The 72,089-nt window shown below is 30.7% G+C and overlaps 1 protein-coding gene across 2 annotated transcripts; it reads right to left on the bottom strand.

Annotated features, from left to right (window-relative positions):
* Positions 1-18,701: 18,701 nt before the first annotated feature.
* LOC132713674 (leucine-rich repeat-containing G-protein coupled receptor 5-like) lies at positions 18,702-66,185 on the bottom strand. Of its 2 annotated transcripts, none has more exons than XM_060696324.1 (20): positions 65,710-66,185; positions 37,884-37,955; positions 36,535-36,606; positions 35,979-36,050; positions 35,369-35,512; positions 34,680-34,751; positions 34,320-34,391; positions 33,686-33,754; positions 33,246-33,389; positions 32,604-32,744; positions 28,554-28,619; positions 28,024-28,167; positions 25,959-26,030; positions 25,146-25,329; positions 24,243-24,327; positions 23,720-23,908; positions 23,073-23,300; positions 22,556-22,735; positions 21,517-21,642; positions 18,702-20,495 (listed from the first exon to the last, which is right to left on the bottom strand). In XM_060696324.1, exons 1-20 carry the CDS (start codon positions 65,943-65,945, stop codon positions 18,739-18,741), a joined length of 4,125 nt encoding a protein of 1,374 aa, XP_060552307.1. In that variant the 5' UTR covers positions 65,946-66,185; the 3' UTR covers positions 18,702-18,738. The 2 variants fall into 2 exon arrangements, with proteins under 2 accessions (XP_060552307.1, XP_060552308.1); XM_060696325.1 differs by lacking the exon at positions 65,710-66,185 and adding an exon at positions 58,305-59,095.
* Positions 66,186-72,089: the final 5,904 nt, after the last annotated feature.

Raw genomic sequence — 72,089 nt, 5'->3', positions numbered from 1 at the left:
AAAGAAATTCTATTCTTGTCAAATGTAAATGAGTATTTTCAAAAAGATCACGAATCATATCAAAAACAACTTCACAGTCCCAAAAAAGGTGTTCCAAGCTTTCAGAAAATTTGTTGCAAAAACTGCAGTTTGGATTATCTTTGTATTGTATCTTATACAAAAGTTCGTTTGTGCCAAGTATTCTGTGTACAATTCTGTATTGAAACCATTGTAAATTCGTGTTTTTAGTGGTTTCAAAAATAAGTGAAAAAAATGTATTCCATTCTTTATCTTCAAAATTAGTATTAAGTTGTTGTTCCCATTTAAGTTTACAAACAGCTGTACTGTTATTTGATTTTAATATATTATGCATAGGTTGTGAACCCTTTTCATTTTTTAATATCTGAGAGAGCATTGGTGGAATATAAGGTCTTGAAATATTTTTCAAACCACTAACAGAGTAACCAGCACTTTTAAGATATTTGTGTACTGCGTTACATATGCCTTGAAAATGCAAAAAAATAGCACTCAAATTATAAATTTTATTGAATTCATGAATCTCATATAAATCCCCATTCATGTTAAACAAGTCACCTATACACTGAACACCAGCATTAAACCATGACTTTAAAAATATACTTTTTTACCAATCAATATATTTGGGTTATAAAATAATGGATATTCCAACACTTTATCGGAACATGGGATATTTTTTTCCATAATTGAACAAAAGCATTTAAAGTATCTTTCCAAAATAAGTTTTTACAGGATTTCGCTATGGTTTCTGGGTAATGAGAGCCACAATTTAATAATTTATTTATATCTATTAGTTTAGAAACAATATCTAGCCATTTTCCGTTGCTCGTAATGATTCGTCTAATCCAAGTAGTTTTTAATGCAGATATAAATGCATTTAAATCTATCATGTCAAGACCTCCATCTTTTTTTATTTTTTATCAAAACGTCTTTTTTAACTTTGCATGGACCTTGCCATATAAAATCAAAGAATAAAGTTTCTATTTGTTGAATATAAGATTTTGTAGGATTAGGCAAAGAAACAAACAAGTGATTAAAGAGTGACAGTACAAGAGTTTTGATGACAATTATTCTTCCAATTGGTGTAATTATTCTTCTTTTCCACATTTTGAAAATATTTTCTGCTTTTGCAATTTTAGATTTGTAGTTTAAATCTATCATTTTTGACAAATCTACATGAAACTTAAAGCCAAGCATGTCAAAATTTTGCTGATTCCAAGATAATTTCCATTTTGTTTTTATACAATTTGCACTACATTTTTCTTTTCCAATCCAGACGACTTTTGTTTTGTCAAAATTAACTTTCAAACCAGAAATAAAAGTAAAAGTGGACAATGTGTCTAAGGTTTCATTTAAAGAAGAGGCCGAACCATCTAGAATAATTGAAGTATCATCTGCGAATTGAGATAGCTTATGTTCTACCAAATTCATTTTAATTCCTTTAATATTGTTATTTGACCTAATTTTCTGCGAAAGTATTTCAGCACATAAAATAAAAATATAATAACTTAACGGATCACCTTGCCGGCACCCACGCTGAATGCTAAAGAACTTTGATAAAAATCCATTTTGACATATTGCTGAAATCCCATCTTTATAGAAAATGTTAAACCATCTTTTGATGTCTTCTCCAAAATTAAAAAGTGACAACGTTTTATCTACAAAAACCCAAGACAAAGAATCAAAAGCCTTTTCGAAATCGATAAGGAGTAAAAGCCCAGAAATGTTATTCTCCTCTGTATATTGCATTATATCATAAATTAGTCTTACATTTTCTCCTATAAATCTACCCTTTATAAATCCTGTTTGGTCAGTGTTAATAAGTTTGTCTAAAAATATTTTTATTCTATTCGCTATGCATCCAGAACCAATTTTATAAATTGTATTAAGCAGTGTTATCGGTCGCCAATTTTTTAAAAATTGTTTTGGCTTATCACCTTTAGGGATACACGTTATTATACCCTGTGTTTGTGTTACAGATAAGTTTCCGGATATAAAAGCATGGTTTAGAGCCCTGCAAACAAATACGCCAATTCTGTTCCAAAAACATTTATAAAATTCTGCTGAAAATCCAGATGAGCCTGGACTTTTATTATTTTTCATATTCTTTAAAACGGTTGATGCTTCTTCTAGTCTGATTTTACCCTCGAGGGATTTTGACTCTGTATTTGATAATGTTGGAATGTTTATATCTTTAACAAAGTTTAAAAACATATTATCCTCTAAGCCATGTGAGGTACACGTATATAATGATTCATAAAAAATGCAGTTTCGTTTAAGATTTCTTCTTGTTTTGTTATTAAAGTACCATCGTTTTTCATGATTTTTGTGATACATTTATTAACATAATTGCTTTTTTCAAGATTACTAAATAATTTACTTGGTTTCTCTCCATCAATTACCCAGTCCACTTTTGATCTCAAAATGTAACCTTGAAACTTATTTTCTTGTATAATATTTAATTCGTTACGCAGCTGTTCGAGTTTTTCATTATTTTGAATAGTTTCAGAATTTTCTAGTATTTCAATATCTTTTTTTATCTGTATTTCCCTTTCATTACTTGCTTTTTTCTTATAAGAACCGTAGGATATGGATTTACCTCTTATTTCCATTAATAAAGTTTCTAAAAATAACTGATCGTTTATTACAAATTGTATATCCTCGTTTGGAACACTTTCAATTGTTTCGAAATTATAAACAGGTATGGCATATTGCTTTTTAACGTCTTCAATTTTTTTATTTATTTCATTAACATATTGAATATCTCTAAGTAGAGAATTGTTGTGTTTCCAGAGCCCTTTACCATGCTTAAAATCATTAAATTTTAATTGCATTATAATAATTGAATGATCAGACTGAAAACTAGGTTTGATAAAAACATTTTCACAGTATGGTAACATAAAAGAAGATAAAATAAAGAAATCGAGTCTAGCTTGTTGCAGTGGGTTTGCCTTTCGCCAAGTATATCGCTTTATATCAGGTTGAAATTCCCTAAAAGGATCAGTTAGACTTTTTTCTTCCATGTGTTTCAAAAGAGTTGATCTTGCATTTTTATTATTTATATTCTTATAGTTATAATAATCTAAATCAGGATTTTGCACTAAATTGAAATCACCACAAATGCAATACGAGTCATTTCCTATATTCTCAACGACCTTGAAAATGTTCTCATAAAAGGACGGATTGTCGGAGTTCGGTCCGTATAACGATACTAAAGTAAATCTTATTTCTCCAACAGATAAGTCCAGTATGACATAATTTCCAAAATCATCAACTATACTTTTATGTATTTTGTAATCTAGTGACTTTGAGAAACATATTGCAACTCCCCTAGAATTTGAAGATGAACAACTTAAAAAACATTCCGCATTCCACTGAGTATAAATGGTATTAAATTGACTGTGTATAAAATGTGTGTCTTGAAGACAGTAAATATCACATTTGGAATCTTTTATGTACTGAAATACTTGCAGCCTTTTCTTGATACCTTGTAGGCCTCTACAATTAAGAGATAAGATTTTTAATTCACTCATATTTTTTCAATAAGACAACTCGTTTGACTACAGAACTAATACAAAGAGGTAAAAAATACAAAAACATTCTCACAGGCCAACTAAAACAACGAAAAAACATCATAATCTACACACAAAACAATCTAACTTAACACGATTTTCACAACGAATCAACTAAAACAAACTATATTTACATTCAGATATGGTATATATGTATTCAGTTATTTAGGCGGTTTATCATAGCTTACATAGCACTAGACAGAAAAAAAAATATGTTGGCTTTAGTAATTTCAGAAAGTTTAAGTTTGATATTTTTATAGTCCGAAATTACTTCTCAATGGAAAATCGAAAATGAACGAAAAGACTGAGAAACAATTTGTAAGACTTCTTTTTTCAACGTTCATGGGAAAAACGAAAATTAAAAAGTCAATGAAAAACAAGATGTGACGCCATACTTTTACTGAGTTGTCCGCAAAAATTTACTTCTAGATGTAATGGAAAGCGAAAAGTCTAAGAAGTAAAATTATAGGACTTTTTTAAAACAATATTTGATATGACACTTGTAATAAAATATATAGCATTACATAGAGAGTGATTTCTACATAAACAATCACTAGTATTGATTTATTATTATGTTTATTTATATTATGTCATGATATTTCCTTTGTATGATGAAAACAAAATACTTGTTAATGAATATATAATTATTTTTTCAGTTTATATATTATAGTACATTGTATACTAAACGTGTTACTCTGTGATTATTATAATATTGCCTAAAAGGATTAGAAATATCAACAAAATCAACGCTTTCTAGTTACTATCTTTTCTAAAAAAAAATTGAAAATGGTATTATTTATTTACAATTATCCTAAAAGTAAGCTGTCTCAATAGCTATCTTTTAATAATCTATTCGACAGGTGGCAAATGATAACATGTAGTATGTACATTAACAAACACAAAAGTGATGTGTATAGTTAAGTTTCTTTATAGCATATAATTTCTGTTAAATTTAATCATAGAAATATTTATATCTATAGCCAATCATCTACTGCATTTTGAGATAATATTTGCTTACAAGTGACAGAAAGTGTCACACACACAAACAAAACCATGTTTCCCATAAGTAATAAAAAATTAAAATCACTTTAGAAATGTCGGCTACCTTGTTCGCAGAGTTTTTTGTATATCTTAATTTTTCAAAGAACTTTACCACATGTTATCATTGCGCCATAATAATTAAATCACCGACTTTTAACAATATGCACTCTGGTGATCATACTTTTACAAGATGTATCTTTAAAAAAAGATACTCGGCCGAAATAAAACTGCATATGTTAGTTTTTAGATTTCCATGCAGAAAGGCAGTTATTTCTCTTATAAATACTTGATTAATATGCAAAACTATATAAAAATGATTAAATTATATAAATTGAACACATCAATAATCATATGATATATAAGACACTTATTGAACATCATAAAGTAAGGCTACTGCATAAGTTCTGATATTATTGCCGTTATTTTAGACAAAATTTAAGACACTGATCTTGTGTAAAATGAACTCAGTAAGTTCTTGCGTAAAAAAACTGTTCACTCAGTTTCAAGTTTATAGCATAATTGAAACTGAAACTGAAAACTGTTCGCTAAAAAGTGTAATGAGATCTGAATGCAAGAAGTATTGTTAAAAAGAACTTAAGGGGAGCGGTGGCCTAGTAGTTAAGGTGTCTGCCTCTCAACCCAGAGATAATGGGTTCGAGCCCTACTCGGGTCACGACCATGTTTCTTCATAGTCAAATTGAAAACAGGACGGCCTTCGGCTGGAAAAAGGAGAAGCTACATTTTCAAGTTTCCATTGAACATTTTGAAGTTAAAATGGACCCAAATTCCGCAAAGATTATCAAATCACGAAAATCTATAAACATGCACCAGTGCACTAAGAGACAATAGTTCTGTTAAAATTTTGAGCTCTTGTGAAAACTGTAAAGAAAGTCGCATACATAAAATATTCTTTATAATTACATGTATATAAAATACATTTATAAAATATGATTGACAATAATTAATCCCTCAAACAACTCTCCCCATCCCCAAGAAAATGCATACTGAAAGTGACATTATGACCGTCCAAGCATAAAAAGTGATTTTACAGGTTACGTTAAGTTAAAAATCACAACACACTTTACCATTAATTTTAAAGATTTTAAATTATACATCATGAAAATAATTAACTAAGTGACACACTGAAATTTCTATTACATTCCTTGTCGATTACTTCAAGTAAAGTTCCAGTAATAAAAATATTTGGGCAGTTTTTCTATATTTTTTCCTATACAATGCTATATCAATCATTCAACTACAGCTGTTCTAAAATTCTAAAAAACTAAACACCTCGATTCCGATCACGGCAACGAACATATGACCTATCTGGGTGAAATATTATTCTGTGTTAATTGCAGAATTGACATGCATCTCTGCTGTGAGATGAAATGTTATGAATGTAATATCCGGTTTCAATCACTCAAATTTTGTAACATCGAAAAAACGATAGGCGGAATCAAACAGAATCTATTTTTAGAGGCGATTTCGTATTTTGGTCGACAGGTATCAAATGTTGAATTTATACAAAATTGACGATTGAAATAGTTATATCATTTAAAGGAATATTGGCCTATTTTCCTGGATTATACATAGATAGACAGTTTTTTAAACAAAAAATTACAACCCATTAGTTTAAACAGTACAATACTAAACCTGAATATTTTCAAGCTTTGTCAGGAAACCGTAATTTATAATTGGAGCGATTAATTGTCAAAAAGTTCATTTGAAGGTCTATAAAATTCTTGCATATACAGTTTTAAGTTTTAGATTGCTTTCTTGGTCAGGTAATGCATCATTTGTTTGAAAGAAGAAAAACACCATTTCCAAATAAAAAACCTGTGAACAATATCTTAGTCTGTACCATCATACTGGAAATTTAAATTAGTTTTATTTTGAATTGTTTTACAAGAGTTAACGAAGCGGGTTTTCAACTATTGATAACGGTTTTATTTTATTTTCTATTGCAATCAAATATTTATGTTAGCTTTGATAGATCACAACTGTACTGTTTTAGTTAACAATGGAGTAAAAGGTTATCTTTTGAATTCGATAAAAGGTAAATGTATCTCGGTCAAGGCTTGTGTCAGAAGTTATTTTGTTCTGAAAACAATGATGCTTTTGACTGTATTTATTTATTTTGTTTATTTATAAACAAATCATATGTTTCTTTAACCCATAGCGGTATTGTTTGTCAGATGTAGTACAAATTTCTAATATTGTTTGCTGATGATGTTGCTTTGACTCCCAACAATGTAAATGATTTATGAAAGCAGCTGCAACATGTATCTTTTACACATGTCTATTTACCTAAATATTGATATTTTCCGACACTCACGCCCAGATAATTTAAAAAGTTTACTGAGAGTTTTTCATTCATTGTCTTAAAAACTAGGTAAAAAGTATCATGGATGTATTAATCAGGTAGAATGACTATATGTTATAACAGAGTTATATGCTGTTCTTTATAAATTTGGTTTTGTTATATATTTTATGAATTATAAAGATAGTTTTCCATTTATCTACTGATTTGTTGTCTTGATAATGATCTCTAAAATGTGTATTATAATTCATGTTGTGCAGCTTTGTATTAGGAATTGTAGATATATTATTCCTGATGCATCATCACTATGTGAGATCTATAATAACGTGTTTGTATGTTATGCTTAATTGTTTTTCATATTACTTGGCGAAATCCTTAGCGAATATATTAAATTTTATAATAAGACCGCACATACTGTAGTACGTTAAGTAGATACTATGTACTACTATGTAAACTTTTAACATCGTTTCTATTGACTTCATTCTCGTCTGACACAGTGCGTGTGGTTTTGTTGTAAACAACAATTAATTTGTGTTAACATGCCAGTAAAAATCTCATGTTTTGCTGGGATAAACAGAATAGAACAACTACACAAATTGGATCAATTTGCTTCAATGCCAGATGAATGCTTACAGGGTTACACATTATTTCACGAAATGCTTAACTAATAATCGTAAAGGTAGTTTCCGCCAGGAAATAAAATACATGTTATCACACTTTTTAATTAAACCGTCATGATTTAACATATTCATATCTAAATATGATTTAATTGAGGACCAATTAATCTTGAAATAAATTATACTCTTCCTCAGAACAGAGAGAAAAACAATGTTTATTATTGTCTAAATACTATATGCAACTATTATCAAACCTTTGGCACAAAAAGTCAAGATGGTGCAGACAAAATCTCCCATTGACATACAAACAGCTGGGTTGATTTTTTTTTCATGAAATTTTAACACTAAACAAACACATAACATCAACATTCAGTATTCGTCGAATCCGTACTTGACAATGTTTTTGATTTGTTGTTGAGTATAGGAAGTATTCAAAATGTATAAGTATTTGCACACACACACAAACCTTCAAACAGCGTATTCCTTAAAGTCTCCATTGATACTGTTTTCACACTGACGCACCTCTTGACCAAACAAAACTTAGACAAAGAAAAAGGACGTGAGAAACGGCAAAATTTATAATATTTCAGGCTTAGAAAAGTGCATTCTTTTTCAGAATTGAAGCAGTCCTGCCAACTATATATTGTTGAATTATATGATTGATTCTGCACGAAAACATGTCAATAGCGCTACTCGTACATACAAAATAAACGTCTGATTCCGTATTATCTGTTTTTCGTATAAGAAAGCTAGTTTCGTCATGCTTTTCACGAGCTAGTGTTGGCGATGTCATATAAAAATTTTGTTATAATAATGAAACTACCGGGGCCATCATTGCAATGAGTTTTCTTTTGCAGGGCAACCTGAATCTTGCATATTAAAGAAACGTGCAACAACAGTGCGTGCTCGTGTACTCGTACTCACATGATTTTATCCGTCAATGTCTGTTTTCTTCTCTGTGCGCGTTGTTTTTGCCGCAACTTGTGATCTAAAGAAAGTATATCCGCCCACAAAAGGGAACAGCATCAAATGTGTGATCCCTGGGTCACTGGTTAGCTATAGATCCATGGCAAGTCGAAAGTTTTACACGACTATTGATCTCTTACATTTAATGTTTGTATCATTTGTCTTACAACGCTGATAACCGTTAAACACGTGGGTTTTAACATTATAGCTATTCATTGGTTTTTGTCATGTTTTTCTGATTAATTAAAAGTGATTATATAGAGATGTTCATGTTCAATTTCAATTGGCATTACGTTGTCACCAATATATCAGGAAACAAATTATTTCAGAGAAAATTGGCTTTTTGTTCACAAATAACGAAATAATACAGCCAAATCAAGATAACAACAAATCCTCCTACGCAAAATATTACGGTTCATATTATTGCGTCTTTATGACGCCATGTTTGGCATGCAGACAATACTATAAGATATTACAACCAAAAACTATTTACGGCTTTATACAGATAATGGAATTCAATTGCGCGTTTCATATGCTGACTTTACTGTAACGTTATATTTCATTAAACCATCGTAGTTTTAATTTTTAATGCCGCTAAATAATATTTATAGAAATTGATAGTAGTGTTATACATGTATACATGTACTACGTTAAAAACACCATCTACTCCCTGGGAAACAGGAAATTTGGCCTCTGTATAGCAGTCGCTTAATTTACATAGAATTATATTGTAAAGATGTTTTTAAAATATTCTAACCAATCGAAACAAAATTGCCAATATTAAAGATATCTGGTTTGTATTAACAGAAGTCATATGAATTATGCCCGGGGGACAAAATTCGTTTTCAAGACTTGCTTAAGGAAACACATTGACGTCGTTCTGTAAGTATCTGCAAAAACTACCTTAAACTTAGTTATTTATAAATTATCATTTCAATTATTCAGCCAGGGTAAAATGACATACCAACTATGATAACTTATCTAATCATTGAAGAGTTTGTTTGTTTTTTTTTTGTTGTTGTTTTCTTTATCAATTAAATTTATCTCAGGTCAGCGTTCTAGGACCATCATAGCCCTTTTCTTGTAAATTATTGGGGAAAACTTATAAATATGTTTGTGTTCTAGAAATAAGACTTGTTTTACATACCACATCACAGGCTGTTGAAAGTTCTAACATGTTGTTTTATAATTTTATACAAAAGCTGATTTTTATGATAGCAAAATACCAATGACAAATGCAAGCTAAAAATACTATACAATTGAATACAGCTCATTTTATCATCGACAGTAAAAGCTGGTATCAATTCTTTACATATTTTTATTCACTAGTTACAACAATTCTGGGGAAAAGGAGATCCCTCAAGAGAAATAGAAATAACAACAAATACTTAACAATTACAAAGTCTGTTTCTGAGATAATATTGAAAGTGCCATTTGAGCGGTATTCAAACCTTAAAACTAAAAGCATTGTGATATATGATCTATATGATCCCAAAAGACCAGACAAATATAACAAAACAGTTAAAGTGCACATTTACATCATTATATTATATTGCATATTCCAAGTTTCTAAGATTCCTCGTGATTTTGTCACTATGCACAAAGAAGAAAGAAAACGGTGTTAAACTTTCAATAAACACTGGTTAGGGTCTACATGTATATTTAGCTGCTATTTCTTTCTCCCTCCGATAAGATAGTTTACAATGCCTTTTTATAACGCATCCGTTTTAATATTTTCTCTTCTCATATGATGCTAATATAACACCTAACATACACTGACGCCACAGGTCTTATCTGTATCAGTCTAAAAATGTAATAGAAAAAATCGGCGCCAATTTGTAGGCAGCGTAGTGAGGTCATCCTAAGTATGCAAGTCATTCAATAACGTCATTTTAAAATGACAAGGGTGGGGTTTAGGAATGATTAATCGCACATTGATGTAAACACAATACAATCCTGTCTGCCATGTTAGTTTAAATTGTTGAAAACTTGATAAAATATGTTCTGAATAATTATATGAATCATTATTTTTTATTATTTCTTGACTTTTATAATTGTAATACCTTAGCGACAGCAGGGTGCGAAATAGAAAAGCGTAATATAAAAATCGACAGCAGAAGTAATCTCCGCTTGACAATAGCGTTAGTTATCTCCCTTATTTTGTTTACAATCGAAATAATATCGGTTTCAGCAGTGTTACCACCGGTTTTGTCGTTTTGATGTACTAATATAATTCACTTGGGCCTACGGCCCTCGTGGTCAATTCATACGCATACAAACTCCAAACTGGTATTAAATAGCCATTTACACTGCTGAAACAGTTATTATGTCTTTAATGAAGGCAGAGACCACAGAAACATTGGAACTAGCATTCACAACTTAGATACTTCCTTCTCAAAGTCGTCCTTACAATTTTGCAGCCAACGCTCCATAGAAAATACTTAATTAGTGTTTAATGTTCATATATAAAACTGATGTAATTTAAACTTTGAACTATAATTTAGTATATGAAATACCTGCAATGCTCTGTGTTGATATTTTAACATTGTTTACATCATTTGTTATTTTCTTTTTTAACTTATCACATGAGAATAATGGCCATCAACGAAGTTCCCAACAATGCTAATTATCATCGGCAAGAAACCAAGCGGAGCCACGAAAAAAAAATAGAAAAGGGCACATTGGCGCTAGGAAAAATAAGCCATGAGTATTGACAAATATTTAATGGAATGGTTGTTATATTTTAAATGGATCTTTATTTTTAGAGCGTATGCACTTTTATAATGTAAACATACTTATTTCTAAGTTCTATGGTATTGTTTTAAACATTCGGAACATCTCAAAATACAATTTATACACTGTAGCAATGTGTACTAATTATACAGTTAGTTTGCTTGAAGAAACAAACAAATATAAGGAATGTATATCCGCTGTAAAAATAATCGTGAATTTATATCCTCTGTAACTTATCATGGTTTTATTTTTATCTGAATATACGATGGTTGTCACATAAATCGCCGAAATAACACCACTCTTGATATTTACAAATAATAGTTCTTCTTTAATATTTTAATTTTTACACGTACTCAAAATATGAGAGGAAAGATCAGCGAGAGAGAGCAACGTTCACTATAAGCAGTCCCAAGGTTTAGTGTTTCGCATGCAAAGTTATGTTAAAAATAATGGAATCCTACACGAAAGCCATAAATGATTGATCAATGTTTTATCTTCTCCATTTATTCTACTTTTCAGGTTTTGATCCCTTAGACGTTTGACATTTAAGAATATTTTAGATATATAAAATACTTTCGAAACCTATTTTTATTAATTCCATAATTCTTGAGATACTTTATAGCAATGATTGTTTTTTATGTGTTATTATTCTCTAAAAAGTCTTCAAACAGAGCCATTAAGTAAATTACGTTTCTTGTTTAACTAATATAAAATAGCTTAAATTCTATGATGAAAAAATATCCGAAGAGATTTCCATTATTTAGAACACTATGAGCTGTGAATATAATTTTTGTTTCACCAAGTAAAACAGATTTGCATATCACTTTCTGAACTTCATTCAACTAATAAATGTAATCACTTATACTGGCAACAGAATTTGAAAAAAATCCTTAAATAACGTTCAAGGGCGGTAAAAAAGGAAAAAAATAACTTCTCCTCCTTAAATCTTTGACTAAATTACTTCTTCTCCCCAGGTAGGGAAGAAACTATATATGAATGCTCTCTTATAATACAAATTCTCAAAAGGTTCCTGTCCGCTGAACACGATGGTCGCCAGAGCTTAGAACAGACACACCGTAAATAGACATGTCATCCGCAACCACTTAGTAAATTTTGATGAAACTGTACAACATGATCATCTAAAATAATGCCAAAACGGGCCCTGTCTGTTGAGCAAGATGTCCGCCAGAGCTGACAATAGAAATCAACTGTTCATCGGTCGCTATGTCAGTAGTGATGAAATAATTAAAGAATTATTTTTAGGCGGTCCTTTTATGGTTTCGACCACAGTAAGCTATAATATTCCTTTGTAGTTTTGTTAACATTCAGCCATTGGTTTTAGAGGAGGTTTCGTTTCAAAAATTGTTGACGATGACCGAAGGGGATCACAAAGGCTAGCCATGAGAACGTTGCGAACAGGTAAGCTAAAAACAATATTCTATTATGTATTAATAAGCCGAGACTTCAGCATTTTAGTGTTTTACAGCTCAGCTTCAATTTATTAAAGTGTGCGTTTCAAAACCGTTGTATTCTGTGTAGGAGAGTTTGTTTGATCTTCTTCTATAATTTACTAACCACAAAGCCAATTTTTCACTTAAATTATTTTTTTCTTTTCCTTTTGAATAGTCTCAGCTTGAAATAACAGCAATGAACTGCTTTACGTAGTTCTAAAATAAATGCGGCCATAGGGAATGCACAATGTATATAATTTTTATGTGTGTTATGTATTTCACATATCCATCAATATTGTTATGATTAACATGTGTAGACATAGTAAAGCCTGTTTTATTCTATTAAATCAAACATTAAAACATATTTTATTAAAAATTTTGGTCCGATTTCACAATAATTTAAAAATATAGCTGATTAACGTTGATTTTAAATACAGTAGAATGTTGTCAAATTAGCGATACACGGTTATAGCTTTCTGAAGTTCGTTGAATGTTATCAGGATGTAGCAGTTCTAACTAAAATAAATAGACAATCTATTTTTTGAAACAACTAAAGTATTCGCAGCTTCGGTATAATATTATTGATGTGTTTATTGTTTAACAGACATGCAGAATCCTGTAGATATGCAATGTTGTGAGAACAATATCCGCCCTCAGGACTTGTTCGATATATTATTATTACATGCTGCAGGTGAACTACAGTGATTAAACTGCACAGAATACATAAAAGTTGTATTTGAAATATATCAAGTCTTATCTTCTGCTTGACTGTCCTTCAATTTTGTAAATGTAAGTTGAAAAAAACATAGCTTCTCATATTGTGAACTGTATCAAGAAAAATGTAAATTGCAAACAATTAACTAATATAGGCGTTCCTTAAGCGATTCTTTGACTTTACAAACTATTTTAATTGTTGAACTTGACATGTATAACAGCTGCCTATGTAATAAGAAATGTTTAATGTACATATATGATATTTTCTATTTTATTTGATACTTCACGCTGTGCGTCAGTAATTAACGGTGGTAGATGTTATGCTTATTGTCCTTACTTAAATGGCAACGTGTCTATTTATGTATAATATATGAATTTGTATCTGTGTTTAATAAGTGATACGTATTTTGAATAGTATTATCACGGAAATCATCTAGAATGAATTATATATACTAAATATATTAAACCAACAGCTAAACGCATGGTGAGCTTTCTCGATCCATAAATTGAACGTAACTTTTTAAATACTCTTACATGTTAGTGTACATAGTATCATAACAGAAATTATCACTCCTAGTTATAAACCTTATTGTTAGATTTTATATCTTTCGTTCTTATCCATTTCATCATTGTATATATTGAATGATTGTATATTATGTACTCTGTATGATTATGAATAAAATATGTTTAAACTAAACCTTATTGTTCCTTCGGTTGAATTGGACACATTTTCCCGTCCAAATAATACCTTGTTCACGTTGTCATAGAATTATCAAACATTTATTAAAAAGGATTATGACCCTTCTTATTCAAGGCATACCGTCCAACGCCCTTTAAAGTCGGATACTGCGGACTGATCAAGTTGGAGACCCTTTGATGGACAGTTCTTAAAAAACCCTTTTTTAAAAAAACCTTTGGATTTAATTGTCACCTAGGGGTACTCTAACGGTATAGTTTTACTGCTCTGTCTCCTTTATTGCATTGGGTTCTTTTGTTATGGTTTTGAGTTTTCCGTTTATATCTACGTTATGATCATTTATGTGTTTTCTTTTATAACCATAGCAACTGTTAGAATTTCACTTGGCAGGGATTCATTTATTAACATTGGCTAATATAACATGAAAATGTTCAGTGATGATTTATAATATAAATATTCAGAAAATATTGATAATAATTTATCGTCGTACTTTTCCCTTGTATTCGTCAAATGTCGATCTGCCTTGTTGATCTTTGGTCTCATATTTACCCGTACGTATTTATTCTCTATTAGATATATAATGTTATCATAATAACGAGGATAAAACAAAATGATAATTAATTCTGAACTACAATGTTTCTATCGACTGCATTACCCCGTTAACCACATCTGCGCGTGCAGTTTACAACCACCTATCAATTCGTTGTTAACATTCCAGTATTACCTCTACTGTTCCACAAACAAACAAAAAAGAACAACAAATAAATTGGATCAATTTGCTTCACTGGCAGATAATCGCTTCCAGGGTTATACATTCTGTTAGGAAACGTTTCATTAATCACCGCCTAGCATTTTTTCGCCGAGAGTGTTTCCTGAAATCTTGAATGGTGCTTGAATTTGTAACAGTGAGCGTCATATTCAAGAAACAACTGTATGTGAGGAACAAAACACATATGAGTTAGCAATTAATGTCGTTTTAGTCACAATTGAAACAGGAAAAATGCATTGCAATAATAAATCTGATAACCGTCAAGCTATATAGGTCATAAAGTTTGCATTCTTAACCATTTTATGGATGATTCGTTAAGCGTTAAAACAAAGAATTAGCAAAGTGTATATTAGATAAGGATGTTTTTTTATGACTAGTAATTGACCTCTACTGATTTTGAGGTCGGACGTTTTAAGGTCACAGTGGTCGTGAATATTGAAACCAATTACTAGAAAACACTTTGGCCTTTAGTCATTGTATTTAGCGCGGCGGTTTGTCATGATTAAAATATATGCCATCAGTACAATGGAAGTAAGATATACGATTGTTGTTGTACATTGTTAATGAACCACCTGCTCTAAATAAGATATGATTATTAATAATTGGTTGATCCTCACCATTATGCGATTATGTCAATATATAATAAAGGTAATACATAATATAACGTTTTTGTACGTCTTGTCTAGGCACGTCCGTGGTCGAGTGGTTAAGGTCGTTGGCTTCAAACCACTGGCACCTCACCACTGTCGGTTCAAATCCCGACAGGGACTTTTGATTCTTTCATGTGAGGAAGCTATCCAGCTAGCTTACAGAATGTCGGTGGTTCTACTCAGGTGCCCGTCCGTGCCTGACATAATGCACGGAAGGGCACCCGAGGCCTTCCTCCATCAGTAAAGCTGGAACGTCGCCATATGACCTATACTTTGTCGATGTGACGTAAAACCCAATCAATCAAACAAACAAACGTCTTGTCTATAACATACAGATATTGTATGTACCGTTTTTTTCTATATATTGATATACCCCGGTATTGATTAGTAGCACGTATATATATGTCCTTTCTATATAATTCGGTATTGTATAAAATTATAATAATAATGTATAAATAACGCTAATGACTACAACAGAGAAAAATCTGAGACGGTAGTCCGAAAAGTAAATATGAGTTATGGCTGTGCAAATTTTCATATTTCTTTTTTTTTTTCACAATATTTCTGTAACGACAAACGGCGCCATGGCTTCTCATTTTAGACATTTTTAAATGTTATTATGGAATGCTAGTGAGTAATGGTTACTTAAAGCAACACGCCTGCAGATTAAAGCTTATTTTCATGAAAATTTGGAAAACGTAATTAAACAGTAAAATTATGTGAAGATAACAAGGAAAGTAATTTACACATTGCAAACGACACTTAAAATCCACATAAATTACCGAAAAGAGGTCAAATTATTCAAAATTAGTCATTACTGCGTTAGTAATGCAGTAGAAATATGGTAATAAATTCTGCAAAATCAGCCATTTAAAGTATATAAAGTATATAAGCCATATAAAATGTAGATTATTACTTGAATCTTTAATATTTCTAATGTTCATAAAATCTTAGAACGTTTTTTTTTTCAATTTTATTTTTCTTGAAATATTTTGGCTCATCTGGAGGCATACAGCTTTAGATTACTTTACGTGCATGGCAATTTTACATACTATGTTTTTACACTTTTTCTTGATTATGAGGATCCTATGCTTAACATGAACTTCATAAAATTTCTTACATTGATCAGCTGGGGTACTTAAAACAGAAAGATTTACCAATTTGTATGTTATTCCTGGCCGATTTGAGTGAAAAGCGTTGCATTGATTTTCCAATTTTGGTCATTTTCTCACAATTAGAATAATAATCCTCGAAAACTGGAGAGAGCGAATGATTTGAAAATTCGCACACAAGAACCACTACGTTTTGCTGCAATCATCTAAGTTTCTTTCTTCCTTCATTCTTTCTTATGACGTACACGAGTTCTTATGATTCATTTTTTAACTTTTATGTGATATCGGTATTCTATGGTTCCTTTTATTGTTTTAATACATATGTGACTTTAAGTCTTCTCTCCGAATTTACTTGTTCACTCGCTCACTTTATTTCATGAAAAAGGAAGTCCTTATGACTTGGCATAAATAATTATTTGTTAAAAATACATAATCGTAAAATAATCCTCATGTATGACAAAGAAGTTTTTTGTTTGTTTAACAGTTGAAAAAAGAAAAGTACCTCCGGACACGGATAAAGTGCTAGATATACGGATTAATTTTGTTCATATTGTATACTTAAATAATCAAGTTTTATAATACTTAAATATGTTAAGGTGCCACCATTCTTTCAAATGTTGACACGGCCCCATTCTTCCAACTGTTTAAGTTATTACATGAAGCATAGCACATGAGGGAATAAAGACGATAACGATATTACATGAGTTATAAAATTGCAGCGTGAAATCATTGTCGTTATACAAATACGACGGAAAATGCGCCAAAGTCATCGTCAGTCAATGAAATGGTGAGTTTTTCTTCCGTAAAGTTATTTTTTGTTATACATTAATATATCATGGCGTGTAGAACGTTGCAAAATTCAAAGTATATTTATTTTCATGTGATATAAATGCACATTTATATTGTATAATTTTATATTTATGTTGTAAAAAATGATATTTATGTGATAAACTCCGCATTTTTTGTTTTAAAATATATTTTCTTTTACATTCAAAACTTATATATTTATATTGTTAACATTTTTTGCTGTTAAAATAAAATTATACATTTATATGATATACAAAGAAAATTAATATGTGTTCAATATTGCGTCATGGGTTATGATTGTAACGTAAATTACGTAAATTATCGTGGTCTAATAATACCGTTCGTTACAAATGCTATCAGTATCCCATGAAGCAATTAATGTATTTTTACCACTTTATCGAATATGAATGCGTTTTTATACCACATCAATTTTTAATCATGTTTGTTTGTTTGTTTGGATTTTACGGCACGTCAACACATAACTGGCCATATCGTGCCGAATGCTATAATAGGCTTAAAATATTATGTAAAACATTGTAAATGACAATAAAAATGAGCCAATTAGATCCTAGAATACAAGTTTATCTCTGCGTTTCAAATATAGATATATGCGTTTCAAATATAAATAAAAATATAGAACATAAAAACTTTTATGCAATATAGATATATTTTACCATATAAATATTTATTTGTTTATAACATAAATGAATAATTTTAAAATTTAGAATATGAAATTAAAGGTAAATCAAATAAAAATGTTTTCAAATTGTGCAACGTTCCACACGCCATAGATTATACAATATCATTTTCGTTATGGTTCAATGCTAAATTTGATGAATTCGTTGAATTAAATAATATCATACTCGCCAGAGGCTGGTATATTGAACATTCAGTCATAAAATATCCTCTAAATATAATTCGATTAAAGATTATTCATGCTCATGTTTCCTACTTTTCATGCTAGAAGTATAATTCAAACATATAACAACAGGTTTAATATTTTACGTATGCAATCTTGACATAATATATTTTAGCAAAGAATAATTGCCTGTAGTGAATAAATGCTTTGATAACTCACGAGGATTGAATTACTTTAATCATTAATTAAAGAACAGCGATATGTACGTTTCATTTTATTACTAAACTGCTTTTTAAAATACAAATTGTTTTAAAATTGACTTTTAAATGTGACTTTGCTAGAACTTTTCTTTTTCATTTTTATAAGATTGAGGATTAAGTTATATACATATTTAACATAACATATCTGTCATAATTCATGAACTTGAGCTTATACCACTCTCAATGTCACAACTTTGTCTTCCTTTAGGAATACATAGATTGTCTGGAAGTCGATTGGAAAGTAACATCGAAGTTTCACAACATTCATCACTATCCATAGATAATTCTGTTTTCGGAGAAATTCGTTTGTTTTCTTTTGCTGTTTCCTTTTTGTCCTTTTCGCGTTTAGTCTTCTTCTCGGAAGAACCCTTATATGGTTGTTTTTCAACATCAGGACACGTTATACTGCCGTCATAGAATTCATATAGTTCATCTTCTTCATAGGCGGAATCTCTGCTTGAATTTTTTAAAAGAATGTATCCTTCGTGTTTAGACGTTAAGCTATGTCTCTTTGCTGCTGCATTTTGCAAGTTACTTAATGGTCTTGTAAGTTCTACTAAACTGTTTGACTTTTGTTTCTGATTCAACACATCGAAGTTTCCTGAATTCCTCCAGAGAAATGACAAATGTGACGTTTTTCGCCATTCATTGATATGTTTATCTTTTTCGCGTTTTGTTATATCAGCTGTAAGGTCGGGATTTCGCGTATGTCGTAAAGGAACAAGCATTTCAGTTTGGGTAGAAATAGTTTTGCCAATAGATTTTTCAGTTTCGTTTTTAGTTGAAGCTTGAACTGGCTTTGACTTAAAATTATCAATTTTCAAACCAAGATCTTTGCTTCTGTCTGTTTCGAACTTCTTGCGTGCTTTGTCTTCAACGTTTGTATCTCTTAGTTCTGTCTCCATAGTTTGAAGTGATTTGATATTTTCGTTTTCACCACAAGAATCAGCAGTTTGAGAATGGACTGACCGGCTTCCAAATGGAATTGATTGTGTTCGCTTTATTGATTTTACAGAATGATGACAAAGCCGCTGTGCACATTTATCAGTTCTAAAATATCTGACTTTACCTTCCTTATTTCTTATACTTTTAAAAGTTTTTGGTTTTGCGCTTAAATATACATTTCCTTCTTTTGTATGTAGAACTATATCGTGAGAGTTGTCATGACGTTCTTCTGTTAACATTGGCCGAGGAGAAAGCCTTGCAGCCCTGGACTCTAAGTTTGGTTCTTGGCTGCTTCGAAGCATTGGTCTAATTTCTGTTTCGGGTGACGAAAGTTCTGTTGGTGAGGCTAGTCTTGACTGCGGTAGACGAAAGTCAGACCGCATGTAGTGTAGAATTTGCTTTTCCTCACGTGTAAGTGGTAATTTTCTGACAGTCAAATCAGAGTCGTCAGATGGATTGTTAGACGACGAAGCTTCCCCGGATGTACTTGGTTCATTAAGGGAGTTCTCGCAGCTTCTTTTGCCGCTACAACTGTTGATCTGATGATGTCTATGAGACACTGCTGACATCCTTCCAAGACCACTACTTGAAAAATGACGAGATATGCTAGACTCCTCAATTCTTTTACATAGCTTTACACAGTCTCGTTTGAATTGACGTGTAAAGAACGCGTATAAAAATGGATTTGCACAACTATTTAAAGGAAGCACAAATATAGTCAGAACCTTTGCTTCGTCTAGGCTTATTCTTGCGAAGTGCCAATTAAAAGCTGCTGTCAGCGAGAAAAATATAATCGGGGCCCAGCAGAAAAAGTCAGTGAATACAAGAAGAGCCATTCTCTTTGCCACGATCGAGTCTTTGGAGTTCCAGGTATGTGATGCACGGATAGAAATGAACATTCCTCCGTAACAGATGACAATGATGATAAACGATATAGCGTTGAATATCATGATGAAGCAGACATAAGCTGAAATGATAGGAAATAATACCGTTAAAAACACAGTTTGTGTATTGATTGAATGTATACATTAAGAAATTTTAATGAACGCGTTAAAAAAATGAAATCTCGGTTTGTCTGTGCCTGTTAAAGGACAACCTTAACAATTAGAAAGACGATACCATTGTGGCTGTTTGCAATTTGTTTTAATTGAGAACAATTAAATTTTATTATTTTGAAAATGAATGTTTAAACATATCTTGAGTGATAATAGTGCTATATAAAATATACCTCGTAACATTGAAAAACATGGATATGTCGGTTTGCTTCCATGAATCTTAGCATTGATTAATGTCAAGAAATAACAATAATTAAAATATTTGAAATTGAAATATGACCGCATTCGATAAAAAGATATAACAATAATATCAGCTAAGATGTAATAAGCTGTAATATTTAATGTAACATTTGTGTCTGAAACAAGTTCCAAAAGAAACCATCTGTGACATTATTGAAATTACTTTTATCGAGCGGTGAAAGCGTTGTTCAACACTTAATACATTTGTGTCAAACGTCTCAGTATATAAGCTACTTATACAATAGGGATATTATATCGCAAATAAATGGTTTTCTTTGTAGGCAAATATCTTGCAATTTGAAATAAGAAACATATGTGAAAGTTTCTCACATATATAACGTCAGTTCATATGAATTTCATTTCTTTAGTATTAGAATTGTTATTGATTATTTTACTTATGTGTTTCCGCATCATGATAAATTAATCAAAAATACTTTGTTTTCTCTCGAGATGCTATCTCCATGATTAGTAAAAATTCAAAGAGACCAAACAATGATCCGCTCGTATATAATTAGAGCTGAAAACCCTAATTTTATATATGGAATAATAAGGTACATAAATACTCTGAAATTAACTTTTCAATATTGGAAATCCGATGGATCATTTTTAAGTTAACTACATATTGTGATCATTTTTAAGTTAACTACATATTGTATAATTAATGCTATAAAACTCTGATTGCATTTAACTCACCTAGTGAAAGTTCGTCTTCGGTATCAAATGGTAGGCAAATAGCAAACTTTCTATAATCACTGACTTTAAACAACGGTAAGCTAGCTATTGAAAGACAAACAATCCAGCCACAAGTCATCACTATACCTAGAATACAAACATGAAATTATCTTTAAAAATACGTGTAGTTGTTATTTTTTTCAGAAGAAACTTAACTAAATATAGAATAGAAAAAAATAAGAATCCCCAAAGAAAGTCCAAACCGGCAAAATTGAAAATGTTGCAGACTCGGTTTGATTTAGCGTGTTCATGGACGGTACTGTCAATCTACCGTCCACGCCCCCTAGCGCCGGTTTAAACAGAATACATCATTTAAACATGAAAATGGTGAAATTTTGAATTTAGAAGCATCCTGCTCTAAGTTAAGTATTGCATCAGTTCATATATATATATATTTCAGTATTATGTAAGTTGGTTTCATTCGTCTGTTCATTACTTCATGCTGGCATTTAGTGGAACAGTCGATATTCAGTTAGCACGCTAGATAGTTATCTCACATGAAAAACATCAAAAGTCGCAGATTGGATTCGAACCCACAATGGTAAGGTACAAGTCTTTCAAAACAACTCGTTCACTGAGTACCATATTTAAATGATGGAGGAAAAACAGTCATATGAAAGCAAAAAAAACCAAAAAACAAACGCAATGAAATAATGTACTGATACTTTCAATGACCTCTCATAAACAGACTCTACTATAACTTAACATCAGACTTAACATAACCAACACCGAATCTATGATTTGTAACTAATTGTTTTCATTGCACTGTAATAATTTCTCATTTCCCGAATTTTGATAATATCATTATAATATATTATATTCACTATGAACAGAATTCAAAGGCTTTTTCATTCACTAAACGCTGATATGAAGCTGTGTTGTTCATATGCACCTTAATTGACCTAGATTAGTTTATAATAAATATATATTTCTTTCAATTGTTTACGTGATGCTTGATTATTAATATATCAGCTATGATAAGTATTTGTAGCATATTTACCAGCATGTCCTAATCTCACACGTTTCCCAATCTGCATTGCGTGTGATATAGCGTAAAATCTCTCAATTGTGATAACCACTAATGTAAACACACTCAATTCACTGGACAGAACGCCGAGAAATCCGGCAACCAGACATCCAGGACCTGTCTGCCAGAAGATTGCATGATTCTCAAATTTTCCTGAAATTACGTTATAATATTGTAGAAATGCAATAGAAAATCGTTGAAATTAAAATTTGGGGCATAACAATGATTTTTTAATGGTTGCAAATCGTTGAAATACAGTGAAAAGTCTTATTTTTGACTCCTGCTACATAAACAGATATTTTAGATTTTTTATATTTCATCTAAATACTAAGTATAAGTAACTTACCATCTTTTAATAAAATAATATTGTATTTTCGACCAATGCATAGTAAAGTTATATTATTTCAACGTCTTCCTGATTATTCTTTAGTAAGCATATAATTATGATTGCCATCCCTTGCCTCAATCAATAGTTTAAAAATATAATTACCTAGAGTTGAAGCATCAACGACAGCAAGAAAGCCCAGGTATATCCCCATACATAAATCAGACATCGCTAGGTTACATATGAGAAATCGTGTCACATCCATCTTGGATTTGCTGGTCAAAGACACAAAAAGCACAGTTCCATTACCTAGAACAGCTAGTAGGAACACGATCCATACACCACATCTGAGAGACCACCAACCAAACAAATCATCGCATGGCTGGAACGGATCTGTATAAACACGAAACAAATGATGCATATTGGAAAGAATTTAGTACATATAGTTAGATATGCGATGTCTTGCACACTGATGCAGTTGTAAAAATGCTGTATAATCTTTGAGTTAGTAATCAATGGTCATCAATGTAATAACATGTTAGCTTAAGTAATCTAGTGACCGGTATTTTAGTAATATGTCATTATTGTAAGGCTATGTCAACATTATAACTAAACAAGGCATTGCGCCAATTAATCAAATTACAAAAAACGAGCATGCATATAATTATGAAACCATTTTGATAATCATATAATACCTGCATACACATTACGAAATTTATTATAACAGCGTTATCTCCGACGCACTGGCAGTTGCAGTTATATTTCAATGTAATCATTCTTCATTTTCAACCTAATTATTGCACGATACATACCCGGTAACGGTTCACAGCGAACAGGTGGTTTGATTCTAACCATGGTTTCAAATGAATAGGCTGATGCCATCCCGTCAGTATACTCCTCGTCAGTAGTTAAATTTGTTCTGTTAAGTTCATACTCGTACAGTGGAGTATTAAAATCATAGTAGTAATCTGGATCTCCCCAGTCGTAACTAAGGTTTGATCCTACAAAAATTAAAATTGTAAACGATTTTTATCATATCAATTAACATAAAGTTGTATATTCAATTAGGATATTCAAACTTTTGATATAATGCCTTTAGTTTATTAACATAATGATTGGGTTTGTTTTATGGTAATTTAGATACTCTTCATACATCCAATGTCAATCTATAAATAAAGTAGAAAGACAATAAACAGACAACATATAACTGAAGTTTCATATCTGTAAGATGTTTTTTAATTGTTCAGCTACATAAAAGCAACACTATTAATAAGACAAGACAAAGCATGTTATGTCTAAGTTTCAGCTAAGTACAAAATCATTTTTTTCACTTACTATCCTGTAGAAATGGTGTAGCATTTGTTTTTATTAACCACTTGACCTTCTCGTCAAATGTCAATGCTCCTTCTATGTTTTTATCCTACAAAATAGATGTTCATCTGATTAAACAGAATATTAATTTGACCAGTCGCCTTAAAATTTGTTTCAATTTTTACTTTTTTTCTGCTCGCAACAGCTGTAACGTCAAATACAATTATCCTACTTTTAACAGTTAATTAAGAACGTTTTGCCTTTTCCTTGCAACGTCAAACCATGTCATTATTAAGTCGCTTTTCTTTAATATAATTTTGATATAGAATAAATAGGTTATCAAACATTTAACATTAAACAAGTGCAATACTGGAATATACATGTATTTTAACTCGTACACAGCTTTAAAGTTGCACGCCTCCAGATATTTCAAGAAAATCAATATTGAGATAAATGTACTAAAATTTCAGAAAAGTTAAAATATTGAAGATCCAAGTATTATATTTTGCATGTTATGTGCGGTTTAAGACTGCTTTTGCAGTAATTTATTATCATATTTCTACTGCTTTACTAACACAGTAGCGGGCTGTTTTGCATATGTGGACCACTTTTTGGTATTTTTTTTTGGATTGTAAGTGCCGATTGCAATTTGTAAATTACTTTATTTGTTCACCTCACAATATTTTACTTTAAAATACATCTTAAAATTTTTCATGAAAACTAACATGAATCTGGAGGTGTGCAGCTTTAAAATTAAAAATCATATCGCCAGGCGACTCGTCCAATATGGTGTCTCGAGACGTGTACTCCTCTAGTTCCTCCAATTTTATTCCCGTGTTGTACAGTTAAATGTTAAATAAATTATAAATATTGAAGTAATTTAGCCTATCTAAAGTTACATATCGTTAATTTGAAATTAGTACTTACACCTTTATATTGGTTAATGAAGGCACAGCAGTGATATGCATATGCAACTTTTAGCGTTAGGATCTGAGGAAATGCATCTGGCAGTAGAGGTTCTTGTAACCTTGTATTGTGGAACGTTTTCAAGTGACGTAACCTTTGTAATCCTTTAGTTGGTAAGCTATCAAACTGGTTTTCCGCAACATTTCTGGAACAGAAGGGTGTTGTGATTGCCTCTAAACACTTGGTTATGCATATAAAGAAACACTGATTATATAAGTAGCCTTTTAAAAGTAAAAAACAGACATTTATAAAGTTAATGACAGTTTTGTTACAAAAACTAAAATCATGTCATCTTAGTCGTGAATACTTGTTGACTACTGCTTAACAATTAAGTCGGTGCACTACCGTCTATGAACAGACTGAATTAAAGGAGCCTGCAACTTTGTTATTTGTTGTTTTTGTTGGTGTTTGTGTTGATGTTGTTGTTGTTTTTCTTTTGGAATGGGAGGTTTGGCATTCTTTAGTTTTGAGTTCATATTTTAAATAAGATAAAACATTGGCAAAGTAGCCTAGGTATATACTACTGTAATTGAGTTTAATGGTAGTCTTGTTTTCTAATTTGAATATAAATACTTTTGTTTGTTTGTTTGTTTGTTTGTTTCAACAGTATTTCAGTCATGTAGCGGGTAGTTTCCTAACCATAAATACTTTTATGTGTGTATGAGGAAGACTTACTGACAAACGTTCTGTATGTATTATGGGTACCATATATGTACACTAAATATGAATGTATTAGACAAATAGCATGTACTACAAATGTGAATAGATACGTACAAATCCTCTAGGTTTTTCAAAGCAGCAAAAGCTTCCGGGTGTATATAGGTAATTATATTGTTGGATAAATCTCTGAAAAATAACGAGATAACTTGTACAGACATAGTTACATAAAAAAGTAAACGTGTTACTTTTTGAAAGTAATTGTTTTCCTGACTTTTAATCTTATTTTTCGCACATATTTGCTTCAAAAATCATTCAATTGATGACACAATTCTATCCTAGGCCAAATTTTTTATTGTGCTAGATTTTGATATAGTTCCAAGAACAGCACTTGTTAAAGTTTGACATACAAGAATTCGACATACTAGATTCATACCCAATACCGGACAGTCCCATGCACCAAATGATTTTACTCTCTCTCTCTCTCTCTCTCTCTCTTTCGCGTCGGGTGGACTTTACTATCTTAGTATTTGTAACATGGACTATCTTTAGAGATGCTTGACAACATTAAAATGTAATGCTTGTGTGTGTGTGTTTTTTTTTTTTTTTTTTTTTTTTTAAATCTTACTCATAAATCTATATTATACTTAGTCACGAAAGTACTTTTCTATATCCACGTTATTGTATGTACCTGAAGATAACGCAAAGTACATTTTGAGACAAATGTAAGAAACGTGAAGATAATGACGAAAACGTAGAAGAAAATAGCTTTGTATTAGCTATTGTTTTTGTAAAACAGATCAGATAACAAAATCGTGCAGTTATTAAAGTATATATTAGCATGAAAACTCCATACGCAGTTATACATTAACAGTGAAGTAAAAATGCATTAAAATGACGCGAGCACACGTCCATTGCACGTTTAATTCTTTTTAAATATATGAATCACATACCCGTCTAGTGACATAGTATTTGCACGTTGAAAACATGACATTTTAAAGTACGTTTAAAGAAAAAAATCAAAAATTTATTTCAGAAATTTTTTAATAAGCCGCTTTAAAGCCGAAACATGCAGCTAAACTGAACGTCAAGTTTTACACAAAATTGACAATTTTCCATCCATTTTCCAAACATTTTTCAGCGTAAAACAATAATTTTATATCAGCTTAAGGGAAAAAATAATTTCCGTCGAATGCTGTAGAATTTAAGATATTTTGTCCGCCAACGGCGTTGAAATAACCGTAACAGTTGTCAAGGATACGCAAAGAAACGGGCTTTGATGGTCAACTTTGACGCCGTGTGCACAAAAATTGGCTGAAACTATTGAAATAAAATCAACGTAACCTAATCAGAAATATGGACAACTATTTGCATGCCAATTTTCAAGACGCTACTCGAAAGTTCGCAAAGTGTCGCGTTCTACCTTAAGGACGTTTTCGGGAGTTTTCTTGTAGACATATAGGCAAAATTAAAACTGCTTATTTCATGCTTTATAGTGTTTTACTATAATATATCAGATGATAATATTCTGATAAACCACTAGTGAAATTTATAAAATATAATTTTCACTGTAGCCGAACTATATCTGAATGAGGATGAAATGAATATCATAACTAAATGGAATAACAGGAAAAAATAAATGCCATCTTACGTTAATTTTTTTTTAAGGAAAAGAAAGTTGATGTCATCATACATCATGTTAAAAATGTAACAAAAATAGGGAAATTTAACGGAACTATATTTCTAAATTGATGATGTGACGTCATGATGTGACGAATTCAGAGACGTTACGAGGCAAAATCAGTTAAAATTACATAAAATCAAGAATATATTTCACTCGTGAAAATATTGCATCTGGTGACTCAGTGAAATAAATTTCAATCTAGCATGCAAAACAAACAAAAATCCTCTATTTATTAATAATAGAATTTCTTTATACTTCGCATGTTGTTAGAATATGATAACAGAAACATTTTAAGCGGAGAAAAAGGGGTATGTAAATTAAAAATGTCGCATTACGTTCATCTGCGTGCTACTCTATAATTCTTAAATATTATTATGGTAAACGAATTAATCCGTTAAGTATATTTATTAAACATTCACTGTCTAACATAGCTATACGTACTTTTACAAATGCAATTGTAAGATTTCATGTCGTCATGGGATGAGGTGATATACTTACAAATATTGCAGCTTTGGAAGTCCTAGAAATGCTGTACCAGAAATATATCTTATCTTATTATATGATAAAATCAGATCTTTCAGACTGTACAGGCCTTCCAGTGGGGATCCGATAATTTCTGATATTCCATTATTTCCGAGGTTACTGGAAAACAAATATACCGTTGAGAATAAATAAGCAATAATTACTGAATTTTTACTCTTGATATATCACAGGGCCAGACGTAATTAATGTGGGTACGTAAGAAATGTGGTAAAAACAACTGAAAAATGGATTTTTTACCAAATTATTTTTGGCTAAGATCAAACGTTCTGAAATAAATTTCAAATATTCTTAGTTCAATTTGTTTAAGCAAAAAGTTGTAGTAAACAAATTTAATATTTTTCCAATTTATGCTGTCTATTTTTAATTAATCATATATTATATCGATTTTGTTAATTATTTCAATAATAAACAACGTCTTATGTACTAAATAATTGTATATAGGTAACTACGATTTTATAAATGCTAAAACAGACACAAAAACTCACAGAGAAGTTAAAGCATGGCAGTCAGTCATATTTGGTATTGACGATATTTGGTTTTTGTGAACATCTCTGAAAAAAGCGATAATTTACGTGATCGTAATAATACATTAAAAGTAATTGATAATATTTTACATGTACGATATATCAAAAGTTTTGCTGAAATCACAAGTTTATTATAACCTAATTATTACACCGAGTCTTAGTTTTTAAAGTTGCATGTCAGATCGCATTTCGAAAAAAATTATTACAATTTTAATAAAAGTAAAATGATTCAAGATTCAAGGAACAATGCTTATGCTATGATTGATTTTGCAGTATTTATCACCATATTTCTACTGCGTGACTAACGCAGAATGGCTATTTTTGCATATTGTACTGGTACATCATGTCATTTGTACTAGAACACCATGTCATTTGTACTGGTACAGCAAAACATTTGTACTGGTACATCATATCATTTGTACTCGTACATCATATCTTTTGTACTGGTACATCATACCATTTGTACTGGTACATCATACCATTTGTACTCGTACATCATATCTTTTGTACTGGTATATCATACCATTTGTACTGGTACATCATATCATTTGTACTGGTACATCATACCATTTGTACTCGTACATCATATCTTTTGTACTGGTATATCATACCATTTGTACTCGTATATCATATCTTTTGTACTGGTATATCATACCATTTGTACTGGTACATCATATCATTTGTACTAGAACATCATAACATTTGTACTGGTACATCATACCATTTTGTACTGGTACATCATATCATTTGTACCAGAACATCATAACATTTGTACTGGTACATCATATCATTTGTACTGGTACATCATACCATTTGTACTCGTACATCATATCTTTTTGTACTGTTACATCATAACATTTGTACTGGTACATCATATCATTTGTACTGGTACATCATACCATTTGTACTGGTACATCATATCATTTGTACTGGTACATCATAACATTTGTACTCGTACATCATATCTTTTGTACTGGTATATCATACCATTTGTACTGGAACATCATATCATTTGTACTAGAACATCATAACATTTGTACTGGTACATCATACCATTTGTACTGGTACATCATATCATTTGTACCAGTACATCATATCTTTTGTACTGGTATATCATACCATTTGTACTGGTACATCATACCATTTGTACTCGTACATCATATCTTTTGTACTGGTATATCATACCATTTGTACTGGTACATCATATCATTTGTACTGGTACATCATACCATTTGTACTCGTACATCATATCTTTTGTACTGGTATATCATACCATTTGTACTCGTATATCACATCTTTTGTACTGGTATATCATACCATTTGTACTGGTACATCATATCATTTGTACTAGAACATCATAACATTTGTACTGGTACATCATATCATTTGTACTGGTACATCATACCATTTGTACTCGTACATCATATCATTTGTACTGGTATATCATACCATTTGTACTGGTACATCATATCATTTGTACTAGAACATCATAACATTTGTACTGGTACATCATATCATTTGTACTGGTACATCATACCATTTGTACTCGTACATCATATCTTTTGTACTGGTATATCATACCATTTGTACTGGTACATCATCTCATTTGTACTGGTACATCATAACATTTGTACTCGTACATCATATCATTTGTACTCGTACATCATATCTTTTGTACTGGTATATCATACTATTTGTACTGGTACATCATATCATTTGTACTAGAACATCATAACATTTGTACTGGTACATCATATCATTTGTACTGGTACATCATAACATTTGTACTCGTACATCATATCTTTTGTACTGGTATATCATACTATTTGTACTGGTACATCATATCATTTGTACTGCTTCATCATACCATTTGTACTGGTACATCATACCATTTGTACTCGTACATCATATCTTTTGTACTGGTATATCATACCATTTGTACTGGTACATCATCTCATTTGTACTGGTACATCATAACATTTGTACTCGTACATCATATCATTTGTACTCGTACATCATATCTTTTGTACTGGTATATCATACTATTTGTACTGGTACATCATATCATTTGTACTAGAACATCATAACATTTGTACTGGTACATCATATCATTTGTACTGGTACATCATAACATTTGTACTCGTACATCATATCTTTTGTACTGGTATATCATACTATTTGTACTGGTACATCATATCATTTGTACTGCTTCATCATACCATTTGTACTGGTACATCATACCATTTGTACTCGTACATCATATCTTTTGTACTGGTATATCATACCATTTGTACTGGTACATCATATCATTTGTACTGGTACATCATATCATTTGTACTGGTACATCATACCATTTGTACTGGTACATCATACCATTTGTACTGGTACATCATATCATTTGTACTGGTACATCATACCATTTGTACTGGTACATCATACCATTTGTACTGGTACATCATACCATTTGTACTCGTACATCATATCTTTTGTACTGGTATATCATACTATTTGTACTGGTACATCATATCATTTGTACTAGAACATCATAACATTTGTACTGGTACATCATGTCATTTGTACTGGTACATCATAACATTTGTACTGGTACATCATATCATTTGTACTGGTACATCATATCATTTGTACTGTTACATCATATCATTTTACTCGTACATCATATCTTTTGTACTCGTACATCATATCTTTTGTATTGTTACCTTACAGTGTTGTTTTTTCATCAAAATATTCGGCGAAATTCGGCCCCATTCCCCCCTCAAAATAGTATGTTTTTCCCTCCTCAAAGCCTTAATTTCCCCCTATATGGCAGCCCCAATTTGCCTGCAATAAAAATCTTTTTTTTTTTTTTGCAACTTACTGCCGAAAAAATGTTTTATTTAATGCCTGTAAGAGTTACTGTTAAGCAAGGTTGTTTACAAATCGTTCTCTGGTAGGTAAGGGGGGCTACTCCCGGCGTCCCAACAAGTTTAACATGCGACGCATCGATATTTTAGATCCGTATATTGAGAAAAAGAGACGTATTTTAAACTTGTGTTGCAAGAGTTGCTCCCCTTTTCCATCGCAAAGATAAGTAAACAAATAAAATTCCCCCTCCTATTGCATTTTCCCCCTCCAAAAGGCACCGACCCCCTTCCCCCAAAAGTGAAAAAACACTGCCTTATAATTTTGTACTGGTACATCATACCATTAGATCATTTGTACTAGAACATCATGTCATTTGTACCGGTACATCATACAATTTGTATTGGTTCATCATTGGTTACATCATATCATTTGTACTGTTACATCATAACATGTGTACTGGTACATCATATCATTTGTACTGGTACATTATACAAGTTGTACTGATACATCATATATTTTGTACTGATTATTCATACCATTTGTACTGGTAAATCATATCTTTTGTACTCGTTCATATTATTATTTGTACTCGTACATCATATCTTTTGTACTGGTACATTATACAAGTTGTACTGATACATCATACCATTTGTACTGGTACATCATACCAATTGTGCTGGCACATTATACAAGTTGTACTGATACATCATACCATTTGTACTGGTACATCATACCAGTTGTACTGGTAAATCATAGCATCTGTACTGGTATATGAACGAGTATATTAGCCGGGCGCTAAATAAGTTTGTTTGTCGAATTTTCAAAAGTTTTGAAATGGATACGGTTTTAATGTATGTCTAAAACAAAAACCTTAAGAAACGACTTGCTTAACTGCGTCCTTAAACATTGTTTCACAACTGATATTGCCATTAAATTGCATATTATTATATTTTCATATACATATATCTAATAAGCAACTGCGGATTTAGTATTTAGATTATTGGAAATAATCTTTATTCGAAAATTAATGTCACAAAGAATTGTCACAATCAATAAAACTTGTATAAAACTTTATACGAATGAGTATGAGTTTTGTTTCATTAAAAATAAACAGTATAAAAGGATAACAAACATAAATATAAAACATACAATACAGTGAGTTGGTGAAGGTTTTGACACAGTTTGTCAGGTAGACTTGTTATTGAAGCTCTATCCAAACTTATTTTCTCGAGACTTGTTGATCCGGCAAGGTTCGGAAATATTGTTAACTCACCGGCCTCCGATAAAACACTGCAATATATAACCTCAAAATATGAGAGGTAAGATAGAAGTTTAACATATAGAATGAAGTATAAAGACAATGAAATAACGTGATTTTTCATACAGTATTTAACTTAAACCAAAATGTTTAATAGAAGAAATATAATTATGCTGTAATGATAAAATTTTGAGAAAAAAACTCCTACAAAATTTTAATAACATATGTCAAACAGAAAACCATTGGTGCTTAAAAGATCATTGAGATTGTGTTCTAAAATAATTTAGCATCTACAATCATATCTAATTTTTCTTACAAAAAAAAACACAACAAAAACAGCAACAGCAAATAATTTTAAAACCACTTTCTGACGTGTTCAATTCTATTTCATATTAAAAAAAACAACTGGATACATGTGTCCGTCACAATGTTACTGATCTATTTAGGTAATTAAGTAATATGTGTTACATACCGCATAACAAAGATCAAAATTTATCTAAACATTTTCAGAACGCGACCTCAAATACACTTACAGCTCTCCCAGATCTGGTAAACCACTAAATGTGTTAACACCGCACGAAACAATAGGGTTCTCTTTTAGGTTTAGTATCGACAACTTCTTGTTACTTGAAAAGCAGCCGTCAGGTAAATAAGCTATTCTATTTTCTCTAACTGATCTGAAAACAAGCAAATGGCTATCTATACTTTATCCAAAAAAAACCACCTATGAATTTGGTAAAAATTAAATTGCATTGTGTGGATTGCGGTTGCAAGGGGGTGCTATAAAGTGAATCTCGCTCTCCTATATTGATCTATCCTCTCTTATTTGACACGAACATCATAAAATATTCGACGAACATGTGATATTCCTAGACATATAAAAATATCAACTTGATGTAATGCACATGTAACGAGCAAAAGAATACAAATTGTTGTACCATTTTTAAACATATTATCTTAGTTTAGTACGTACAGATCAAATAGGTCAGGTAAGGCATTGATTGCAGCAGGAATTTCTGTAAGGCGGTTGTTACTCAGATCCCTGAAGTGGAAAATAACATTTCATATATATATATGAATACTTTTTAACTGTTGTGGCACATGGCATTACAATATTTACTAGTCTTACCCATTTAACCACTGTCACAGTATATATACAAGTCTACCTAAACTTCCTGTTATATCAAGAAATGTTAAAGTTAAGCTATAAAGGTTCCAAGAAAGTTTTAGTGATCGGAAGTAAAACGTCCTTGTAATCGCTAAACAGGGTACACATTGATTTGTATAAGATCGCAAGACAGGGTTCAGTGATTTCCTTTAGCTGCTGTGACTTTTTTACGTAATGAAAAAAAAACCAAAAGACTGTACACAATCAGTATCAGCAGAACATTCATATACATAATGCGGCATTCTATTTTTGTATGGAATGATTAATGACATTAACATCGCACGTTATCTATTTCCATTTTATTATCTTTTGTTATAGCCAAAGCACATGTATATATTTTCATGAACAGATTTTAAACAAAAACATACACAATATATAAATCATTGACATATGTCACTATTTTAAATCTTTTTTTTTTAATCTTATATTTTATACTTACAAAAGTTTCAATACTGGAAGTCCATAAAAGGCATTTTCGCTGATATGTGAGATTTTGTTATTTGATAGAATCCTGGAAAATACGTTATTTACAATTGTTAGAACTTTGAACATATATCATTTTTCTACTAAAACCTAGAAAGTAATTTGAGATATTTTTTATTTGTATTACTTATGTAAGGTCATTAAAAAAATCCTAAACAGAAACGCGCAAATCATAATATGTAGGTTCAAATAATGATTTTTAGCGCTCATAATTGAAATACAGTTAAAATTTACATGTTTAAAAAGCTAGCAGTTTAATGAGTTTCCATATCAGAATCATCAAATCTAAACGAGGTCAGTATATAAATATACTTACACGAGAGCTAAATTTGTTAAATTCACAAATGCGTAATCTGGAACTTCTTTTATCTGATTGGAACCAAAGTTTCTAAAATAAAATGTAAGACATGTTTTTGCAATATTATAATTTCAAACAAGCTTTAATGAGTATTAAATCATGCTATGGAACTTAGGTTACATTTAAAGGGTTTAGTTTTACTCGTCCCAGCGACATAAATGATAACAACGATTTGTGAATCATTGAGCAGCTCGCTGTATCGTTTTTATAAAAACGTTTTCTGACATGTGATTTCTGTACCATCGTAAAATAAACATTTATTTGTATACAGAAAGTATCAGTATTCTAAGACAAATGGATCTTCATGTCAAATGTAGCACATGTCAAATGTAGCACATGTCAAATGTAGCAAGCGTGGAGAGTCTCAATGATATAATTATTACTGTACATTTATTTATTTCTGAAAATGTTTGATTACATTATAAAATTTAAAGTGAGAAGATTTACAGATTTTGATATTTTCTTTATTTGATGTGATACACTCTAATCGTCTGCTATTATAAAATAACAACTGACAGAACAGCTAACAGTGCAGACCATGACCAGATGACACGGGCGTGCCGGTTGAGATCTTGGTCTGCACTGGTCGCATATGTATACACAAATGTTGTCCCTAGCAGACACAAGATTGATAATTCAAAACATACATTGCATGTAAAGTTCTTGCTTTGTTAAGTGCTGTCACCGGTATTTCTGTAAGAAGATTTACGTCCAGGCGTAGGTTACCAAGATATTTTAATGACGCAAAACTGTCGTCTGCCACACTTGTTATATTGTTGTTATCTAGATACCTAAAAATAGTAACATTTACATAAAAGTTCTAGTCTTAAATATCATAAAACGTAGCAGAAAATGAGTACAAAATGGCCGCACAATAAAAGACATTAAATTTTCTTAAACTGAACTATATGATAATTTACTTTTACAAATATCTTTCATAGAGAAATATAGACCCTAGTTGACATGTGTGTTAGCCGCCATAGTGATATTTTTTACAAATAATGACGTCACAGTTAAAAACATCACTACATGGTGACTGTCGCGATTTCGGGTTTGTTACGGTAATACCCTTTTCCAGATTTATTAAGGCTCTATATTAAAATTGTATAAACATTTCATTAAAACTTGAATTAATATAACAATGATCTATACACCGGTTACCATCCATGCTAGTTCAATTTTCTTTATATTTTAATCAATTTGTATCATACATAGACATTATAATTTACGGTCAACATTAGTGCATTAAATACTTACAATGTAACTAAAGAAGGAAGGTCACTTAAAGCCGCCACAGGAACTGATTGTAATGTATTACCTTGTAGATACCTGCATGTATAGTTGTTCATGTTTAAACATGTTAATCAAAACTAGATGCATATTATGATCAAAGCAATTGGCATCTTTAAATCATATTAACAGTCAATTTTCTATGCGTTCATTTACATCATGAAAATTGGCTGTGTTTTAGAAATTTATCGAAATCATATTTAATAAAATGACTAAATGTTTGGCAAAGCCCTATTAGAAAAATATATAGTTAATTAGGTCATTTAGTACTATTTTAGAAAATTTAAATTGAAACAATTTAAAATATGAATAGTTAAATCATTGTTTAATATACATTGGGATTACAAACTTTTACAGTTATACATGTGTAGCTACACGGTGCACTACTGTCCTCAATAAAATGATCTCAATATCGATATCAAATGTTACTGTAATAGTTTGTTTTCTACGGAAAATCGCACATTTGCCAAGTATCAGAGCGTACAGACCGACCTACGATTTTTAAACAGAAACATATACTTACAGGTGTTCCAGCTTATTTAATCCTGAAAATACGTTACTTGAAAGACTTGATATAGAGTTGCTAACCATACTCCTGTATAAAATAATAAAATATAATAATATTTCTGATACAATAATGACATAATAATGTGAATGATATAAATTATTTAAATCACAATCAACATTAATTGCAAACTGTTCTGGAATAGTTTAAACTATCTATTAATAAGTATTTAGACAGCCGGACAAGGTTGGTAATAATGGTACATTTTGTATATATACGGTTTCTAAACGACATGCCTGTTATATCTTACGAAAGAAAGAAAAATACATAAATAATAAAGTTTCATAACTTATGGAGGTCTTTATATTTTGAAATGAAATAAAAAAATATTTTCAAAAAAGAAAATAAGACAACAATTTGAAAGTAAGGCTGTTATTTTGAAATACTGTAACACCTTAATCAAAAGATAAACTTTTACCTATGAGAATGGAAGAATATGACGTTCTTCAGGCATCAATGTAAAACATTTACAGGTTCAATAACGAAAACATAACTACGAATTGATGATTTGCTATTGTTTATCGAAAAAGTAACACAAAAAAAATATTGAATATGGAAAAAAAATAAACACACAAAATAGTATATACTGATATAATTATGAAGATAAAATATTTCCTGCGACCAGAATAGCTAAATTAAATGATGACATGTAATATAAGTCTTTCTCCGTTACTCATATTAATAAAGGATTCCATTAATTTGGAGAACAGGAAGAAATAAAATGATTATTACGTTCCTAATGCCTCTGCTACAGCTTCATTTCATTTCAATGAAAAACATTAACTTCGTACAAGGAAGTAAATTGAATTTTTAATGTCAGATTATCCATGTCCTCTAGAAATTGTTCAAAAATAATTAAAATATTTATTACGGTTCTGATAGGCAATATCTTATCTAATTATAAAGTGTAATACTTCATTATTTTGACCTACTTTTATCTTCACTATCGAATAACGAGCATCATTTTAAATTGAATCATCAATGAGAGAGATCTAATATATCAGTAATGGTGAAATAGTTGAATTAAATGATGTTTTTGATTTTGGCTTCGAAGTAAGCATACGTCACTCAAGCATATACTTACGGTGGGCTTTATATAATCACGTACCTCTCTAATTCATTTTACACCTAATAAATTAAATTATGTTTCTTGTAGATACAACATGGCTTACATACATAAAGACAACAATTTCATATATTTGATAGTATTAAGAGGTCATATAAGTCATAATATGATCTGACGCGTTCAATATATCGTTTCTATGTCATACCATGCATATTTTACTCTTTACAACAATAAAACTTACAATGTATTTAGGCGAGTGAGCTCTGAAAAGGCACGATCTGGTAGATTGGACAGTTGATTCAAACTCAAATCTCTGCAAAAATACAAAATAAATATTTATAGGTTTAATTATATATCTTTCGCTTAATTTGAAATATTATCATCTTCATCACCCCAACAAAACCACCACCAATATCATCATCCACACAACCAACATTTAGTTTCAGCAACAAAACCACTACTAATTTTATCAATACCATCAATATAACCACCAAACCCACCACCACTTCCACCATCATCAATAACAGCCCTGTGACCCCTGTCAAAATTTGTTAGAGATTGAAATCGGAAACCAGACCAGCATCGTGCACATGTATCCAACTGTCCAATATGACAAAAAAAACTGAATCCAATATACGGGAATATATTGGACGGTCACGAAGTACAAATGCAGATTGTGGATTGGTTAGATTTATAAGAGTTATAATAATTCCTACTTTTCGCTCCTTTCCATTTTTAAGAAATCAATTAAAGATACTCAAGTTTTTTTTCTTTCTTTCTTTTTTATATAAATAATGGATTTATTTTATCGAACGGTTTGCAATTATCATGAGACGAAAATAGATAACAGAGGATATTCAAGTTTTCTCTATAAATTCAGAATTTACTTTCCTCGAGTTGTATTAAATATGATAATTTCCATATCACAAGATGAAAATAAATCCTAGAAAAATTGAATTTTCTGTGTATATATATACATGTGTATACAGTTTTCTCTTTTTACATGTGGCAATTTGAAAGACTTCTACTTAGAGTGTGTTTGTTGGCTGAAATAAGAAGAAAGTATGCAAGCAGTGAAAGTACAGAAAATAGGTTTCACTGCAGTGAAATATAAATACAATGTATTTGAAAATACGGAAACGAAAAAGTAAACATTTTATTTCATCAATATTTCTCAATATTTCATTTATTAGTACATGTATATATACGAGGGTTGTTCAAAAAGTAATAGGACTGCAGCTTTACTGTTCACATTTTTAAATTTACGTACAAAATTTTACATGAGACAAATATCGGAACATGTTCTCTATATACAGTGAAAAAATCAAAACAAAATGTAAAGAAATGAAATTTCTGTGAAATTTTCAAGTGACAAGGGGTACGAAACTCGGCGCACGCTAACAATACAATAATTGACGTTCATGACGTCGTAAAATAAATCGAAATTGTAATAAGCGTCATTCTTTCTGAAAGTAGTCTCCTTTAGTCTCTAGTTGTATGAGTCATGTAACTTTTACTTTGCCTCATATGTGGACATGAAGCAAGAAAAAAAAGCGATATCACATTCTTGTTCCACTGTTTAAAAAAACAAAATAAAATAAATGCCCGATAGCCGGGCATTCTGCGGGTTTTCTCGTGTTTTTTGAGTTACCGTGGAACTCAATAGGACTGAAAATGTTAAAGTAAAAGCAATTTATTTTATAAATTTACTCATGTCATTGTGTTTAAAACAATATGATTATATACAGAATAATAAAGATATTTCTCAATTGAAAAGTATCCTTTTCTACTTAGCACGGTCTATCGTTTATTAAAACAAGTTTTCGGCAAACACTACTTATTATTTCCGTTAACTATTACATTAATTTATTGATTACACGTATATCTAGTTAAATACAATAGAATAGTGTTTATAACAAATGTCTTATATTTATAATCCTTTGGTTAAAACTGAATAAGTAGACCCGAAGCAGATAAAAAAACGATAAACTATTCGCGTACCGATTACCGTGAATTCTTTTGTAGCGCTTTTGCAATTGACGTCACTAACGTCCCGTCAATTTTCAACTTTCATCATCACCCTTTCTCGTTATTGATCTTGTATTTTCAGGTTTTGAATTGCTTGTGCAAGCTGAAAACAAGTGTCTTGATGGCAGGATAATTGTCCTTTGTTTATTTAATCATTTTGTGTGTATCTGAATGATTATAGTCAATCTGTTGGCAAAATTTAACGATGGCACACATTTTCTGTTTGTTAACAAATGTCATATTTCTACATCTAACGCTATGACAGCTGCTGTTCAAAACTTAATAAATAGGCCATTTCATGTCCGAATGACTTCAAATTTGGACATAATGTCACATTAATATATTTCAACGTATTGATGGAATACAGGGGAAAACAAATAGTTATTTATGAACAAATTAGAAGTAGAACATAGCTCCAACAACTATATTTATGTGCTGCGCCGGGTGCGTGTTACCATGGTTATTCAATAGCAAAGGAAAAGCGCGTTTAGCACAATAGATTAAAAAACTTATGTTTGATTTGTAGAAAACATTTTACGATTGCTGTACATATGACAATATTCTAAATTGAATGATTTTTGAATACGCAAGACTCCCAGTCCTATTACTTTTCGAACAACCCTCGTAATAAATGTTTTCATAAAAAAAAGATTTTTCTGTATTTATATACTTTTTCTCCTTTTTAACCTTTCGATTTAAAAGACTTTCTCTTACATTTTTGTGTAATGGCTGAACGGCACAGAAAGTAAACAAAACAGCACTGAAAAACGGAAAAAATATTTCACTGCAGTAAGAAAAAAATATTTTTAACTTAAAAAATGGAAAAGGAAGATATCCATTTTTTTTATTTCATTAATATTTCATTTATAAGTAAATGGATTTCTTTTCATTTTATTTATTAGTAACAAGTATTATTTGGATAGGATTATATAAAGTAGGTATTTTTTGTAGTTTATCCTCTAGATGACGGCAGTATCTTCTGTACATGCTAGATCAGAGGTACATTGTGAATGACCGTAGAAAAGATTTCATGATCAATCACAACGAAAGAGACTTGTACCGTCCACTTATATGTCATTTTCATTGTGAATGATCATTAAAGTAACGCCAATTGTTTTCTTATATGTTTCTACTCTTTATTTTAAATATTTTTGCTCCAAACCATAAAACCCTCAGCAAAACTGTTGGTGGCTAATTTAATATTCAATATAACATCTTCTACTATAAACCTGCCAATATTTTTCTATATATCACCGTCACAATCACACGTACGGACGACAGGAACAATCTGTATCACACTTCAGTGAGATACGGAATGACAAAATGCTTAAAGAAATAAAACTATGAAATTGTTTACATCATTATAAAAGGTTGTCCACCTGCTGTATGAAGTAATTAAATATCAATTCACTGAAGCGAGACTCCAAACGGATATTGCAGTTATTACATTGTTTCTTTACAGGGAAATAATAATAAAAACATTTATAACATAGCAGCATACAAGGCATGTTCTAATTGTAGTAATTAATTTTACCTCAAGGAAGTGAATCAGCAAGATGTATTGCGAGAGAACAGCTGCCGGTTTCAGGAAATGAAAATTTAAGGAGGACAATTTATAGGACAAGTTTTACTTTTATTATTTGATTTGCAGTTCAGCACAGAAAACTAATTTTAGAGATTGGTCTTAAACAAATGTTAGTTTGAATACCCTGTCATCGTACGAGTTATTTATCCAAATAGTGATATTTTTTTTCAAATAAAAGAAAAAGTAATTTAATGTCATGGACCCTAAAATATATAATATGTAGCAATTGTCTTTTGACATTTTGATTAATCAAATACGATTTTTATTGAATTTACAATATTTAGTTATTTCTTTAAACTGACTGATTTGCAGTATGTTTGTCTACTGCACTGCAAAGACCCAGAAAACTATCAGTTGCTGTTTACATTTCAGCAAAAAAATGTGTTTTCCTTTGGAAAGAAAATCAGGAAACAACTTCAAACAAATTGTTTCAATTTGCTGCACTGACAGATAAACGCTTGCAGAGTTATACATGCCAACAGAACACGTTTCATTAATCACCATACTGACATTTTCCGCCAGGATTGTTTCCTGGAATTCTGAAAAATGTTTGAAAATGTAACAGTAAACGATATAAAAAAAATAAAACACTGTTTCAACTGAAAAAAAATAGAAAAAAATAAAAAGAAAAGATATATTTGTATATATTACGGACACTTGAATATTCAATATCAGACTGGTTGTCTTAATGTTTGTAAGGATGCTGGTGAAAAATGAGGTGCATACTAATAATAATAATAATAATAATAATTATAATAATAATAAACAACTCTTTATTTCACGAAGGTAGCATATCAAGACAAGTACAGTGCAAAATCTTAAAATCTTATTTTAAGCAAGGCTTTCAAAAATATAAAAAATAGACATACTAACAAGAAATTATTTAGATAATATTAGACTCAGCCACCACCAAAGAAGAGAGACAAAATATTATACATAATACAAGTATATATCGTCTTTAATTCATCTTTTGATGATGATACTAAATGTATGAATAGTGACTTAAGTAATTTAAGACTTACAGAAATTCTTGTTTCTAAACCAAATAGTCTTTCATAATTCCATACCAGTATAAAAAAGTATGTTTCAAATAATTTCTTTTGGATCGTTTATGCAGGACTTTTTTTTTCAGCCACAAGCCGATCTTAAATCAGTTTGACTTCCTGTAAAATTTACAGGGAAGAACTAAATATAAGAGGAGTTTTCATTGGTCATTCTAAAATAACAAAATGAAATTTAGGAATCTGATTGGCTATTTTAAAATAAAATGTAAAGGATAATTCTTGTCATTCTAAAATAGTTCTAAACTAAAATTTAAAGGATAGTTACGTTCTTGCCATTATAAAATAAAATGTAAAGGATAGTCCCAAAGTAAAATGTACAGGACTTCCTAGTTAAACTTAAATTACTCAGATATCCCACAAAATAATAAACACTGCATTCATATCTCATTATATTTCTAGTGAACAGTTAATTTTACGTAAGAATTTTACACAAGGTATGAGTATAGTATCAGAACATATCAGGTACCCTTAGTTTATTATGTTCAAATAGTGTCTAATATAATTATATATATGATTATTGATGTATTCAATTGAAATAATTGATAAAATGTTCATACTTTTCATATATTTTTGTTTATAAAAATAGCTGCCGACCGACTGCGTTGTTGTTAGAAATTGAGTTCACCTAACCAAACACGACAGGTCCGTTTAAAAACAGATACATCTTACAGTGTTCCATTTTTAAAGATAAGTAGCCCGGTCAAGGTCATTTAAAGTGTAGGGCCAAGGTCAGTTCAACCTTTCAGAAGATCCTGTCCAAAAGGTTGTTTTGTTTCGAGTATGACGATAATCCATTTATTTATTTATTAAAGAAGTTTTAGTCAAGTTTGGCAAAACTCAATTAAATTTCAATAATTTAACCTTCAATGTTAAGATAAAAATAAGACAAGATCAATGTGAGCTCAATACAAATGAAGGTCTTATTCTAAAGAATGTTGAAGTCAATCCATTCATTAATAACAAAGTTACAGCCAGTTACAGCAAAACAATGACATTTCAATAATTTGACCTTCAAGGTCAAGGTCTGTCTCGTCTACTTTAAGGTCTATACTAGAAGATTATTATGTTCAGAGTGGAAGACAAACCGTTCAAAAATAAAAGTGAAAGCCACATATAGAAAAATCAAGCAAAATTTAGACATTTCACCTTGAAGGTCTATGTCATTTATGATTGAAGGTCAAGTTTAGTCTGGTCTATATAAAGGTCTTGTCCAAAGGGTTGTTGTGGCCGTGTATGAAAACAATACAAAAAGAACATAAAAAGTTATGATGGCAGTTAAAGTTTGCAGGCAGGAACGTCCATGGCAACGTCAACGGGAACGCCACCATAACCGTAACAATACTTTTATTTCTTTATTTAAAATGATCAGTTGTCATTTTTTTGTTTTGTTTTTAACATAAAGTGAAAATGACAGACAAACAATTAGACACTGGCTGAGTTTGAATACACAGGTAGCTGGTGTATAAGTCTTATAACATCAAACGATAATTTAACAACTGTTACAATAAAATACAAAGATGGCGTGACAACTCGATATTTAAATTCTGATCAATGTATCCAAAGACTATTCTATATACATTTTAGTCTGCATCCATGGAATGAGCGTTTGTAAAAACAAACTAATAACGTAAAGATATATTAAATGATTGTAAATGACATTCCGCTATTTATCTTATAATCGGGAAACTATGTTTAACACCGCAAACTACATGTGCAATTCTTTCAAAATTATCAATTTTTCATTAACCATGTTTAAATGTCGAATCTGTCTTGATTCGCTGCTATGAAACCACAATATCAAATTTATGATGTTCATAAACGAGTCCAATCTAATAAGACTTGCAAATAAATTAATTGTTCGTACATACCTGAAAAAAGTTTTATGTTTAAACTTTCCAATATACTGCTTGAATACAGTCAGGAATATGTGACAAGTATAGCAGGAAATTGTCTCATGTATAACAGAGACCAAGTGTTGCTATTAACAATATATTCAAGAGCAATTTTTAATGTCAATACATTAAAGCTATAGTCCAAATTCATATGAACTGAATGAAGTACCTCAACATGTACGACTGAAATCAACAATTTAATCATAAAATAAACTGATATTTTCTCTTTTGGAAAAAAGAAAAGAACGTAACTTGTGAATTATTACAGGCGCGAATGGCATTATGGGTGAAGCAGGGCATAATGGCGAACAGCAACCAAATGTAAACGTCTTAAATACCTATCGGCAATACGGCGTTTGGTCTTCGCCGCTAATCTTGGTTGCCGCCCTTTCCAAGAAATCTAAATAGCCCCGATCTTTTCCCTGTCTTGTTGATGGTGTTAGTTCTTTCCTTTATTGCAAATTGCCTAACATTTTCTTAAAATCTGGAGACAGCCCTAGATCTAGATTTATATGGTCTGAGGTCATTTTCGAAATTTCTGTGGATCATGTTATACTTTTGGCACAGTAATTAGCTATTTTCCTCTTTAATATTTAGCTGCGTTGATTGCGAACGATTATGTCATCTAAACTTAAAAAGTTGTTTAATGAAAGCAGTCATCTTGAAAGTCACTGAGTCGCTCATTCACACGCCTATTATGGAAAAATAATACCGATTTTGAGGTTGAAGTTACATAATGACCTTAATCCAGTCAAAATGACCTTGAAATACCCTAAATTTTTAATACTGTATAGTAAAAGGTAGCATAGGTATTAGTTTAAACATATTTATGTAAGCTCGATTGCGAAACAAGTTCTTGCAACTTATATCAATAACTTTCGAGTACGTTTCCTTGAACCAACCAGTATTGATGTCATATGAAGAAACATTGTCGTGACCCGAGTAGAGGTCGAACCCATGATCCCTGGGTTGTAAGGAAGACACTTTCATTACTAGGCAAACGCTCTCCTAACATATGTATTATTATATTATAATAATCAGAGCGAACATAAGAGTCTGTCTACCAGTATGTCTGATTACCTACATAATAGTCAGGGCAAAACTAGATTGGTTCACAACTAGTGTGACTGATTTACTATAGCGCATTAACGGCGAAAAAAGAGTCGGCCGACAACCAGGGTGAAAATACAGTCGGCCGACTACCAGTGTGGCTGGTGTACAATAAGATATTTAGGGTAAAAATAAAGTCGGCCGGTAACCACTCTGACTGATTTACAATAGAATATTTAGGGTGAAAATACAGTCGACTGAAGACCCGTGTGACTGATTTACAACAGAATATTCGGGATGAAAATACAGTCGGCCGACAACCAGTATGACTGATTTAATTGTTTATCTAAATCTCACTTTTGTACATACATTAACAAAGATATAAAAGAAATTCGTGTACAAAACCACTCTTAAAGAGTTATGAGAAACTAAGGACATGTTCATAAATAATAAAAAACAGACAATTTTGTATCAAAATATTGTTAAAAGCTGAACTATGTGACAGCAATAAAACATACATTACACATATGAAACAAACGCATGCTACCTAATATCCAAATTTTGACTATGATACATGTGTACAGAGTAAAGTTAGCCATTATATAATAACTTGCGCCTCACGCATAGTATGTATATATATCAAAGCAGGCTTTGGAAGATTATTAAGCAATATTTTCCAATGATATCAAATATATGAATTATCACTATACATAAGAAATCTGTCATTCGTTTTACATAATTATGTCGATATAAAGCGCCTCTCGTATTTGCGCATAAAGTGGACATTAAACAGGGACATGTAGCTCATCTTTAATGTTAATACTACACTACATTATGGTGGCATATTTCTGCCACCAGATAACCTGATAACAAACTAGTTAATTAAGAGGTTAACTAGTTACGTAACTAGTTAACCTGATAATTAACTAGTTAATTAAGAGGTTAACTAGTTACGTAACTAGTTAATTTTTTCAATAAAGAAAAGATCATAACGGGAAATAAATGCATGTTAGTGTCTGCAACTGCCATCCTTTTATTATATCATCATCTTAAAATTAAGAGGTTAACTAGTTACGTAACTAGTTAACCTCTTAATTAACTAGTTAATTATCAGGTTAACTAGTTTCGCAAATACTTAACTAGTTAACCTGATAAATAACTAGTTAATTAAAATGTTAACTAGTTACATAAAAACGTAACTAGTTAACCTGATAAATAACTAGTTAGTTAAGAGGTTAACTAGTTACGCAAATACCTAACTAGTTAACCTGATAAATAACTAGTTAATTAAGAGGTTAACTAGTTACGTTTTTACGTAACTAGTTAACCTCTTAACTAACTAGTTATTTATCAGGTTAACTAGTTACGTAACTAGTTAACCTGATAATTAACTAGTTAAGTATTAGGTTAACTTGTTAGGTATTTTCGTAACTAGTTAACCTGATAATTAACTAGTTAGTTAAGAGGTAACTAGTTACGCAAATACCTAACTAGTTAACCTGATAAATAACTAGTTAATTAAGAGGTTAACTAGTTACGTTTTTACGTTTTTACGTTAACTAGTTAACCTGATAATTAACTAGTTAAGTATTAGGTTAACTAGTTAGGTATTTTCGAAACTAGTTAACCTGATAATTAACTAGTTAATTAAGAGGTTAACTAGTTAAGTATTTATTTAACTAGTTAACCTATTAATTAACTAGTTAATTATCAGGTTAACTAGTTACGTAACTAGTTAACCTCTTAATATTAAGCTGTCAATAAGGGATGGCAGTTTGCAGGCACTAACATGCATTTTTTTCCCGTTATGATCTTTTTTTTATTGAAAAAATTAACAAGTTACGTTACTAGTTAACCTGATAATTAACTAGTTAATTAAGAGGTAAACTAGTTACGTAACTAGTTAACCTCTTAATTAACTAGTTAATTATCAGGTTATCTGGTGGCATAAATATGCCACCATACTACATTAACTGGTAAAGCTTCATAATTACCAGTCACAATTTTTAAAGGAGCAAATCCACATCTAAATTTGGATAATGCGCCCCTTTAATGTCTTTTTATTATTTCTGATTGTACATAATGTTCTGTTTTATATTCTTGTTAAAATATTTTATATTGTCTTAGTTTGTTGCCTTTTGTTCGTCCGCTTACATCAGCAGTTGAATTTATTCTCGTTAACCAACAATTTTTTAGATCCAGAAATAGTTTGTCTTCCAACGAGTTCATTATATTTGATCTCTCACACTGACTATAGAATTCGTTTAATAACAAAGATTTATCAAGACACTTTGGTGTAATTTTATTTATTTCAAGCATACATTTTCATTTTGTTTTACATACTTTACGACCATTTAAATACTTATAAGACATTTTCTTGTATACTGAAGATTTATGATATTTGGGTTTTACTATCTCAGAACTTGGTCTCATTAATAAATTTTATTAACTAAATATTTGATAAAATGGCTCCATGGAAGGAGGAATGTCTGTTCTATACATATTTGTATAGTATCTCTAATAAATATTTTATTAATAATAATGTACTTTACCTTAATTTGTTTTATTATTTCGCAGGGCTTCCAAATAACTCAAATTTTGTATGTCATTTGTCTGTCTTAATCATCAATAAATAGCTTAAATGCACCAACTTTAATGCACTAATACAACAAACAACGATATTTTGTATAACATCAATAAGTTATTGCTAGCAGAAGTAATAAAATACTCTCAGTCTGGAAATATGAAACGTAAGTTACAAAAAGAAGAAAATATTTACGTCAAAATGGAGTTATTGCAGAGGAATTAAAAAAAAATTCAATTAATTTCAAATTTGCAGATATATATTCTATCAGAAAATATAGATTTGAGAGAAATATTATTCTTTATTAATCTAAAACTTCTAGGTAAAATGGGTATTTTTTGTCAATGTGCATTATTTCTGTATTATTATAGCTTTTCAAAACATGTCTGAGTTCGACGTTTAAAAAACAACAAAAAACGAAATCCCTACAGAATGTTCAAAATGGCAAAATTAAAAATATTGAGGGTTTGGTTTGAGTCTGTTTATGGACGGGAGTGGTAAACGCAACTTACCGCCTACGCCCCCCCCCCCCCCTTCACCGACTGAAACAGTTTTCCACATTTAAACATGAAACGGTGAAATTTGAATTTCGGAAAAAGATTTTATTAAAGTGACATTATGCTCATATTTTCATAGTCAAGTTGAGCTGAATTGACTTTTTTATTTCAAAAGATTATAAACAAGTTTTCATTGATATTTACGATTACTTATTGTATATGTGAAGTGAATTTTTTAAATCAAAAGGAATTATGGCAATATAAAAACTTATTTTGACTTTCACCTGTTCACTCACTGTATACCCTTGAATGGGCATAATGTCACTTTGAATATTGTTTTCTTTTTCGTATTATTACTTTGCATTTAACGTTAAATGAAAAAGAAAATAAAGTTGTGTATATGATTATAACATGGTATATTTCAGCATCTAATATATCTTATTTAATACATTAACTAGACTAGATCGACATTTGTCTTAGCAATCTAAATATCATATTTACAATTAAGTTTACATTAATGCTATTCTTATTCGAAAGTAACTCTTTCAGTAAGACAGAAATTAATTTCACGAGAACCTTTTTATTAGTAATAATGTCAAAATAACCTCAGTGCTACCATAGTAATAAAATAGTTGTATTATAATTTTATTGTTGACAATTAAAAACGATGAAATTAATTTCCTCTGGGGAAGAAGAATTGACATGAATCAATTTTACGATAATTTCGTGATTAAATTATAAATTATCGTCACGTTGATATAAACATTTACACACAAACAAAAGTTTAATGAGTTTTCTCTAATGCGAGCATTTATCAGTCTGCAACAACCGTCAAATACATTTTCCAGTCACAACTCTCGGAACTATATTTGAAATATTAGCTGTGTCGTGAAATGTTGTAGGTAACATGTCGAAGTTTTCTCAGGAAAAACGAGAAAAACTTGAAGAGATCCTACTATATAAGGAATAAATAATGTTTTGATAGGCACCAGGATAAAGTTTATGTTTCTAAAAGCCGCTTCAACTAAATACGTGTTACTGAAAACCTCTATGGGTTACTGAAAGCCTCTACAATTAACTGAATGTTTCTAAAATCCGCTTCAAATTAATACATGATACTAATAGACGCTTCGATAAACTGCGTATTTTTAACAGCCGCTTTGATTTACTACATGTTACTGAAAGAGACGACGAGTAGAGAGGGTTAGGGTTTCTAAAAGCCGCTAATTAATTGCATGTTTCTGAAAGTTGTTACTTTTTAATACATGTAACTCACAGCCGCTATGATTAACTGCATAACCGGATACCGCTTTGATTAACTTACATGTTATTGAAAGCCGCTACGAATAACTACATTTTGCTAAATATTGCTACAATTTCTTGAAATATTTTGGCTCATCTGGAGTTGTGCAGCTTTAATGTGAACTAACTAAGTAAAATTTACTTAATCAGTCGTCTAACCAGCCGAACTATAAGCAGTTTAGAGAAATTCTTTGTTTTGGTAAAAAACAATGTTGATCATTTAATAGGTTAATGTTTAATACTACGCATTAACAAAAATAATTGGTAATTTAGTTTTGTTAATACGTATTATCAATAAAGAATTGTTAATGCGAGCAGCCTTACATTCTAGACAGTAAATAAATCATGCATGTAACTGATGGGAAATGTTTACATTATTGTTTGTTACTTTTAATGTTATATGGGTGTGCAAGTGCCTGTTTTGTTTTTACGGCGGGTTTATACAAAATGATATACGAGAAGAATGACAAAATGTATTGTATAGCATATATGTATGTATTCTAGGCTTAATTAAAGAGGGTTTATCCGCCCTTTCAGACCCAGATAACTATCTATTACATGCTTTTCGGTGGTTTATAGAAATATATCAGTGATATAAAACTGGTAATTTCACTGTTTGAAACAGTGAATTTACCACTTTGATAATTTCACTGTTTTAAATTAAAGTCCCTTACATGTTTGAGTGAAATAACAGCGTGCACAGTACTGGGTACCAACTTAATGACGTGACGTTGTAAATGACGCCACGTTGTATTATTATTTGGCGCGCTTTTCATTCAGTATTACATTTAATGTCTTTTTAAAACGTTTCTTTGCATATAATAAAAAGAAAATTTGTTTAGTTTAGAGTAAGATCGAAATATATTTCACCTTGAGAACACCAAAAGTTCATATTTCACTCGTGGCTGCGCCACTCGTGAAATATACCTTTTGGTGCTCACTCGGTGAAATATATTCCGATCTTACACTGAACTAAACAAATATCCTCTATATTATTGATATGAATATTTGACACATTTTTCGGTGTTTATCTATTACTACGGTCACTATAATATAGCATTTAAACATACGAGTCAAATATTATATTAAAACTTGTGAAATCAGTATACATGGCGTCTTTTTTGATATACTGGGTTCAGAGAAAACATATTTTTTATTGAAATATGTTGTTGTTGTTGTTAATATCTTCAGATATCAAATATTTTCAACAAAGTTGCTCAAATGAAATGTAGCCATACTTTATATTTTGAATATTGAAATTATATTTATATAGAAGAAAAATGTTTTACTTATCTACTTAAAAATATTGAAGAATATAGTATTTGTTGATGTTTACATATTTTATCCATTGAGTCCAACGATCGATCCATCGAAAGAGGAAAAGCAAAGATGTTATTACCACAAAAAAGAACTGAAAAATAACATTTTCCGGTATTTCTCCTCATATATCGTGTACAATACATTGCTTGTAAGTTTAGTGTCTACTTGTTTTATTTTTCTGTCATGGTCAACACGTTAAAAAAACGTTTGATTTTCATAAAAAATATGAAATAAAAACTTTAACTCTAAAAAGAAATTACTCTAAACATTCGAATACAAAGTGTGTCTAAACAAAACTCGTCGTAATTTACGAATGAAGATACAGTCTTACTATCGCAAACTATCGCAAACTATCGCAAACTATCGAAGTGAAGTGCCGGAAACGTAAACAGTAACTTGTCTCGTCACAGATAACCGGCATAACTGTATAGATAACTAGGATTAAATTCACAACAAAACAATGGATACCTACATATAATACACAGATTGGATATGTGATTCATTAGTTTTCAGTGTAAAGGTATACGAACAAAAACAATATTCCCTCATGTCTGTCTGTTGAGCTAGCTGTTTTTCCAAACCACCTTGTAGACAATTATGTAAATGACAATTAAAGTTGCATGCCTGCAGATAAGCTTAAGATTCTCAAGAAAATCAAATTTGAGAAAAAAAAGAAAATAAAAGGTTCAAGATTTAAGTATTAATTTACATGACTGTTATGTTTGAAGAATGGCTGGTTCTGCTGTAAATATCACCATTTGAATACACTTCATGGCTGCTTTTGCATTTTTGACAATGTTTTGGTTGATTTATGTGGATTTTTAGTGCCGTTTGCAACGTGAAAATTATTTTCTTCGTCTTGATTTTACCTTTAAATATCTGTTCATATTTTTATAAAAATTAGCATGAATCTTGAAGTATGCTGCGTTAAGGTTATTCACGAAAAGTTGGACAGTAATATTCACACAGAAATGATTTATTACTTCTAGTAAAGGCTTAAAACTTTGCCTGTTAGTGTAAAATTATAAAAACAAAACAACTTTCATTTATTTCAGAAGTAAATAAGCAATAAGCTTAAAAACGACAACAGTGGTGTTTCAATTTTAAAATAAGTCGGGGCTTTTATTTGGCAGTGACAAGCTAGTCACAGATAAACAAATTATGACATAAACAACATAAAGTTATTATAAACGTTTAAGTATTGCATTTTCTTTTATTAAGTGAGTGAGTGTTTAAATGAGTACATACCTATGTAGAATAACCAGAAACACGTTCATGTACATTATATTTTGTTTATTGATAGCAGAGTTTTACTTGTGGTATTTACTGTATATCAAGACTCGATTTTGTTATTGAATAAATAAATATTTGTTCCTTGATAAAACAAGTTTAGAAAATGACACATACAATGATCTTTGAAAATAAAAAGGGACTTTGTAAGTATTAATATTAACCTTAATCTCAGTATTTTGTATGGAAGTAAAACTATCAACTTGTTTACATTTTGCTACCGTCATAACAATTTATTTCACAAGCACGATATTCCTTAGGTGATAAACATTTCACGTGTTCTACAGCCTACAACTATTATATCAATAATTATAATCATAAATAGAATTTACACGCATTTTTACCAATTCGAATGAAAATACAGATCAACAAAAGACATATCAGCCATCAAAGAATGTAGTCAACGCAGTATTAAGTCTAAACAATAGACAGTAAAACCACTTAGAATTCGCTGGGGAACGAATTGCTATTTCTAAAGTAGAGCCGACATTCTAAACAGCGCATTAATATTTCAACGTGCTTTCATTTTATGTTTATGCATTTGAGCCGCGTCATGACAAAACCAACATAATGGGTTTGCGACCAGCTTGGATCCAGACCAGCCTGCGCGTCCGCGCAGTCTGATCAGGATCGATGTTGTTAGCTTACAGACCCTATAACAAGTAAAGAAACTGATAGCGAACAGCATGGATGCGCAGGCTGGTCTGGATTCATGCTGGTCGCAAACCAATGATGTTGGTTTTGTCATGACGCGGCTAATTTTACTTTCAAATCTTCAAAACAACAATCGATAAGCTCAATAAGAAATGTGTGTTTTCCGATATTATAACAATAATTTTTACATTTGTATGACGCCCTATCGTTTATTTTTTATTATGTAAAGATCTGTAAAATTTTGCCTTCAATACTTCCATATTTTCCACTCGATAAAAATAAAGAGAAAACATTTTGGAATTTACATAAAACTTAATAGCCCATAGTTTGATGTGTGGCACAATTTTGTTTTGATACACTCCTAGTGCGATTATTTTTATGATTAAATAACAGTGACATATATAGCCTATCAGGCTCAAGTAAAAGCTTTACAAATCATCATTAATCATCATTATATAACAACATTGCACTATTAACGATCTTATTCATATATTTGGTGTTAATATTTTCCTTTCTAGAGTATTTACGTTTTTTCTAGTAAACCAAAATGTATACATTATTATATATATGAAGACATTTCTTTCCTCTACATTGACAAAAGTCATATCACATGTACATTGTTTAAGATATCTGTTTTCTTAACGATCTTTTATAAGTTCTCCGCCACTGCTTATTTATTCCTACACTTGGCTTAATTACATTGACAGACATATCAGTCATTACTATCAATACCAATTCAATTCCAGACAGGAAATTTTATGATCCCTACATTATGTTGCTGGTTAAAGGAGCGACAACTAAACAACAAACCAATTTATATAACGATGACAGTGAAAGGGTATGTAGATATTAGATATATAATAATAACTAGATCTTGTCTTATTCATAAATTGACCAGGCAGTCACATACATAAACTTGACCTTTAGTTAAATTATATATATAAATATATAAAACTTTCAAACAGCTAGCATTCTAGACAATAGTGGTGTTTGCCTGACTCGGAAGTGATGAAATAAATTCTAAATTAAATTCTACTCAAAGACGTGTGGCTTTAATCATTGTATCATAGTTTGGAGACCTTTCTGTTGAAAATGTGTCAGGGTTAATTAGTATACATATACATGCACAGTGCGTTAACTGGAGTGCGGGTATTAGTTACCCGCACTCCAGAGCATGCCCATTGATTGGCTCATTTTTCCTGGGGTTTACATATTGTGACGGCAGTGAAAGTGAAATCGACAGAAATGTCATATTTAGATGCTCGTTCATTGGTTCATTTTTGCCGGGGTTTCATATTGTAACAACAGGGAACGTTTTTTTTTATGTTTGACTATGATACAAAAGAGAAAGAACACCAAAACACTCGGTAATCTGATTAATACTCGGGGGGGCTACGCCCCCTCGTACAAATCAGATAACCTCGTGTTTCGGTGCTCTTTCTATTACTAAACGTCCATGAACATACTCTATCATAATGATTATTAAGTGTAAGTTTCGTGTATGGTAACGCTAAATATATCTAGTATAACTATGTCAGAGATTTATATTTGCCTAGTATAACAATGTCAGAGTCTTTAATAAACCTAGTATAACTATGTCAGAAACTTTAACTTTAATATACTTAGTATAACTATGTCAGAGTATTTAATATACCTAGTATAAAAATTACAGATACTTAGATATACCTAGTACAGAGGCTTTAATAAACCTAGTATTACTATGTAAGAGTCTTTAATATACGTAGTATAACTATGTCAGAGTCTTTAAAATACCTAGTATAGCTATGTCAGAGACTTTTAAATACCTAGTTTAACTATGTCAGAGTCTTTGATATACCTAGTATAACTATGTCAGAGACTTTAAAATACCTAGTATAACTATGTCAGAGACTTTCATATACCTAGTATAACTTTGTCAGAGACTTTAATATTCCTAGTATAACTAGTTGAGTGACTTGAATAAACCTAGTATAACTATGTCAGATACTTTAATATACATAGTATAACTATGTCAGGGACTTTAATATACCTAGTATAACTATGTCAGAGTCTTTAAAATACCTAGTATAACTAGTTGAGTGACTTGAATAAACCTAGTATAACTATGTCAGATACTTTAATATACGTAGTATAACTATGTCAGAGACAGAGTCTTTTATATACCTAGTATAACTATGTCAGAGTCTTTAAAATAAATAGTATATACCTAGTATAACTATGTTAGAAACTTTAAGATATCTAGTATAGTTATGTCAGAGTTCTTAATAAACTTAATACTTTCTTATACCTATTATAACTTTGCCAGAGTCTTTAATATACCTAGTATAACTATGTCAGAGACTTTCATATACCTAGTATAACTTTGTCAGAGACTTTAATATTCCTAGTATAACTATGTCAGAAACTGTAATATACCTAGTATAACTAGTTGAGTGACTTGAATAAACCTAGTATAACTATGTCAGATACTTGAATATACATATAATAATTTTGTCAGATACTTTAATATACCTTGTATAACTATGTCAGAGACTTTAATATACCTAGTATATTTAGTTGAGTGACTTGAATAAACCTAGTATAACTATGTCAGATACTTTAATATACCTAGTATAACTATGTCAGAGACTTTAATATAGCTAAATCAACTAGTTCAGAGACTTTAATAAATCTAGTATAACTTTGAAAGAGACTTTAATATACCTTGTATATCAGGGTCTTTAATATGATTTGTATAACTATGTCAGAACTTTAATACACCTAGTATAACTATATCAAAAACTTTAGTATTCTTAGTATACTTAGTATAACTATTTTAGAGATTGCAATATACCTAGTTTAACTATTTCAGAGACTTGAGTATACCTTGTTTAACTATGTCAGAGATTATGACATTTCCATCAGCGATAATACGAGAGTGGAGACTTTTCAATAAATATCATCCATCCTTTCGTCTTAATTTATTAACATTGGAAGACAAAGTAGTTATTTTAATTAGGGAAATATAAATCACAATACGCCTAGTCTATATTTTATATAGCAGTATACTAAATTAATGTTAGGAAATATTGAAATTGTAGTTTCATTTATTCGAAGAGTATGTTTACGTTAAAAAGGCCGTGAATTAAAATTGATTTCCAGCAAATATATAACAAATATCAAGTTACCTTGGTAATTCTTTGTTGATACAAAAACAGGTATCAAAAGAAAGGTTGTATTCGAATAAAATTACTTCTTTTTAATGCTGACATAAAACAGTATGAGCATTATTATATTTTGTAAAATTGATAAAAAAGGTAATATATAACTACGACGTAACATACAATGTGTAACAATTGCATATTACTAGCCAATGAATGATAGACATGATACAGCACTATAGAAAATGTAAGGAAATAGATAAATCAAAGGGCTGCAAGCTCTGTGGTATTTCTGATTTTTGCAATCTAAATAGTACTGTATATCTGTATGTATTTACCTGTATTAGTTTATGTTTATGTACTATAAATCATCTTGCAAGGCACCAGAGTTTGATACATACGGAATTTTGCATAACTAGAGTTAAATCAAATAACCATTTATGTTCATTTTTTATGACAGCCACACTTTATCCTTGCATAACATGGCTACGTCCTTAACAAAGACACTTAAAAATGAATTTAAAAAAGTTGCCTCGACTTGGATTTGAACTCCAGACCTCTCACACACTAGACGAGTTACCCCTGCACCACGGAGATGTTATATAAACAAGCCTGAATAAAATGTAGTCATTCTAAATTTAGAACTTCCATTGCATTTTGGGTTTGTAATCCCTATTAATTTCGAGGTATTTTGTTCAGGATAAACCTGTTGTTTAAAATTGAAGTAAATAATTTAGCAAAAATCTTCTCGCCCAAACAGTCCGACATGTAGAATCTATATATTCCACTACTCGGCAGTCAGATTTATTTGTGTAGTATTCGGTAATCGCCATCGCTAAAAAAAGCATTTTCATTGATTAAAATCATATTCATCTGCGTAATTTGTGATTGTGCATTTATTGACAATTCTATAAGCCAACGCTACTTTTAAACTTTGAATGCGTTGAAATTTGTTGGATACTTGTAACAAAATAAAAATATTTCTTTCTTTTAAATCGCTAGTTTTAAGCTGTTTTGAGAAATACTTGTTGTTAGGTTTGTCGTGAAACTGCTGTGTCAAAGATTGAATGTCAGCTTTGTATTCTCTGATCTTCGATCAGAAAATACAAAAAAAAAATAGATGTACTTAAATAAAGTTTTGGGCTTGACAAACTTGTTTGCGTTTTTCCTATGTGTGTGCATGTGTATGTGTCATGCGTAGAAAGTCTCATACTGAGGAATTTGTTATTATATTTGCAAAACCTTTACATTATAATCTGACTATTTAAAATAATTACTTGAACTTTGATGTTTGATTGAACATAAGAATCGGGTTAGTAAAAATATTTTGACGTGACAGCTAGATTTTCTGGGTGTTACTCTCGGTTCTACGTAGAGGCGAGATTTTGCTCAAACACAAAATAACACAATATCTCGTCGCGCAGTACAATTAGTTTGGCTAGAAATGGGTTATCCTTGCCTTTTGAAAGTAATGAATGTTGCTGTCCAAAGGATAGCTCATGCAATCTCGTCACTATTGCGTTTTGTAAAATAATAAGTGTTTGTTGTGAAATAATCACGATATTAATTTCTCATTAAAATGTATATACTTTGTGTTAAGTATAAGGTTTGACACATATAACACCAGGTTAGATATTTCTGTGATGAAGTAATGATATATGACCAATCATTTGTATCATATTATATAATAATTACATACATTATCACTGAATATTAGGTTAGTCTATATCTAACAACATATTTCTTATTTGTATTTATTTATTCATCAATTTAATTATTTCAATTAAGAAACAAAACATGCCACAAGAATAGAGACACAAGAATACACATATCAAATAATCATTTTTTGTTGATAAACATATTAATATTACAGACGCGAATTTTGTAAGACAAGCAGACAAAATACTATATTATTTAAAAGAAAGCAAAATAGGCAGATATTCCTATCAAAGCTTCAGGACCAAAGCATCTACTGCAACTGATAATGATAAATAACATGTCAGATAAAAACTTGTTTTTAGAGTAGTTTTGTTAAGACAAACTCAATCCTCTGTGTTTATATATGCATCTCAATAAACGGGTTTCGAAACTTTATAAACATTTGTAGTTCAGCGAAAAAAAACCCCACAAAAATAAATTTTTAAACATAGTTTTTCTGTTTAGAAAATCAATAGGACATTGTATGTATTATTTCAATCTATACTTGTTCATAGTGATACGTGAAAACAACAACAACACGATAAAAATCTTACTCACAATGTGCGTGTCTGTTTATCCAAATCTTCTGGTAAAGATTTAAGATCCTTATTTGTACAATCCACAAGAAGATTTCTAGTTCTCGGATCAACACTACATATGCAATCGCTTGCACATTTTAACGTTCTTAGAGTATTTATTTCAACACTAAAGCACAAAAAATACAACCAAACAACACTGCGTTGCATTTTAAATATTTTAGTAAATATATAGTATTTCTATATCAAAATCCTTGATTTTATACGGCTTGTAAATATCTACTACTGGATTTTATTTCTTCAAAACAACTTTTTATTATTTGATTTTAAAAACCATGATTTTGTTTTATACTTTCTACAATAATTAAAAATATATTTTCCATTTGTTCATAATTGCGATATTTTCTTAAATTTATAAGTGCTTCTTCAGATAATGCTATCTATATGTAATCCATTTTAACACTCTTTAAACTTTAAAGATCCCCAATATTTACAGTTTGGATAAAAGATGCCTATTTGAGCCATCTCGTATCATCAAAGTGGAGTACCGGAAACGTAAACATTTCTAACTCTCCCGTAAATGATAACTAGTACAACTTGACAAATAAAGCTCTGATAACCATGTGCAAGTTCTTTACTGATCCACGATGAATATCCAATATGCCAGTGTACGCATATGTTACATCAGTTTACGGCGTATAGATACACCAATGTTCGTCCCAATACAATAATGTTCGCGTGTCTGTTGAGCGAGTTATTTTCCTAAACCACCTTGCAGACAATTATGTTAATGATAGTAAAGGTGATTCACAAATATTTAGACGATAATGTTTGCGCATTCTCGGATCATACAGACTGATTTATCTGTTGTTGTTGAGGTTATAGTTTTACCTAATCGTTTTTCAGACCCACTTTAGAATATTTCAAATCTGTTTCCTTGGAGAAAACTTCAAATTAAGATACAGTATGGCGATAAACAAATTGAAAGAGCATTAGATAATTTTGTGAAATTGAAATTTATGACGTCCATGATTTATATACTATATTTTCCTTTTTAAAGGTAAATTATTTCTCAGAGATGATTTTTTCTCTTCAACAGAAGGGAAAAATATGTATTTAATAATGTTTTAATAAAGTTGCGCATCATTGGTAGAAAGTAGCTTATTTGTATAAAAAGGTAGCATAATGTTAACAGTGTGGCACTTTGACTTCTGTATAAAATACTTAATCACTATAACTGTACTTATTGCCAAAGAACATAAGAATTCAGTCCTACGATCTATGAGTTCTATTTCAAAAACCATCAAGGTATACCAAAATTAAAAAGTTTTGAAAAAATGTATTGTCATCTTGAGTCTTCACGGACCTTTAACTAAGACAGCCTGTATAGCACAAAACATAGCAGATCTTGTCAAAATAACGATCATATTTTTTGCATTTAAGCATTATTTGTTTAAACAAGTACAAATGTGTCTGAAATCTTCATATCAAAAACCAACTACTTATTTAATCATTGATATCATTAATAAAATAGTTTTTATATTACAACCTAAACTTATATTACAAATGAGAATGTATCAGTTTCTATCTAAAAAACGTAAAATACTTTCTTGGCTTCATATAAAATATTATTATTGTAGTGATTCACCGGATATTTTTATTACTTTACTTACAGGCACTTTAAATACTTCCCCCATTCTAGTAAACAAAAGCTAATTCCTACGCAAGTAGTTAACTAAGTAACTAAACAATGTCCATTTACAGAAATTGAGGACTGGATAATAACGTCGTATATACGTATACATATTCAGTATTGGCAGGAAATTAGTTAAGGATGGATCACGAGGATTTGTCTTCTTCCAATATTGGAAACTGACCAGTCAACCGAGAGACTGAAACATGTTCTATATCACGTATAACATAGAAACTACTTAATCATCTAAACAAGGCGACAAGTATGGACATACCATGCTCTTGGATTTATTTTAGTATATTTATATATAATATATCAGTTTGTTGAAATGAACATTTTTTTCCGCTATCGGAATGATATCAGAATGGTACAAAAGAGGTCCTATGCTTTTCTTAGACCTTTCAGATAGATTGATTAATAAAATAAGATATATTGAAATAATAATTTAAATATAATTCATTATTTCGTTAGCGTTTCCAAGGTACACCAAATGTATCAATTTAATCAACATATCATAAATTATACACAATGAATATTGCCACAAACTTGTAAACAGATATAATGTCAAGTTCTTTTGATAGTAACATAAATGCGCTCTACATCTACCGCCAAGATTAGTTTCCAATGACACTAATGTTCGGAACTATCTGATAGATAATGACACTTATAATGTGAACCTAATATAAGCATATGTTGTAACGCTGTGATATTAAAACAAGGAGATTTGTATTATTTTTTTTAGATTTTGTCCTGGGAATTGTTTCTATAGAGAAAATAAAGACACTTAAGGTTATATCTGAAACCCTTTGTTACAAGAAATTTATACATATATACATGTAACTTACTGCAATGTATTCGTTGAATGATCTATTTCAACTTACAAAAGTGTTTATGTTATATGGCGAGCTGTATATACGCGAAATATAGAACTATCCCCTAAATCCGCTTATAACGATATTAAGGAGGCAGCAAAATTTAAATAATAAACGTTATAATCGGATATCGTTATATCAGGAAGTGTATCACTACAACATTGTATAGAATAAGTTTCGCATTCTTTATCCCGGAAGCGAGAAACATGCAAATTAATAGCATCATGATTAAGATAAATCGTTTTAAGTGGATTTTGTTGAATGCCGAAATTAGCAGCAATATCACTATTTCTGCCTCTGTCATTTAACAACTTCACGCATCATATGATATTTTGTGATATTCATAGTTATGCTTGCTTAACGTATAAACTGATACATGATCACGAAATAAGTTATTACTCAACCCGTTAATAGTTCATACAGTAAAATAAAAAATACTTTTCATTAAAATGATTAAGTTCCCTTATAGTCAAGTGATTTAGTTCGTCTATTGTCCGATAATTTCAGCAATTTATCGTAATTATTTGAGTCACGGTCATTTTCTGTAAAGCCGAACACCTGATTGGTCATTTAAGGCCATTAACACATTGCAAGGTACAAAATATTGCATTATAATACAATACAATACAAAACAATACAATTAAATGTTGCTAGATTGCGCACTGGACAAAAACAACGCACCAATAGTGCATCGTTATGTCCGAAATATCGCAATATCCGATATCGTTATAAGCGAAGTTTAAACATATGATTTAAAAAAACAACAAAAAAACCTAAGTCAGGACCGAGGCAACATCATTATTATAAGCGGAATATCGCTATTAGCGATATCTTTATAAATAGAGTTTACAATTGTATATAAATCAGATGGAATGATGCTAGAATATATGAACCAGCGTGCGTGACTAATTCGACTTGGCACACAAAAGCAGTTTTATCCTCGTGGGCATTGCATGACAAACTACATCTTACCGTCATTGCTTTGAATGCAAATATCGTAGACAATTGATTCTGAATGTTTTAACAAGATTAAAGAGCTCAAAATTATGCCACGTGTTATACAGTATTATCTGTCTTTATCAAGCTCAAGTACCTTTTATATTTACATTGTTATAAGTTAATTATATTTTTCTAGCGGGGTTGGTGATGCAAATTATTTTACTGTCTAATATATTTAGTTAAATATTAATGAAGATGAACGTGTGTTTGATTTTACTTGTAATTAAACCAATCCATTTTATTTGCTGTACACTTATCTATATTCAATTGTCTTTTATGTCGTTTTGACTGTATGGCCTTCCAGGGTCACAAATTTCTAACAAAAAATAATAAGTTATAACTTTTATATAGGACAGAGCATAACACTGCTAAAATAGATTTTACAGGGCCAACATTAGAAATTTTGTTAAAGAAACAGAAAACTTTTTCGAAATATAAATTCATTTACTTATAATTCAGTTTATGTTTATTTGCTTCTGTGTATTCAACCCGAATAATTTCATAAAACGTAAACAAAAATGTTATCATTTTTATTTCAGAACATGTCTAAATTTTTACAAGGTCAAATTTGTCGCTAAGGTAACACTGTACATTATTCTAAGTTACAGAATTTTCACGATAAACAGTTGGATATCAATTAATGCATGATACATGTATCGGAAAAAAGCACAATAGCATGAAGTAGTTAGTAACTTACGAAAGAAATGTGTTGGTAATGCTAATTATCATTCAACACTGGGTAGCACCCATTCAAGAATTGTTCAACCATTGTGTGGGAGTACATGTATATGTATTATTAAACATGGCCGGTTGGATACTACGCATTAAACGTTCGCAAATGCGAGCTAGGGCTCATGCCACTCTTAGTTTACAGAAAAATCAACATAAGCGAGTACTAGATGAAATTTTTAAAACTTCCGGACAGCTGATGATTTAACAAACGCACATTTTTTTAATTCAAATGTTAAAACGGGGTAGACTGTAGAGGTAAAAAATAAGGACGACCAAGTTAAAAGTATACTGGAACCACACGGATTGATCACCAAGAATTTGTAGATATTCCATTCCAAATGATTAGACGGATACTTATAACGAACCATGTTTGAATTGTTCTTTAGAGCCTAAATATAAAATAGCTCTCTCAAAATTAAAATTTCTTCCCAAACTTGTTTATTGAAATAGGTCCCTATGACAACACGCTGTGTGAACGACGAAATACGTCTGTCCTAATTACCGCGAACTCCTAAAAAAACACATTTCTGCCGATGGCCAATAATAAATAAGTTCGAACTTATAATAAATATAAAAAAAATCAATTTGCTAACTAGCGAAATTTATATTCTTTGCAAATAAAATCGCGTTTTTAATAATGAAAAAAAAATAACCTAAAAGGAAAAAAAGCTTTTTCCGATATTCATTGCCAATTAAATTTGTAAAAAATCGTGTTTGCAAAATTTTGTATATTTCTTTCTCTTTATTTTGGATATATTTTCATTTGCCAATGCATATATTTCTTTATCACACACCCGTGCCGATTTTGCGACTCCGTATATATGGTATTGCACGGCCGTGCATATATTTTGACGTGACGTCATTAGCGTTATGCAAACATAGTGTAAAGACGCGCTAAATGTTAGCGTTCTACTGTAGGCGCGTCAACGGAAAATGACTCTTATTTCACTTTAAACGGTCTTTATTTTGGGTATGTGATAAATAGAATATTAAATTCGTGTAAGTTCATTACTGAATATATTGCACTCGTTGAATAAAATAATATTATGCTCGCCAGAGGCTCGCATAATATAATTTTATTCAAATCGTGCAATAAATTCAGTATTGAACTTACACTCATTCAATATCCTCTATATATGCTATAAGCATTGTAAATTGTTTAATGTAATACAGTTATTGAAGTGAAATAAATGCCATATAACATTATGGCAAGTCAACATAGCAATGTCATACGACCATCAGAACAGTGCCATCGAGGGTAGTTTCTAGTTCGAACCTATCGTGAGCATGTCACGTGGATAACGAAGTAAGATTATCTTAAGCACAGTGAGAGATTTATATTTCATCTAACTACCACATTCAGTATGTTTGGTATTGTTTGTAAGCTATGAATTTGTATTTATTTGATGCTGAATAAAATTAGTTGTTTTAAAAATTGTTGTTGTTATATTTCTTTTGAACGCGATAATTAAAAGCGAAGACGGATGACTCATGTTTAATATTTTTCACTTGATATATGAATAACTATTTTCTAAACATATTTAAACAAGAAGTATCTTTAAAAGATTCTTGGCCGACGTTTGCATAGGATAAGCTACTACTAACTATGCATACCGCAAACAGAACATTTTATTCGTCCCCAGTAGTTTTATTTCAGTTCATTTTTACCCGTAATGTTTTCCCCATCCCCATTGTCATCTTAGATTTAAACAATACTACTTACATTATTTGATTTAAATCAAAATGGAATTTGATTTGAATAGGAATTTATAATAAAACAAAGATTTAGTAGATACTGTACACTATTTCCAAGGAGAATTTTGCAACTGAAAATTAGCCAAAAGTTCGTTTCAATCGTCTTATACCCAGTTCGAGAAGAGAACATAATGACTAAAACAGGTCAGATGAGAAACCAAATCGAACGCAAAAGTATCAAAAAGGCGATCTGTATTATTTAATTTCATATGTTTATTGAAAAGCTGTTGGAAACATCTAGAAATTATCATTATTGTGTTTTTATATTTATTCTGACTAATATCTTTGTCCAACACTTCATGCATCGCGCCATTGAACAGACCTCTACCTATAACGGAAGCTCTTCTAAAGTGTCAATCGAACAGGATATTAGTGTTGTTAAAATGGCCAATGAAAATTCGGCCTACATTCATTTCTTAGCGGAAGTCGAGGTGAAATCAGTCGGCCTTCGGCCGAAAAAATAAAGAAAATCATTTGCATATTATTCATATAAATGAAATGATTTATTTTATACACCGCCACTTATCAATTTACTGATGTTGTTTCATGTTAGGATTTTACGACGTGATTGTACAGAAATAAAGTGACTTAATCCATTGATTGTTTGTGTAATTGAATCTTCACTGAAATTTTTCGTTGTAAAACCATTATTTGGAGAATTAGCAACACACTCATGTAGCGTTTTGACCTACTTCGGAATAGAACAAGCAGTTAATTTAAATAACCTTCCTACGACGAGCCTGAAGCTAATGGCAAAGATCTACATATAGTATTTCAATGACTCGTTCACGATAAATTAATATTGTAGAATGCATTTGTCTAGATATAAAATCAATAGTTTTGTTCAGGTATTTACATAAAATCTCAAGGTTAATTTATTTATGGAGTAATTATAAAATGCTTTACACATATCTAATGCAGTAAAAAAATATTTACAGTAAACAATTATTACGGATTGAATAATTTATATGTTAATTAGTAGATTAAAACAGTAAAAATGAAATTGCACATGCCAATAATTCATCTTATTACAACGTACAAGGGTGGCAATAAAAATGTTTGTAACAAAAACTTATTGTGAAATAACTTGGCGAACCACTCAAGACTGCTTACTGTTATTGCGGGTATCTTATAAGAATATCATATATTTTCTCAAAGAAAATTTTATCAATTTTTACGTTTGTAAGAACAAATATATCTCGAACAAACTCGACAAATATTTGTTTTTATTCTGAAATACAATTTCAAATATATTTATGATATAATATTGATCTAAATCTAAACCAACTTTAAAAAAATATTGGTGACATGAGGGGAAAATATATGTAAGGTGTCAGAAAATGAAAATAAGAAAGTAAATATTTATAATAACTTACAGGAATATGGTGTTGGTATCTAGATTCAACGGAAGTAACGTGAGATTCCTCTGTGTACAATCAACACGTAAATATCCGGTTATATCGTCGTAGCTACATATACATGTATGTGGACATTTCAACGATTCAATACCATATATTTCTATCCCACCGAACAGAAAAAATATCCATAACATAAATCGCATTCTTTGTCCAACTATTCGTAAAAATCCAGTCCTTAAACTCCTTGTTTTCATTTTTGAATTTCTCTTGTAAAACGACAATTACAATTTATAAATTTACTAAACTTTTGCTCGTATTTTCGAGTATTTTCTACAGATTAGTGCGCCATATTTAGATATTTCAGCACTTGACATTGTCTTAAATCTTCCATGATAAAAGAAAAGGAATCAAGAAGTAGCCACCTCAGATATCACTAGTTATCAGTGAGAAGAGACAACATAAACATAACAAACGGATTCACTCTGCTACATTTCAGATAAATAGTATAATGTTAAAAAATAACCCCCAATAACTAGTGGACACTTCTAAACTAAGCTGCTGTGAATATCCAATATTGACTTTATATAATGCTGCGTTCACTTATTATTCAGCATCGAACCTTACAGCAAAATTCTAATATCACCATTCCGATACAAGATTTCCAGACAGCTGATGCTCACAGTGTTTCTCTCTATATAATTACTCCAATGTACAACTGCTTCGTTAATGCCAGTTATTACATTGTATATTACTTTTATGATTGTGCGATTATATTACTTAAGGATGTCTATCTTCATCATTGATTTTTCAATTCTTAAGTAACAAGATGTTATAACGAACTAAAGCTTCTATATTTGACATTTATTTGTTCAAATGCAACAATAAAATGTCGGCCAGGACAGGATAGCAAAGCCTTACAATATAGTTTCGTTAAAGCTAACACCGTAGAAGAACCAATACACGAATAACAAAGTAACGGTGCAGAAGTTGTACTACGTATTTGGCACGTCAAGTGAAAATAAAATATACAGCGCTTGTTTAACAATTATCTGTGGCAATATTAAATGCGAGAAAAAATGTTTCATTATACGATATAGTAGAGTTTAATCTCCCAAGATTATATCGTTTAATAATTATAATATTTGTAGATAAAGAAAAACATATAAATTGTACTAACTCATGCAACATCTTATCTATGCCGGGTTCTTCTAAAAGCGGGATTATGCTAATTTTATCTCGGTCAAGTTGAGCTGCATTAGTAAATTAAATATACATGTATTTCAAAAGATGAACTATTGTAATGTTGAATGACCAGTTACTGACAATAGAAAATGATACAATTTAAAAACTAACTATGTTATACAAAGACTGTCCGACTCTTTTTTAAGGAATTGAACGTTACTGATACAGTCTTAACGATATTTACAGAATTTTTTGGTGGTGACGAAAATTTGTTGATTGTTTATATTAAATAGATTGCCTAATTTTAAAGTATAAAATTGAACACAATAATGGCAAAATATCAAATTATTAAAATTTTTACCTGTATATCGACAAAATGACACTTAAATTATAAAATGATGTTAAAGGAGCAACAAAATTGGAAAAAACATAGAGCGTAGAACATAGAGAGATAAAAGGCCATTAGTGTAGTATAAACGGTCTTGTACTGTCCACTCAATCAATCTGACTTAAATTTCTAGACAGACTGGACAACTGCTTTAACAATCCTCTTACAATGTTTTGTAAAATGTTGTTTGGTAAGATAATCAATAGAGATGTCGGTAACATATATTGGTGTGATTGTGTTACGAGTTGTTCTTAAAAAATATGCTAAGACACTTTACTGTAATTTTAATACCCAGTACTGTTTGAGTGTAACGTCTGTGTGTGTCCAATCTTTGTTTTGGTTTGTTATCTACTCAACCCCTATCCCCTGCTAAAGTTCCGTCTCTTTAGAAATAAACTAATCTTTCTGTCAAAGAATCTGAAGTTTATCCTTGAAGCAAGTATAAGATCAGGCCAAAATATTGATATGAAATAGAAATTTAAAAACAAAACTCCAAAATAAACTGTATGTGTAGTACAATTGTGTTGTTTAAACAATTTTACATTTACCTAAAAGACAAATTATTCTAAAAAAAGCGGACATTCAGACATGTCCACTTTATGTCGTTTTACAAAGAAAGATAAATAGAAAAAGCAGTAAAAATTATTCTAAAGTTTCTATCATAAACCTTAGCTTTTGGGCATTGAACATGGAAACAGCCAGATGAAGTTGCGATAAAAATGAAGGTGTACATAAATGTATGAAAAAAATCTTTAAATAAATAAATAAAATGTAAAAATAAGAGAACATATTTAAGAAACGAATAAAATTCGAAATCCAGATAAGACGGTGAATGTATTACGCATATTACAGACAAGGTTAAAGCAATTTCTTAGTCTTACATGTTAAAAGTAATTTCCGTGGATATTCAGTGTATTAAGTAAGGAAAAATCACTTAAAATTTTTTTTAGGAGTAAAATATATTTATTATAACTTACAAGTTTATCTCTTTTTCTTAGCCCTCTTGCTCTCTGTCGATTTTGTTCAATGCCTTACTGGGTATCTTGCCGGTGGGGCTTGGCTGTGCAAGGAGCTAAGTTCAGTGAACGTCACTTTTCTTTCTTTATTCTTTGATCTCAATCTTTGTAACTGGTTCTTGTGAAAACTATGCTCCTTCACCACGCGTAGAATATAGTTTACATAAAATAAGCTGTTTTAATGACAAATAATGTATGCGATATTTTGCGTTCTATGAACGATGCCTTGCCGTGCCAATCGTTATTTTCATTTCTTGTGGACATCTTTGATAAACAATTTAAAGTAACATTAAATAAATTTGTAAAAATATTTTGCGTCGGCCTAATAATCAAGCATTCTACTGTTTTATTAACCTTTTTAACAGTATTATTGTAAATCTCATCAAATATTGTTAATAAATTACGATTTTAAACCGCAAACCCCACGGTAACACTAAAGTTCGTATACGAATTTTAACATACAAATGAAGACTATAATCACAGTGCTATAGTTGATATACAGAACATAGCAAATACGAGATTTTCATGTGCGTACACACTTTATCCGTTTAAGCTTCACGGTGCACTTGGCACGGCGTTCAGGAAAGAGTAATCATCTCATAAAAATATTACATTTGTATGAAAACAACCGTTACAATGCGTAAATATACTGTTATATTAGGACTGCTACTTATAACCATGTTTGTTGGTACGGATGACCCGAATGCGGAGTTTCTCATGCAAATTCCGATTACGACACAATGAGGTCGCAGATGTTTATGCTTATAAAACTCATTTTGGTTGCCTTGACACCATAATAAGATCTGGAGTCGATATGAAACCAAATTTACTAATGAAAAGTTGCTATTTCTGTTTTTAAGAAATTCATTTAATGTAGCTTTAAGCAGATTTTAAAACACCAGGTATGAGTTGCTAAGCAACTGCATTTTGTAAGTAACAAACATAGTTCCTTCACCACAAGTGACGTAAAGTCTACATAAAATGAGCTGTTGGAATAGTAATTACAGAAAATGTGATCTTCTAAAATATCTGTTATTCATCCAACATGTTGTCTAGAATTCCATTTATTATAGTGTTATGGGTATCTTAAGCAACCAAATAATGGCTGAGAACCTATCTTAAGATATGAATACAATGAACAACGTTGAAAGGGTGACGATATTCAACCACACAGGACCACCAAGAAAGCAGAAATACACCGGTTGACACAAAAAAGAGGGAGCGTATTGACCTGAAAGGCTCAACAGTAAGAACATTTTAAGATCTTTTTCCTTCAAGTCATTTTACTGAAGTGAAATTTTAGCATGAACTCTGCTTTAATACATGTATATTCGATTAATTGCATAGTTTTGTTTGTGATACACTTGATAAAAGATTTATTAACACGTGTGTCTTTTACTTGTTACTGTGCATTTTTATTCATACCAAATTTTAATATCGTAATTAGTTTTAGTGTTGTTTTTTCTGTTTTAAAGAAAATTGGTCTATAATGCAAGGTCTGTAAAACAAGATATAAATTACGTTGATAACATTAACTTTCAGACATAACAACAAATCACGGATGAATTATATGAGCCGCGTCACGACAAAACCAACATAATTGGCTTGCGACCAGCATGGATCCAGACCAACCTGCGCATCTGTGCAGTCTGATCAGGATCCATGCTGTTCGCTTACCAACTCTATTACAAGTAGAGAAACTGATAGCCTGGTCAGACTGCGCAGATGCGCAGGCTGGTCTGGATCCATGCTGGTCGCAAACCCATTATGTTGGTTTTGTCGTGACGCGTCTCATATATAATTGGCAAGTGTCGGATACATGAATCGATGTATCAAATGTATATATACATTGCAGACTATAAAATGTTCTAGAACAAAATATTATCATTCAGCATATAAATGTTCATACTAAATCACTTAGAACTGTGTCGACATTTTATTTCAAGCAATCTTTCATGCGAATTTCCAAATGATACGTTTTAATTTCGTTATCAGTATTTGAAAATTATGATCATTGTAGAACAATTCACTTTAATATTATCAGTAAATAATTATATTTCATGTTCATGTTACGAAATAAATTCAGATGTATGAATCGACAAGGCGAGTATTTGTTGAATTTATTTGAGGGCTACCAGTTTAGACTATCAGAGTGTTCCCTATTTGTTATTCAACAAAAAGAAAATAAATAATAATTTTTTACTTTGAAAATGTTCTCCAAGCAAATTATGGTTCAGCGTTTTACAACAGAACCCTTAAAAGAAAACAAATAAATAAGAAATGCTTATTGGAATTTAACATGATAACAACTGTTGGTGTACATGAGTCTGTAACACAATTGCAGCTATCTTTGTGTCTCTTTTACTGCTCTTGAGAACACTTATGTCTTGTCTTGAAATAAGATATAAATTGAGTCTGTAAATCTCCCGAGAAATGTCACTAATACACCACGATGTTGAACCGATTATTTTAGCTACACGTTGTAACTGGCCAATCAATTTTTGAAAAGTGAGAAAATCAATTTACAAAAACATTAGTGGTTTTCTCTTAAGAGTGGCAGATGTATATATAACAGCATAAAGTACTGTTATGCTGTTATAGATGACACGTATGAACCTCTGAAAGCACATACTCGGGGGAAGAATGTCTGCGTTTTTTTTCCAGATAATATCTAAGCCTACTGTTATACAGACTTCAACAGGGAAGATAACGGCTCATGGCGTGCAGTTTCCAATAAGTTCCACTAATTTGTCGTTTTAAATTAACAAGATATGTGTACACGTAAATAGATTCAGATTATTCACTATTAAAATATATTAAATGTTGCAGTGTCATGTTTATAGATCATATTGTCATGATTTGACCATTGGCAATTATTATATAACTAGAACACGATTGCAAAATAAAGTTGAGTTGACTAGACTAGACGAAGGTAGGAATTAAACTATTTAAATATACATTAACATACAATAATTACGATAGCAATATTGGCAAAGCAAAATGTGAAAAAATCTTGGTACATTGTACATTTAATCTTTTAATTGTCTCTTTACTGAAAGCTTAACTCTGACTGTACATAACTTTTTTAATTCTGCCGTTTTACCCAGCCTAACACATCTGCGGATATTTTAAATTCAAATTTCCCATTTTCGTGTTGAAATAATGTTAATTAAACCGAGCCTGCAAATTTTTCAATTTTGTCGTTTTATGCGTGGTTGTTTTTTTTTCTTTTCTTTTTCGGGATTCCGGTTTCTCTATTTTAGCTATTTATGTAGATTTGTCATAAAAGCCGATACAATATACACATTGAAACGGTTTATTGCTCCGATCCCCACGGAACTATTTGTGTTTACTATTTTTTTTGTCCATGGACCCGAATTTTATCATTTAATCTCTTCGATTAACAGCTAATAATAAATTCGGAAGGAAGAATTCCTTTCGATTTCTATTATGTAAAGTCATATACATGTATTTGTTTCCCCTCCGGTGAATCGCAGTATTTCATTATGGAAAGCAGCATATAAAAGTAAAAAAAAACAACAAACAAAAAACAAAAAAAACTTAAATTCGATAATTTATTTCGTACATTTGTATCTTATACAGGAAATTACTAATTATTTTGTAGTAAACTATTTATTTCATTGTTGTGCCATAAATTGATGTCAATCCGAAAATCTATTTATAGAAGTAGTTTATTTAGCGAGTCTGAAATTAAACGAAACCGTCATTTGTGTCGCGCTTTGGTGATTAATAACGAACAGGTGAATTTTGCAGGAAAGGAAATTGCTCTCTTTATAAATTAATCGGAAAAA

The sequence above is a fragment of the Ruditapes philippinarum genome, unplaced genomic scaffold (genome assembly GCF_026571515.1).
Source record: "Ruditapes philippinarum isolate M1 unplaced genomic scaffold, ASM2657151v2 ctg2877_1_1_1_1, whole genome shotgun sequence".
In the NCBI taxonomy this organism is placed as follows: domain Eukaryota; kingdom Metazoa; phylum Mollusca; class Bivalvia; order Venerida; family Veneridae; genus Ruditapes; species Ruditapes philippinarum.
This window is presented reverse-complemented; position numbering and strand designations above follow the sequence as displayed.

Coding starts and splice junctions, on each gene's coding strand:
- LOC132713674 (XM_060696324.1), bottom strand. CDS start 65,945: ATGAAAACAAGGAGTTTAAGGACTGGATTTTTACGAATAGTTGGACAA. Junction 34,392..34,679: donor TTAACAAATTTAGCTCTCGT/GTAAGTATATTT, acceptor CGTATTTTCCAG/GATTCTATCAAATAACAAAA. Junction 21,643..22,555: donor TGTGAGATTAGGACATGCTG/GTAAATATGCTA, acceptor TTTGTATTCTAG/GTATAGTGATGACTTGTGGC.